A 72089-nucleotide genomic window follows, 5' to 3' on the forward strand; every position below is an offset into this window, starting at 1 on the left:
ATTGCAATCAAAGTTTAGGTTTGTGAAGACTTGGAGTGAGAAGCGGATCATGTTAATACCAGGTGTGAACTGGCGTACCTAGAGCGGTCCACTTGGGATCGGATCATGTTAATACCAGGTGTGACCTGACGTTCCTAGAGGGGTCCACTTGGGATCGGATCATGTTAATACCAGGTGTGACCTGACGTTCCTACAGCGGCCCACTTGGGATCGGATCACGTTAATACCAGGTGTGAACTGACGTTCCTAGAGCGGTCCACTTGGGATCGGATCATGTTAATACCAGGTGTGAACAGCCTCTTTGTGGAATGGCGCAGGTCGAAGCATCTGCTGCTGAATATCTCCAAGACCAAAGAGATGGTGGTGGCTCCGGCCTCTCCTGCTGTGTGGCTGAGTAGGCTGATGAGGATAGCTGGCACTGTGGTTGACATGGAGCTGGGCTCCCTGGTGTCAGTTGCAGAGAGAAGGCCAAACTGAATTTCATGACCTGGGCCCTATTTTTAGATTTTAGATAGTGAACAAAGGCATGGTATTAGTGTTCTGCACGTTCAGAGCCAGGGTCGCTACACGTGGAGACGGTGTAGAATGTTTGTTTGAGAATCTGACATTGCTGGCCCTTCACATGGCAATCGCAGTCTAGACTTTTTCCATTTGTGGTCCCTCGATGATGGAATGAGCTACCAACTGCTATCAGAGCAGGGCTGTCCCTGCATATCACACCATAACACACTTTTGCTTCTTCTCTTTGCTCTTGTCAAGTTGACCAGAATTAGTTTTGTGGTGCTTACTGTCTTTGTATCTCCTAACTTACAATAGTTTGATTGTTGCACCTCACTTAAGTTGCTTTGGATAAAAGCATCTGCCATATGAATTGCTGTACATTTTGAAAAAACTCTCTCTCTCAAACTAAATGTTACAGTTTGCTATGTTATGTTTAATTTGCTATGTTAATCTGGTTTATGTTTCCCACAGCAAAATACATCGGCTGCTACACGGATGACACACACAACAGGGCACTCAGAGGAGTGTCATTTTTTGACTACAAAAAGATGACCCTCTTCCGTTGCCAGGACAACTGTGCTGAGAGGTAAGATTGAGTAAACACCGAGTTTCACTAGATATAAGCATTAATATTGTGAGTGTTGAGTGTCAAGTGAAATTATTAAATGGTAATTACATAAAGACAGTAACGTTAGATCAGTGTTTGTGTAACACTTTTTGCTCTGAATAAGAGATGGCTGAGAAGAGAACTCCAGCGGAGTTGCCCATTCGCTACTTTCACATGGCCAAACCAACCCGGGGACGAAACACAGAAGGACAATTACTAAAGAAGTGGGTATAACCAGGGACGTCTACAGGTGAAACCCACTTCTTTATTAATTATTCTTCTTTCTAAGGACTTTAGTATAACCAAGCCAAGAAAAAGATTCAAGTGGACATCACTGTGGCTTTCAGAGAGAAACCAATGGAAGTTCAATGTATGAAGATACCAAGCTTGCTGTTTTTGGCTGGACAGGTGAGTCATTACTTAACTTCATTGAATAGCCAATTTACCTCTGCATTGTGTCTATCAGTTACCCAATCACAGTAATAACTAATCCCAACTCAGCTAGCAAGGTAGCTAGCTATAGCTAATTTATGGACTGTCAGAAAAGTTAGCCTGCATACCAATTGCTGTGGTAGCTAGAGATTGTATTTTTTTCGCTCATTTTGACCCTGGCCTTTAAGCAATCATGTCTAGCCTTCGGAATATAACTTGATCACTAGAGTATGATCAAGAGTACAAACCTCAGTTGGCTATCATAGCTTCCTAAATAACTAACTAACTTTGGTCTGTCGATGTTCGATAACTGGCTAGTTAACCAACTAGTTAGCCATGCAAATATATTAACTCATCTACAAATAAGAAGCCTTGTGGACCCTCTATGATAAAGTTACCTTTATTATTAATTATTAATGTTACTGGTCCACACATTTCAGCTACTGTTGTTCTCAGTCATGAGTCGTTTGGATAGGGTTACATTGTGTTTGGTTTCTAGATTTATTCTTTAATGTTGCAATATACATCTGTGTTTCTATAGTTATGAGAGATACTCCCACAGTGTAAGTTTGGAGCATCAAGACCTCCATCCTGTCCCTTGTGAAGTGTCTGCTCTCCACCTCTTTCTGACAGGTGAGTGACTTCTAAACAGAAATTGGTATTGGCTATCGAAAAAAGTAGCTGGAAGTCCTAGATTGTGTGATGAAGTCATGTTACGTAATTCTGTCCACTTTCCATAATACCAGCAGATTTCAGTGGTCTCAAACACTTTACAGGTAGCTCTCCTCCAATATCTTTGATGGTCTCGTTGTTTAGAGGTCACCAACACCATCACCAATAGTTGCCATTAACTCTTCCAGACCCAAGGGGCCCCGTGGGGGACTTTTTGGTATTTTGATTAATATATTTGCGAGTTTTTGTCTTAGAAACATAAAACTAACACCCACAGCAACCTTGAACCCTTTTCTTTTAAAATATGTAAAGTTTGAAACTAAAATATAAATAATCACTTTGTAAGGACAATATTACAAATCCCTTGCAAATTTCAGCCTCTGAGTGAGGTTTCGACCCTCCCATTAGCAAATGACAACTATTCATATGATAAGGAGATGGTAATTCAGTGATCACTATTGGGTCAAGTAAACCTGTAGGAACAAAGACATTCCAGGCCCATTACGTCATGGCCATTGTTCTTGACCGAGGTGTCCCAGAATGTTCACACCTTTCTCATCAATATGCATAGTGGTCTAAGTGAAAGAAAGTGTTACATTGTATATTACTCAAAATTAGTATTGAAACCACACACACTTTCTGAATGATAAACTCACCTATGTGGAGCAAACACCTATGTTTACAGGGCTCAGAGTAAAAAAGAAAACTTCCAAAATATTAACAATGTGTTTTTGTACAAAGTCTGAGCACCTCTAAAACTAGATTTCATTTTAGTGTCTTTAGATTTCATTTTAATAAAAAACGTTTTTTACTACATTCCTTTTACTCTCATTTTATTATTGCTGAGGTGTTCTAGAATATAATCATAAATGCCACTTTTGCCTCATGGTTTTTAGTTAGGTGAAATATACAAAAATATCAGGCATGGCAGACTACCTAACATAGTCAAAAAAAAAGCCTTGGGGCTGGAAGTGTTAAAGACTGAGGAAATGGTCAGTTCAGGCCTTGGTCTCTGTCTTGTCAATAGCACTATACAATTGACTTGGCAAGCAATAAGTAAGTAAGAAAGTAAATACATAAATAAAAGAAACCAATAAGAAGAATTAAATGAGTAAATTAATAAAATAATCAAAAATAAATACTTTTTGACCAGGAGTCCATTAAAACATTTTGGCAGACACCACAAGTGTTTTAAAACCAGCACAAACGTGGGCAAAACCAACCAGACATGAAGGCTAGTGAGAAGAGGTGGGTCTTCCACAGTGCAGTGGCCATGACTTGCAGAAGGCCCAGTCACCCTCAGACTTCAATCTTCCTCAGGGGATGTTTCAAAGCAACTGTGAAGAGGATCTGAGAGGCCCAGAGGGCAGAGGCTGCCTGAAATAGAATGGGTTGCAAGTCCATTTAAAGCTTTAAAAACTAAAAATGAAACATTTTGTAAAATCCCAAATTGCACTAGTAGCCAGTACATGTGATGTGCTTAGTCCAGTGTATAAGGAATTGAAGTCATGTCTGGAAGTAATAACACATGAATAAAAATGTTGGAAGAAACCTACCCCACAAAATTAATACCAGATTCATCACATATGCTTTATTTTAGAATTCCGAGGCTGTTTTGGAAGTTAAGGATCAACAAAGATGACTTGTTGATGAATCTTGCCCTCATTTAGCTCAAAAAAATTCTTAGCCCTACACAGTCTAATGTCCTGTAAGTAGACTAGTTGCAAATCTGTCAGCCTATTAATAGACATGTTTATTTCTTTACCCTTCAGTCAGATCATTTTCCTCCACACACTAAGTTGGTTTGCCTGTGTACTCAATATCCACCCGACCAGCTTCACTTAATTTCTCTTAATCTCCCTCCACCATCAAGCTTAGCCCTCCTGTGGTCTGAAGACAGAAGAAGCTCTTTTTGCTGTTTCATTCTTTAAAAATGTCTCGGATCAACTCCAAAATGCCATGCTGCCACTTCTCCTAAATTCTGCTCAGCATATTTAATTCAACTTCAAGGTTGAACTTGATATCATGTTTTCTTTTTGTAGCCATGTCGAGAATCACTGTGAGAAAGCTTTCTATTTTCTGGAGATGCAAAATATTCCAGTTTAGGAAAAGTGAACAGCCTAAACAAACAGTGAATAGACCAAACATTGTTTTTTTCCCCAACTATATGCATTCTTTAACTACCTTTTAAAAACCAGTGTTATTTCTTTTTTTTTTGCCATTTTATATCAATTTGACTGTTTATATCACTGAAAGGGTCGCGCACATTGGTGATTGGAAGAGGCCTGCATTTATTGGAGACTTGTGGATGACTGAGAATGTTGAGGCAAAAACCTTCAGTGCCATGGCATTAGTACCAACCATGTTTGAGCTGGCCTAGGAGATGTCAGGAGCTATTGTGTGGGAGGCAGCACGAAGTCCAGCAGGATTATGTTGGCAGAATAGGGTCTAGGGTCAACAGAAAGTAAAGAGGTCATTGGTCACTTTAAGGAGAGCTGTTTCAGTACTGTGACATACTGTGATCAAATCTTGTGACTGGAGAAATAAAAGGACAACTGAGAATATAGTATTTGTCAGAAGGTGTCATGGTTTTGGACTTCGTCCAACGTTTTTGTCATTGTCAGCCTTTGTACAGATTTCTTTGTGTTTTGTGTTGACCCTGCCGTGTTGTTATCCAACTCACCTGTGACTCTTTTTCAGTGTCATGTGCCTTCATTCAATAAATTGTCTCAGTGTATTTAAATCCAGTTTCCTGTCATGTTCTTTGCTTAGTCTTTGTAGTTGTGTTTGACCCAAGTGAAGACCTAAGCATTGTTCCTGGTAGATCATGATGTTTGGTGTCTCTGTTCTCTTTGACTCTGCCTTTTCCCTTGGATTACTCTTTTGGATGTTGTACCTTTTTGTTGGATTTTATCCCATGAGCGTTTGGACTTCTGTGACCTTCTGCCTAGAATAAAATGTAATAAAATAAAAAGTCTTTCTAACACTCTCTGCACTTGAGTCTATACCTAGGTCTAGGTCTACCTAGGATTCGTTTACATCTATAAATCCCATCCCTTTGGAAGAGGAGGTGGTCTATCGCAAGAATGTAAAACTAACTGCAATCACTCTGCGTGATCAAACCTCCTTTGATCCCCGTTCCCCTGCTCCATGGACCTACACACACTCTTGTTGCACCTTAGCCAGTGGTTCTCAGACTGGGGGGGTAACCTCATATAGGGGGGGTAACGGACCTCTCACTGCAAAATGTAGTTGCACTAACAAATCACAGACACCTGTCTTCAGCCTGGCCAATACAATCTGAAAGTTATCATTTGAAATTCTGAACAAGCAAACTTTAGCAGATGTCCAAAATTACAAAGACAGTTCAGACATTGGAAATATAGCTATATAGTATATAGCTATTCCTATCTCCTCGGTTCAGTTTCAAAACGTAACCTTAGCCTTACAACACTGCTGCTGCTGCAGTACACTTTAAACAGTCTTTTTAAAAGGCTATTTTCATCTAATGTTTCTGTCTGATAATTTCCACTGCATTATCCACTGCATTATCAGTCCTTCATCGTTTCATCTCTTTTCTCTTCCTTCAGAGCTCAGCCTTGAGATCCCCAACGCTGGTTTCGTATTGCGCACAAGTTATATGGCCTTAAAACTTCTCCTCCCTTTCGCTTCATCATACTCCAAACTGATGACTCTCAAAGAAAATATCGCAATCTCTCTCAGATTGGTCGACCATGGACTGTGTTTATCCAAAATTGAACAGAGAATTCAACAGCTTTGCAGAACAATACAGGTTCGTGTTTCACATAGAGCTGAGACTTAGCATAAATGTAGGCTTCGTAGGAATAATAACAATAACAACAGTACTACTACTAGTTATTCACCCATCTATCTATGGGGGAGGGGCTTGCAAAAGGTTGAGAACCCCTGACCTAAGCCATCAAATGTATTTATTTCTGAACTTTCAACTATACTAAGTACTCTAACTACTAACTACTAACTACTCTGAATGCAATGTCTCCATCCTGATAGGCGATTTTAACCTTTATTTGGATTCCTCAAATGTTTCTTCACAAAATGCTTTTTTTCAAGGCAATGCTTTGATATCACACAAAATGTGGACTTTTCAACCGACAGCTAAGGCCATATTTTAACGAAAGTATTTAACGAAAGTTTTTCAAACGGTAATACTAACCGTTGGGAATTCTACTGTGGTTTACCGTGAAACCAGTATCCCTATTACTGAAAAACAGCATCTTTTCCATAATTTCCCCGTCACAGGTGATGTCAAGGGACTGGACAATATCCTGGAATGTACACAAGTGACCCAGATGAGGACAGAGTGAATGATACCCAATAAGGGGAACCTCAGAGCATGGCGGACTGTTCTGGGTGAAACCACTCATGTATTCAATTCAGAATCTTACATGCATTCAATCATCCCCGCAGCTGTCCTGCTGTGGACTAATGTATGGTGCCTACTGCCTTGAAAATGACATACTGGCATGACACAGGACATGACGGACAAACCAACCAAGTGGGGTTTCAAGTTGTTTGTGCTCGCAGACTCCAGCAATGGGTACTCTGTTTGAAACCGTTTTGAAGCTTGGTGTCCTGATCAGGACTGACAATTTATTGGTCTTTTATTCATTTCTTATTTAGTATTATTCCAGTAACACAATGTCTTTGCACTTTCTATTCATCAAAATGTAATCCATTACATGTTTGGGTTTTAACACAGTATTTTCAATAAACTACAAAAAGGGTTTAATTGTCTCTTCTTGTCTTACAATTCATACTTACTTTCCAAACATATGTTGCTACTTCAGTGGCGTAACGTAGTAACGACGGGCCCAGGTGCAAGATATTATTACGGGCCCCCCTAGTGAACGCTAAAAATTAAAAAAATTAAAAATCGTAGCGTTCCCTACTTCCGCAACCGCGTCTAAAAAACTGTTTGTTATCGATATAAATAGTGTTTAATTAATCAACCTTACATATTTCAGAAGCGATGGGTGTGTAGGCTACTGTGTACACAATTAACTAAGTCTTGTTTGACTCTCAACAGGAACATTTCTTACCGTAAAAATGGTTAGAAAGTGATAATAATAGCGACCACTATTTACCCAACTTGTAGCCTAGTAACTGCTGCACTGCTGACTCCGTGGGCTGGCGACTAGTTGACTAGCTTTGCCGCCTTCTCCTCCTGTTCTTTTTTCTCTTGTCCTTTTCTACTTCCACTCTTGTGCTTAAAAGGCATTGTTACGAGTAAAGTTGTGCTGTGCTCAATGAAGTAGGTTATCAGACCTTCGAATTGGTTTAACTATAGCCTATTGTATTGTCACATGATCAAATAGAGACTTGACATTGGACAACAACATACATATTACCCAGCAATCATCATTGCTAATCACAAAAATACCAAAGAAAATAAGAACGTATTCATTTCATTGAATAGTTTTTTGATAGTTTCTATAGTGTATGTAGGATAAGCATATGATTTTGTTATAAATTGCTACTTTTCCCCAAAAAAGAATAACAACCATGACTGAGATAAGTTTGTCTTTTCAAGTGTATAAAAATCATTTGACACTGCTATCTATGTATTAGTAGCGCTTATTTGAACATAAGCATATCCGAGAAAATTACACTGTACTGACGGTGGGCCCGTCGAGCGACTTGAGTATTTCTTTGGGCCCGGCGACGGGCCCCGACACCCTACGGGCCCAGGTGCAGCCGCGCCTGCTGCACCCCCTATAGTTACGCCCCTGAGCTACTCTAACACTTAAGTAGTCAAACCACCTGAAATTTCTGAATGATTTGATCACCTATGTGTGGCCGGCAACCATGTTCACAAGGTTCCAAGCCCAAAAAATCTTGGACAGAAATGTTTATAACGAGGTATCAACCAGGACTGATGAGTTGGCAGATTTGGCTAGTTTACAGTATTTCTGAAGAAAACATTTGAAGTCTGATTAGGTTAGATGTGATCATTAAGCAGCAAGTTAGTTAGCTGGCAAGGTAACTTTGATTGACAGAAACAATCCAGACACAAAACCAGATTTGTTAAATGGACTGCGTTTATATTTTATACTCTCAAAGCGCTTTACAGATGAATGCCTCATTCTACCAATTCACACACTGATGGCGGAAGTTACTATCTAAGGTGCCAACCAGTATGGTCAGGGTTTCAGTGTCTTGCTCAAGGACACTTGGACACCTGGTGAGTGTCGCTGAATTGCTATTTTGCCCATTGCTGAACGACTCCTCTACCTCCTGAACCACTGTCGATACACAATTCTGTAAGCAATTTAGCAGATGTAGCTAAGTAATTAACTTCAAATGAATTACTAATTAAATTAGTTAAACTAATTAACTCTATAAAGCGCCCAGAGACAATTTCAATTGTCACTGGCACTATATAAATAAAATTGAATTGAAAAACCTTTATCACACCAGGTTTAAGCTAAAATGCACAAAAAGTTAACTGAACCTGGGATGCTGGATTGTTGAACCAGTGTGTATCACGCTGAGCAATGGTAGAACCCAAGTGCAGATCTCAGAAAAAGGCTTTTGTCTTTATTTCCAAAAAACACAGAAGATCCAGATGAAAACAGAAGGTAGGGGAAATCCCAAAAACACAGGAGATCCAAAAAGAACAAAAGATATCTCATCGACAAAACACGGCAGATAGATCACTGGGTGAAACGATTGGCAAAAGGCCAGGTATAAATACTTAGTGAGGTTGGTCATGTGACTGTTTGTGGGTACAGAAAATGGCAGGAAAAACAAACAAAGGCAGGAAGTAAACACAAAAGGTGAAAGGTCAAGAATATAGCACATGGACAACCAAAATAAACACAAAACACATGGTGACCACAAACACAATTATAGATTAGCAAATACAATTACAGACAAATAGAAAAAGGTGCATTATAAAAGTAATAAATTCAACAAAACAGGTATATAATTAAAAGCAATTCCGATGCAATATATGAGACCAAATTGATTGAACAGAATAAAAATATATGGAAATAAATGATTGAATGAAAAAAATTAAGCGACAATGGACCTTCATTCTCGAACGCAGTTAAGAAAAAGTTAAGAAGAAATGTCTTCTATTTTTTTCTTTAAGAAGAAATGTCTTCTTAACTCCACCTACGAAGTTCCTGGGACAATTTTTCTCATCTGGGATTCGTTCTTAACTTAGACCAGAATTTAAAGAACGCTAAATAGCAGTCGTAAATCGGCCAGATTCGAGTGCGCCCATGTTCTTAGGGGCTGAATTTGTGAGAAATCGTTGGTGATTGCGTTCACACAATTCTACAGACATCCTAGTATTTAATTTAGATTGGACACATCTACATTCTGCAACAGAACCTCCACCTCTGCACCGGTGAAGTTAGGCCTACGTTTACTGGACCGGTGCTCGTTTTCCGCTTTGACATGATTTTGATCAGTCTCAAGTTGCTTTCGCGTTGCCTGTGGAGTCTGTGGATTCTGTACACGTCTTTTTAGTTGCATGCCCTTAGCTGGCGGAGCAAATTCAGGTGTACGAGAACGCACGTTGGATTTAAGAATCAGTGCACAGCTAAGAACACTTTGGCGGTTTAAGAACACATTTCCAGGCGTTCATGAATCCGGCGGGAATCTTTCTTAAGGTTGGTCTTACGAAGTTCGTAAAAGATATTTAAGAAGACACTTAAGAAAATGTTCGAGAATGAGGTCCAATGTCTTTGAGATCAGTTTTACGGGTGAGTTGGTACTTTGTAATAATAATTGGTAGAACCAATCAACAAGTGTGACTAACTGAACATGTTTTGTAGGGCTGTGTGAGGTGTTGTTAGTTAAAATTGGCAAATTTCTCATGAATCAACACATAAATCAATCCTCTGAAAATGTCTGTTATATGAAATATTTAAAACTACAGAAATGTGCATCTGCCCTCTTTCAAATGTCTGTCGAAACTGTTCTGTACGTTATTTGTTATTGATGAGAGAAGTGGAAAAAGCTGTGACTCTTGTAAAAGCAAAAGCATGTAACTGCTGATAACTTTATGAATAAATATTAATAGGCTCTAGTTAGGACATGTGCATCGTCCTATTGCAAAAAGTGTGTAGCGATAATACTGAGACAGAAACGTTAAGACAGCAAATGCGGCTGGCTTTGTTATGTATGTTAGCTCACTACCACCTGGCACATCACCCATCTATCTTCAAACCACACATGTGCACACATGCTTTGTTTAAGAGAAAATACAAGAATACGTCAGCAGATTGTTGTCATACCTAGATAAAATTTGAATATTTTATATATATGATATACTGTATATATTAAAAAAAATAGTTTGCATCCCTGTCCCAGCAAAATAGATGCTAACTTATGTTGAGTGGTAGTGTAATGATGACAATAGAGATGTCTCTTCCTATCGATATATGTGTGTACACAATTTTATCACAATCTCCTGTGCACTGCTTTCATTCATACTGCTAGAGACCCCCTCCTACTGCTGCACAATCACACTTGCATCATGCACCCTTTCATGCAGCAAATACAATTCCATGTTCATGTACCAATGTTCAATTGGTAGGTAATGGCTTGATTGCCTTACTGACGGTCCTGCAGAAGAAGTGAGAAACCATACATTTCAGTGTCAACTTACTGTCTCTGTTTTGGTGTGAAAGGGTAGGAGTGTGATGGGAGGGACACAAAATACATTATTTGAAAAGATCCAGCCGACAATGCATCTCTGAACATGGCCGTGGCCGGACGCATGGGGAAACGTAAATGTAAAAAGAAGAAGAGAACGTAAGCCGTTTAATGGCACTTCTCATCCACTAAGAAGAATTTTCATTGATAGTTTAACACTTGATGATACTAGGATACCTAGCCAAACTGGATACTTTCAGGAAAAAATATGAATGTCCATACATTGCGTATCGTTGGTGAAAAATGCCATAATTTTATCCTAAATACCAGTCACCCGTCTATTCAGATGGAAAACTGAAAGACCGCTTCAATCTCTTAGGGAGAGAAAAAGGATTTTTGTTTTGTTCTGGTTTTTTTTCAGTCTTTTTCAGATCAGAGTTGTGTCTCTTTGCATGTCTATGATTCAGATAGCCTGACGATGTCATACTCATAATTCTAGTCAGAATATGAGTCTGATACCGCTCCAATGGGCTGTGATTATGGGGCGTGTTTCAACCGAACCAGGAAAAAAAATGCCTCTTCGCTCAATTGGATATATCTAGAACCAATCAGAGCAACGTAGTATGACCATAACGTAGACCATGGGGCCAGCTGATACATTAAACTTTTACCGGATCCCGTAGGAAGGACGGCAAAAACATGTTTTCGATCGACAAATGCCTTGATCGCGTTTCTCTGTTCCTCTTTCAAAATGAATGTGCTGTCAATGTCTTCTAAAACAGACTCGAATCACCACATTTCAGCTCTCCAACGGCAGCCATGTTTGTTGAAAACGAATTCACCCCAAAAGCTCTTTGGTGACGTGGTTGATTACGTTACGGTTGATCATCTGTCCATCATCGTATAAAGCCCGCCTTGACAATTTGATTGGTACGGCAATGTCTGTCCGCAGATAATTTCTCCTCAATGGAGTAATGCCAGACCGAACTTCCCAACCAAAAAATGTGTGGGCGGGGCTAAGTTCGGTCTGGTATCCAGGCTATGATTCAGATGTCCTCGCAAATACAGTTGGCAAGCAATAGAGACGTCTGAGCTTAGAACTTAGTTCTTTGTTACAGAGCCTTACCCACTGGCGCCGTCTGACGCGCGTTGATGGCAAAGTTTAGAACACAGTTGTATTTCCTGAGCGTCAGGTCATTTACAAGCTAATGTTAGCTTACGCTAGATAGAAGAGTAAAGCGCATTTAGCATAAAATTAAGGCATTTTCAATGACAAACAGAGTGAGCTGACAGACAAATTAAATGGCACTGCCAATGCTAACATGGAAGAAACAGAACGGAAAGGAGGGATTTCATTAATTTACGATCTCAATATAGATTAGACTGCACTGGTGTAGAAGTGACATTTATCCCCATGTTAAGATGTCAGTAAAAATGTGTAGTGGATTTCATGGGGCCTTGAAGCCCAGCATAGATGTGAATAAGGGGGGTAAACTCAATCCATACTCACCATGTCCTCATGCCACTCCATACTCACCATATGACAGGTCAAAATTCACTCTAGTTACCTCAGGACTCCAGAGTTGCATATAAGTATATTTATTAGACAACAACAACAAGCTTGTTGGGCTCACCCACGTCCTGGCAGGTCAGAGAGAAGCACGGCTTACTCCCAGACTGCAGCAGACGAGAGAGAAACACTGTTAAACACATTGCACAAGGTTTATATAGATAAAAGTTTAGCGTTCCATACTCACCATGTCCTTCCTCACTGTGCTGTGTGCTAGGGGGTACTGGTATGCTGGTCTGGAGTTTGGAGCAGAGTGCTACTGCGGGCACAAAATCCAAGCCCCCAACGCCTCGGAGAGCGAATGCAACATGGAGTGCAAAGGAGAGCGGAGCAGCCTCTGTGGAGGAGCCAACCGCCTCTCTATCTACCGCATGGAGCTCAGCCAGGAGTCTGCTCGACGCTGTGAGTGATAACACTACCCCATCGTTCCTTCCCATTATTCCTTTGAGGTGTACCTGCAGTTCACACTCTAGAAGAGTTTTGTATCTACTATAACTGTGAGGACATCTCTTGAGGTTCCTGTAAAACGCAGTAATGAAGCATGTCGTCACCTTCCTAAAATAATTGCCTAAGTCATTTTTTTCAGATGAACAAAAAACGTAACCAAAAATTGAATATATGATATTTATTGATAATGTCACTCCAAAAGGTTATGACAAAATATTACATTTGGCATACTAATAACAATGTATGTCAATTATGTAACACAAGAGGAATAAATGACAAAGGCAAATTTTTGAACATGCCTTTGTGACTTAAGCAATTTTAAACCTTCAACTCTGTCAACAATCAGTCATCTTAAAAAGCTTGTCAAATTAATTTTGTCTTTTGACTTAGGCAAAATAAAACTGCCTAAGTCACACTCTTGACATAGGCCATTATACTACAGGGGTAGAATCACATGATCTGTTCAACTGAGGATGTAGGCGATTTTACCAGAGGTGGCCAGCATCACGAGGAGACGATTTAGGCAATTATTTTAGGAAGGTGACGATGTGAAACATACACTAGATTCACTAGTGTCAGACTGAACCATGAACATTTCAAACATCAGCAATATACTGTTTCAGTTAACCCTTGGGAGACAGTATTCCTTTGGAGGAATATTTTGGTCTTGTTGTAAATGCCTTTAAAGCTCTGAGTTTTTGTCCTAGAGACATACAAATAACACCCCCAGAAACCTTGAATCCCCTTGAAAAATAAATTAGCACTTAGTAAAGAGAATACATCTTACAATCTTACACATTTCAGTCTCTGAGTGAGTTTTCAGCTCCTAATGACCCGTCCATTAGCAAATGAGGGCTATTCATATAAGGGAATGGTAATTCGGCGATCCCTATTGGCTCATGACGTGCCAAGAACTTTGTGGGGGGTAGACAGCCACAAAGACATTCCAGGGTCATTACTTAATGGCCATGGTCTTTGACAGGTGGGCCATAAGCAGTCCCAGGTGTGTTTACGCCTTACTAAGCAATATTAATTGTGAGGGAACACTGATTTTGGAGAATAAATGGTTACTCTGAAGTTACTAATATTTAGTAGTGAAACCACACACTTTCTGAATGCTAAAATCGCATATGTATAGCTAACACCTATGTTTACAAGGTTCAGAGTGGCCCGAAATCTTTACAATGTGTTTTTGTAAAAAGTCTGAGCAGAAAGTAGTTTTTTGTAAGGGTATGTTTATATTTGATTTAAATAAAAACATATTTGACTACATTCCATTGCATTCTACTACATGCCAATTCAGTTTGGGCAGAGTTCCATTGGCATGAAATGATAGCTAGTTATCTAGCTGACGTTAAAGTCTGCTCAATTTAACAAGGTAGAAACCCTCTGGAAACCCTAAGCCTGTGCAGATTCATATTAACACGAGTTCATTTTCACTTTATATTAAAATAAGTTCATATTACACATGCTAGCAAGTAGCCTATAAACTGTTAAGATGGTTCCCTAAACTAGAGATAGCTAGCATAGTTCATAGCTAGGTTAACTAGACCTTGCATGTTTTACACACCTCTCACAGCGCTTTGCGCTCTGTAGCATCTGTTAATTAGGCAAGAGTCGGTCGGAATACATGACCCCTGTTACTTTATAGTTATGGAAGACTGTGTGAATGAAAATTAGTTGTCTATCCCATGTTGTTTTTACCTGATTGTGAGTGACGGTTGGGATGTGGGCTTGGTGATGTTGCCGTTTCAAACGATGCAAATATATTCATTTACCATCCAGGTTGGCAAGGGCAAGGGCAAACTTTATAACAAAACAAAATTCTTTAAACAAAAACCAAATTAAATATCAACTGTAGCGTAACAGTATTTTATAGAGAAATAACTCTACCTCACACCAGGGGAGCTGTCCTTCTCTCTCACAACACCTAAGGGAACTGAACTACCCTCTTAAGAAGGCCTTCCTATTACCACAAATTGGCCTAATAGGGCTGACCCATGAATATGGGGAAGCATAGTACATATTGCTGACTATTAACTAAATTAATCCATTTATGAAATGTGTGCCAAATAACACATGTCAATTTTATCCAACGAACACCCATTTAATCCAATGGCAAATAACCCCAGAATGCATAATAATTACATAAAGGAAATGTGGACAAAGCAAACTGTCACGGAACTCTCAGGACTCAGAGATGGAGTGTGATACAAACAGGATTTATTGTAAATGGACAGCCAGCAGACAAACAGGACACGGTGACAGACTTGAGTTGACTAACAGGACACGGAACAGGAAACGGAGAAAACAGAACGTACTGAGAAACTAACTCAAAGTACGCAGGCTCGGAGCACTGGGAAAACAAGGAACTGGCGTAGAAGCGCAGAAAACAAAACTCAGAGATACATTCTTTAACAAAACTGAACGCCGTAGCGTGAAACAAATGTACACGAGTAATACTCGGAAAAGGGCTAGATGCTACGAATGTTGAGGATGTCTAGGTAGTACGTCGATGGGGTTTAGTCTATGTAATACGAGGCCAGACACCGAGTTAGGGGAGTGAGGGGTATATATGCTGGAGTGACAGGTGCTGGTCATCAGAACTCCGGTGATTGAGGAAGCGGTGCAGGTGAGCGAGTAGAGTTTGAAGGGGGCGTGACAGGTGCAGGTTCACGCTCTAGCGTGACACAAACACCCCTGTAACAAAATGCCCGCTCCCTCCCCTAGTGGTATGCTGTAAAGGTACTACCCCAGCGCGAAGCGCGCCTTGTCATTGGGACCAGTATGGGGGAAGCGAGAGCACCAGGAAGTGTGAGTAAGTGTATGTTTAATCAGTTTATGGACGTTATAGAAATACCAATGACAAATGGATGATGACAAAAGTGGGTACCACACTATTACCCGGCAGACCAATAGTGTGGCAGACCAAACAAAGAGTCTGTCTGCGCCCAAACGCCAAACCGGCGGTAAACTCCAGACACAAACATACTATCACGCTGCACAGCAACAAAGCACAATAAGTTCAGATATCTTGATAAGAGGGGAGAGGCGCTGTGTGGTGTGATACTGGACCTGGAACCGGTAGGGCTGCAAAGCCAGGAACCATCTGGTTATCCTTGCATTAGAGTCCTTCATATGGCCGAGCCACTGAAGAGCTCGGTGATCAGTTTAAAGCATAATGCAAACATATCTACTTTTTGTAGTGCACCCCAGTGGTCAGATGATGCAAAGGTTTTTGCATGTCCTCAGGAAGGGGTACTGAGTGCATGTACCAAGTTTGGTAGCAAGTTATGAGCTTACTTCCTGTTGGCATTCAATTTCAATTGGTTGCCAAAAAATGAATGCGGTCAAGCGTTAATAATCTATCTGATAACTGTTGTGAGGCCTGGTCTGAAGATCATCTGTAGCAATTTTAGTGAACATTTTGGTCAACATTTGACAAAATTTGTGTCCTGTGAAATTATTTTTAACTTTGTGGTGGAAATTGATGCGATGAGGTGCGTTCAACTTGGCCTGACCCATGGAGTCAAATGGTACCTCATTTTCAGAAATCCTTTATACAGTTACAAAAGTTACATACATAACTGTACCTCCATTTTTTGACCAATCGGTGGCGCTAGAGCACTTGCAGCGTAACCATGAAATTGATGAGAAGAATCATGAGACTGTCCTCAATCAGTGTGTCAAATTTCGAAATGTTTTACATTTCTGTGAGCTGCCATAGAAATACTGACCAGAAGAAGAATAAGATAATGAGACCACACTGCTGTGACCCTGTGATGCCCAAAATCTCAAAGAGGTGCACTCACTGGAAAGACTAATCATGTTATCTGACTTGTGTATTATATCAGTAACCAATGATCTTGTATGCTTTCGTTGTGTTCAGATGGAAGTGCCATCTTCAAAGGATGTTTCCGCAGACCAGAAAATGCCACATTGGCTCTACCCATCAGTGCATCAATAAGAAATATGTCTGTGGATAAATGTGTTGACAAGTGCACAGAGAAGGTAAGACAGTGTGTACATCTCTGTTTATATGTTTGTTTGGGTGTTGTGAGGTCCTAGTAATGTAAAGCTCTGTAGTGATTATTTGAAAATTGAAATGTAATGTATATATTGGCCCCTATTTTAACGACTGTCAGAAGCGGGAGCACATGCGCACGGTTGCTCAAGCAATAAAGTGAGCAGTAAAGGCTTGATCAAAGGCACTAAGTGGGCAGTGCCGAGCTGAACTTTATTAATGAAAGGTTTGATTAAAGTCTGCCAATAACATTGTCAAGCATCCCTTTAAACTGAATGCGTCAGACGAGATTACAATGTAAGCAGATGGCAATATCGCCGTAGGTTCTGGACAGTTTTACAAGGTATAAACTTTAGTGTCTATTGTTCCAAACAAATACATTTGTTGAAACACAATTGTAGCTTATCCGAACTGTTTGAAAATACCCTAACACTGTTATATACTGACTGTTATGCAGTTAAACAGGATAGCCTTTGTGATTTTGATTTTGCTTCCTTAGATTCCGTGACAGTCCAACGTTATTTTTATTGAGATCGATATAGCTCCAGTACATTCTGGAGAATTGATTTCAGACTAGAATGTAAAAGGTCCAAACATGTGAGAGTCTATTTAATTTAATTATCTAAATAAATGTTTTGGAACACATTTGCAACTTCTAGGAGCAAGGTATTGAAACGAAAAAATGTAGATCTTACATCTTTGCTGAGATGTGAAATGTCTCTACCCAGACGGGTCCAAGCAGCTGGCTTCCCCCTTATGTGCCGAGGTTCTGCTCAATGTGTTTCTAACATTGTGTTGGTTGCATGGCTGCACCGGTAGCCAGTTGTCTGTCGGTGTCCAATACCCTTAATTTCGAATTTTCCATAGTACTTACCCCCCTTGCACAATGATCCATATCATGTACATCAGATATTAGTAAAGATAACAGGGTGTGAGCTACTACTGAGATGCCATCATGACCTCCAGAGATTGTATCTGGGATCCAGTTTGCACCCTCTGTTTATCCATAGTTTGTTGTTGATAGTTGTTCTCTCCGTACCATGGCGTTACTATGTATTTGCCACCTTCTCTGCTACCGCGTTACCATGTGGGATGTCCTCTCTATAAGGCTTTGCACTTGCAAATACCAATGTTTTGGTTTCACGAGGGCTTCTAGTAACAATTTAATCTGATCAAGATTGGGGGCGACAGTGGTACAGGAGGTAGAGAAGTCGTTTAGTAATAAGAAGGTTGCTAGTTCGATTCCCTGTCGAAGCGTCCTTGAGCAAGACACTGAACCCCTAATTGCTCCTGATGTGCAGTGTGCCATCAGTGTAAATGTAAAATGTGTATGTAAGTCGCTTTGGATAAAAGCGTCTGCTAAATGACTAAATGTAAATGTTGAATCGGAGTGCCATCAGTTTCAGTAAACCCTCTTTGTTTCCAATGTGCACCATTGAAATGACAAACGTTGTGGGCATAAGCGGACTCAGTGTGTGTTGTAACAAGTCTTCCTTCTCCCAGGGCACAGGCACCTGTGAGGGCCTTGAGTTGTGCTAGTTGAGCGGAACATGAGTGCTCACAGGGCTTCTCCACTAAACCCTTTCCCTGTTTGTTGGATAATACTCTTATCCTGCACACACCGGGTTATTATGCATGAGACTTGCCCCATTCACAGCGTGAGATCTGGGTTCACTGACCAGATCTGTTCTTAACTCTGCAAATGTGATTGATTCGGCTACAGATTCATGCGGTGTGCCAATCGGTTCCCTATCTGATGGGCTTTGCACTGTACTGAGAGCTGCTATAGTGACATCAGGACACCGGAGCAGATCCATATATTTCAGTGGCCTTTGTGGTGCCTTTGCCCTTTTCAGCTAACGCTTTGATCGCATGCTTGGTGTGTATTGTAACCGGTTAATCCATACTGATGGCAGAGGCTTTTTCATATTCCCAGTATACAGCAGCCAAGGCTTGCACACATGGGGGTTAGCCTTGTGCTTCATGATCGAGTCTGGAACTGTAGTATGTGAGTGATTGTTTCCCTTTACCCAAGCGCTGTTCTGGGGTCATCACGGCTGTCATATAAGCAAGCCCATTGCTGCCTTTTTCGTGACTGACAAAAAGCTGGAAGTCATGCTTGTAATTAGGCAGAGTATAAGAACAGGGGCTTGAGCTAATTCCTGCTTCGCTAAAGTAAATGCTTGTTTTGTATCACTGTTCCACAAGAGTGGGGTTCTTGGTTGTTTTTCAGTTTGTTTAGTAAGAGATTGCAATAGGGCTATTCTTAGTTCATGATGCTCAATCCATTCTGCACGAACCCCTATTAACCCAATGAATAACTGCGTTTGTGTCACTGGCCTTGGCTTTGAGCTTTTGTAATTGCTACAGTGTGTTGGGGTGAAATGGCCTTTCCTTCCAGCACTTCTATCCTGCACCTCGGTGCTGCCCCCTATAGGCAGTATATGCACTGCAGTACGGGCACCTAGGGGATTGTGTGTGGGTGTCTTTTGTAGGGCACATCCATTAATGAGCCATGTTCCTGAACTATGTCTTTTATCCATTCTTTACCCAATTCCCAATCTAATTACCTGAAACTGTGGCATTTGCATAACTCCTTTCGCCTGTGCATCTTTGTACAATCCTTCTGCTGTGTATTGAATTTGAGCTCCCAATTTACACAATGCATCTCTCCCTAGTAAGTTTACCAGTGTTTGGTCTGATAGTAGTATTGGTATCTGGATTGCTTGACCTAAGGGTGAAAGTGAAACTGGAGTTCTGAAGGGTATTAGCTGTACTTGTTATTAGCTGCCCTGAGAATCCTACTGTCTTAGCATATTTGCCTGACTTGGGGAGGTGGCATCCCTCACTTGGTTTCAGAGATGTATAAGTGGCTCCAGAGTCCCCCATCATGCTCATTGTTTTACCCTGTAGCTGGACCTGTAACATTGGCTCCTCATCAGCTTGGTGAGATACCTTTAGGATTCTCTCAGCACCCTTACTAGTGTGGCCCCTGTGAAGAGATGCAGGTCCTCTGGAACCCCCCTCTCCTCAAGCCTGACCCTCAAATGCCACCCGGGTTGTTTATCTATAAAGACTAGGACGTTTTCAGTTGCTGTTCATTTTGCAACAGTCAAGGCACTAGGGTCTAACATATTAGGATAAGCATCCCTCAGTGTTCTCAAGACTTCATCTGCCAAGATGCTCCTTGTTTTTTCTACCCCCAATATCTTATGCCATCAGAGCTTTGATGCCCCCCGGTGTAAGAGTCTTTCCACCCTGGAGTGGCACTCGTGTTTGCCCTGGTCCCTGTCCGGTTGCACTGGGGCCTCTAGCATTGCCTCTGCCTCTCCCCTGTGTTAAGAGGGCATGGGGGCCTTGCACATACACATTCACATGTTGGCCCTGTGACCATGGATTGGGCTGCCATTAGATGCACTAAACTTTTCCAATGTAAATATGTAGATGTTCTCTAATGTAAATATTCTTTCAGATACTCTGATCATCTTGTTAATTTAATCATTTTTATTGTGATTTTACAGTGATTTTGCTATAGTAAGCAAATTTACGTTTCTGCTCATATCTCGGGAACCGTATGGGTTGAAAAAAAAAAAAATCCTTGACAGCTCCCAAGCCTTATGCAGCCATTCCCAGCAATTTCTGCCTGTCAACTTTTCCCCGCCATTTTCGAAAAAAACAAACAAAAGTTAAATGAACTCCTCCAAGGCTGTTCATCCTTTCATCCTCAAGACCATGCTGACAAAAAAGTTGTTAAAATAATTGTGATTAGCCATTCTGTTTCAAAGTGGCTTGTCAATCAAAATGTAAGGTATTGCCGGACTCTATGGTCAAACTTGTTGTTGTTGTCAAACTTGCTACATACATTCTTTGGACGCACGCCAGATTTAGTAAAAGGTTGTCCATAGGGGGCGCTACAACTGAAGCATTTTAATATCTCAAGAACCTCTTCAGCTTAAAATCTGAAAATTGGTGTACTTATACATTTCCTGTGAGCCAGTTGGCTGGCTCACAAAAATGGCCCATAAAATGGGCAATCACATTTCAGCAGCCAATATTGTGTGAAAGACCGATTTTCATGAAACTATATAAGCTCATTCATAATGTACACGTAGAAGCTATGTATCAAATATGAAACTAATTGTCCACAAGGTGGCGCCGTAATAAGCACATTTTATCCCATATCTCAGCAGCCGTATGGGTACCACAATTCGTCTGAAGCATTTAATCTGACTGTCAGGAAAATTGGTGTGCCTCATTCTGACAAAAAGTTGTTCAGGGAATTTTGATTCTTTAAACCATTTCAAGGTTACGCATCAATCAATTTGGAAGGCTTAGCCGATTATGACTCTATGGCCAATATCTTGTCATGTAAAGGTTCAAATGTAACCAAATCTGACACCCTCATCACTCCCACAATCTTTGGATGCCATTAGATTTTGTGGCGCTGCAACTAACATATTACAATATCTCAAGAACTGCTTAAGCTAAAAATCAGAAATTCTGTTGACTTACACTTGTTGGTTCGCTCAACAAAATGGCTGCCAATGGCCATTCAAATTTCAGCAGTCAATATAAGCCTGTTTGAAAGGCCAATCTTAATGAAACTCTGTAGGCTCATTCATAATGGCATATCAAATTAATTTTGCCTTTATAAATATTTACGGAACTTTTCCTAAATTCACCTGTTGTGTTGTGAGTGATTCAAGTCATTCAGCCTTTTGCCACCTGGGGTGCTCTGCACATTCTGCTCGAACATTTTGTTGCATTATGCACAATGCTTTATTTCTCACTGTTGTTGATATTCTATTTCTTCAGATATGTTTTGGATAAAATAATCTGCCAAACACCTTAAACAGTTGGTTGTATGTACCTTTGATGAATGGAAACTGTCAAGTTGACAGATTTATTCTTGCAGTTTTATTCAAATTGTTGCTGTATCTCAAATCTTTTCTCTTCTGTATTTGTGTATTTCTAATGCAGGAGCTTCCTCTGGCTGCACTGTCAGGTCGTCAGTGCCACTGTGGCTTCCCCACCAGCCTCTTCACACTGCACGAGCGGGAGGATGAGGACCTGTGTATGCAGCGCTGCACTGGGGAAGATTTTGAGAGCTGTGGAAATGAAGAATTCTTTGTGGTGTACCAAACACAGATTCAAGGTGGGCAAAACGTTGTATTCTGTTTATGGCTGAAACATTTTCAATATACATCTCTTATGTTCAGGTCAACTTTGTGTGTCTTGTGTGGTCAGTAGTGAAGTGCAGGGCGGTGTGCAGGCATTAACTTGGTTTAGTGTTCGTTGGATATTGTAAGGACACTTTTGTTCCTGTTTCATCAGATAATCCTTGTCTTAGGCAGTAATAAAAGGTTCTCCTTTGTATGGGGAACTAGACGCATGCATCTAAGTTGTTTAAATACCTACAATCGAGCCTTTAGGCTGGCAACAAGTGGGCCGGGGAGTAGCCTAACTGCCCCAGTCGTGAGCACCCACTGCCCATCGTTGCCCCCCTCATACCTAGTGATGCAGAACTTGCGATAAATCTTAGCTTACTTATCAGGTCTCCTGGTTTCCAAGACTTAACTGTCCCAATTGCAGAGCCTAACATTAAGTCACTAATCACATACAAACTGTATTTTTACCCAGAACATGTAAGCACACTGTAAATCACACTGGTAGAGGTATTAGACTGGAAAATCTGATAAATATAAAACCTGTATCACTACACTATATAGACTACCCGACCCCTGCTAGTCAGAGTTCTCTGACTTCCTACCCACCTTTGTTATAAACTCTGATAAAATCCTCATAGTGGGAGATTTTAATAGCCACATGGACAGTGGAAGTAATAACCTTACAATCGCATTCCAATCACTAATTGACTCTATCAAGTTTTCCCAATATGTAAACACTCATTACCACAACCACATCATTGACCTTAGAAATGTACCACCCTTTAGTTCTACATCAAAATATTGCCCCTTTCAGATCATTACCTAATAACATTCAACATGCAATTAGAACTCTGCGCAACATCGAAATGAACCCACTTCTACAGTCGTTGTTTATCTGACAAGACCACAACAAAAATCATGTCAACACTACCAGCCGCACTTACTTCTGCTCTTCAGCTCTTACTTCTGATGTAAGCACATCCCCACCTCCTATCGACCTACTAACAGATGGCATCAAATGTAACCCTTGACACTGTTGCACCACTGAAAAAGAGAATAAGAAAACAGAAAAGACTCGCCCCATGGTACACTGACCAGACTCGTGCACTTAAACAAATTACTAGGAGACTAGAAAAGAAATGGTACTCCAGCAAACTTCAGGTATTTCACCTGGCATGGAAGGATAGCCTTGTAAGATATAAAAGAGCTTACTATTCTTCATTGATTGAAAACAATCAAAATTCTCTTTAACACCATTTCTAGACTAACAAAAGAACCGAATACAATGGAACATTGTTCCTATAACCTGTCGCAGTAATGATTTCATGACCTTTTTCCAATAACAACATTTTAACAATAAGAGAAAGAAATTCAGTCTCCATGACCCTAGTAGATTATAAATGGCAGTGTACATGATACATTAAAAGAAGAAAAAAAAAAAGATTTGTGATGGGTGACATGACACCAGAATGTACATAAATTGTACTTTACAGTGACAATGTGTTCATTAATATTCCTTTATAATTTCCTAATGAACAGATCCCAGTGGGCAGTAGCAAGTCAGAGTCAAAACATTGTTTCTACAGTCAATGCTATTTTGTTCTCCAGCATCTACATTAAATGACTTCATTGATCCAGTTCAACAATCTCCTCTTCTTTCATGTCAGATCATCGATGTATGGACCGCCGGTTCCTTCCAGCTCGCTCCAAGCGGCTGGTGGCCTTGGCCAGTTTCCCTGGGGCAGGGAACACCTGGGCCCGTCACCTGGTGGAGCTGGCGACAGGCTACTACACAGGGAGCTACTACTTCGATGGTTCCTTGTATAACAAAGGTAGCGTACCTATGTCAGTTATCGGACAGTGTCAAACATCCGCCATTCGGTTAAACACTCAAAATGCTAAGTTTAATAATGGATTAACAATCTATAACTTCAGTTTAATAATGGATTCACATGACAACGTGAACGTTTGCCGATAACACACGCCGTCCGATAATTAACGCCGTTAGGATAAGTGTTCAAAAACAGTCCTTTGATGGTTCCTTGTATAACAAAGGCAAGTGTTCAAAAACAGTCCTGGCGATGTTCTGGCCTTCAGTTTGAGGACAAAACGATGAAGGAAATGTGAACTGATTTTTGTGTTGTACTGCTTCACTAAGGGTTCAAGGGGGAGCGTGACCACTGGCGCAGCGGCAGGACCATCTGCATCAAGACCCATGAGAGTGGCAAGAAGGAGATCGAGGCCTTTGACTCCAGCGTTCTTGTCATCCGTAACCCATACAAAGCCCTGATGGCTGAATTCAACCGCAAGTATGGTGGTCACATTGGATTTGCCTCCCAAGCACACTGGAAGGGTAAAGGTTAGCAGTTGTATGATGTTCAGAAATGTTTGTCATTTGCTGTTGTCTCATTATCCCAAAAACCTTACATTTACATTTACATTTAGTCATTTAGCAACCTTCTGATTACTAAACGACTTCTCTACCTCCTGTACCACTGTCGCCACTGCCGCGATCTTGCTGCAAAGATTTATAGCTATTACCGCTAAGACTACTACTACTATAGCTAACAATGTTTTTAGTTATAAACAGGAAAATATGTTGAATTCCTAGTGCTGTTTGTTGGGGATTTCCCGAAGCGGCCACATGTCTCACTGCCACGTCCCTCTCAAGTGTAACAGGGATGTTTGATTCCCTCCTCCTCTGCGTTGTGTTGAGTAAAGGTGTAAAGTGACACGCGCAACTAGTCAGGGGGTCACTGAGTCTATTGCGGTCACACAAGGGTGGAGGAGATGGCGGCTAACATTCCCAGTTCAAGTCCTTTTTCACAGTCATTAAACATACGCTCCACACACACCCTTCTCCACACACACACACACACACACACCCTGCTCCATCCACACACACCCTGCTCCACACACACACCCTGCTCCACACACACACACCCACACACACACACACACACCCTGCTCCATCCACACACACCCTGCTCCACACACACACACACACACACACACCCTGCTCCACACACACACACACACCCTGCTCCACACACACACACACACACACACACACACACACACACACACACACACCCTGCTCCACACACACACACCCTGCTCCACACACACACACCCTGCCTCCACACACACACCCTGCTCCACACACACACACACAGCCTGCATCACACACACACACCCACACACACACACCCTGCTCCATCCACACACACCCTGCTCCACACACACACCCTGCTCCACACACACACACACACACACACACACACACACACCCTGCTCCATCCACACACACACACACACACACACACACACACACACACACACACACACACCCTGCTCCACACACACACACACACACCCTGCTCCATCCACACACCCTGCTCCATCCACACACACACACCCTGCTCCACACACACACACACCCTGCTCCACACACACACACACCCTGCTCCACACACACACACACACACCCTGCTCCACACACGCACACACACCCTGCTCCATCCACACACCCTGCTCCATCCACACACACACACCCCTGCTCCACACACACACACACACACCCTGCTCCAAACACACACCCTGCTCCACACACACACACCCTTCTCCACACACACACACACCCTGCTCCACACACACACACACACACACCCTGCTCCACACACACACACACACACCCTGCTCCACACACACACACACACACCCTGCTCCACACACACACACACCCCTGCTCCATCCACACACACCCTGCTCCATCCACACACACACACACACACCCTGCTCCACACACCACACACACACACCCTGCTCCACACACACACACACACACACACCCTGCTCCATACACACACACACACACACACACACCCTGCTCCATCCACACACACACACACACCACACACACACACACACACCCTGCTCCATCCACCACACACACACACACACACACACCACACACACCCTGCTCCACACCACACCCTGCTCCATCCACACACCCTGCTCCACACACACACAACCCTGCTCCACACACACACACACACACCCTGCTCTACACACACACACACACCCTGCTCCACACACACACACACCCTGCTCCACACACACACACACACACACCCTGCTCCACACACACACACACACACACCCTGCTCCACACACACACACACACACACCCTGCTCCACACACACACACACCCTGCTCCACACACACACACACCCTGCTCCACACACACACACACTCCCTGCTCCACACACACACACAACACACACACACACCCTGCTCCAAACACACACCCTGCTCCACACACACACACACACACACACACACCCTGCTCCATCCACACACACACACCCTGCCCCACACACACACACACCCTGCTCCACACACACCACACACCCTGCTCCACACACACACACACCCTGCTCCACACACACACACCCTGCTCCACACACACACACACACACACACCACACACACGCACCCTGCTCCACACACACACCCTGCTCCACACACACACACACACCCTGCTCCATCCACACACACACCCTGCTCCATCCACACACACACCCTGCTCCACACACACACACACCCTGCCCCACACACACACACACCCTGCCCCACACACACACACACCCTGCCCCACACACACACACACCCTGCTCCATCCACACACACACCCTGCTCCACACACATACACACACACACACACCCTGCCCCACACACACACACACCCTGCTCCACACACACACACACACACCCTGCTCCACACACACACACACACACCCTGCTCCACACACACACACACCCTGCTCCACACACACACACACACCCTGCTCCACACACACACACACCCTGCTCCACACACACACACCCTGCTCCACACACACACCCTGCTCCACACACACACACACACACCCTGCTCCACACACACAAACACACCCTGCTCCACACACACACACACCCTGCTCCACACACACACACACACACACCCTGCTCCACACACACACACACACCCTGCTCCATCCACACACACACACACACCCTACTCCATCCACACACCCTGCTCCACACACACACATCCTGCTCCCTACAAAACTTTGGCAAATCTTTCCCAAAAAGAAAGACATGACCCAGCAGTGGAGAGATTCAGGGAAACACACTCAACTCTGCTACACTCACCCTAACTGGTTTCACTGAATTTAAATTAAAAACGGAAAACACACCCCTGCTATCAACTATGACACTTGCTTGTGCTTGCTCTAGGGTTTCAGACTTTGTACTCTGTAAAGTGCTTTGAGTCTATTGTTAATGGCACTACATAAATCAATAAAAGATCTGTAAAAAATCCACTACCTCCATATTGTATTGTACCCAACCTTGTGCTGAATAAAAGAATGGGCTCAACACATTTTTTTTTAATTAATAAAATGTGCTAAACAATGGGCACACGGTATGATTTTACTCACTGCATCCAAGTCTTCATTTTCTTCCTCCATATTGGCCTTGGCGGAGGTCTGCGCTCTCCGAGTGCCCTTCTAGTTATCCAATGAGTTTTGACATATTTGTGACAGATTGCTGTTGTGTGTTGTTTACATAGTTATCCAATGAGTTTTGACATATTTGTGAGAGATGGCTGTTGTGTGTTGAAAATAATCGCCGTGTTTAGGGATTCGCAAAAGACGGCTGTGTTATGAAAATGACATGGAAATCATGATATGTCCCTGTTTTGTTAAGTTTGTTTTAGTGCAATTACATGGAGTTTGACAGGAGAAATCCTGGAGAAAAGACTGAACAGTGGAATTGTATGAAACTCAAAAGATGAACCTCTCTGATAGCTGTGTGAAACAGATGTAATGTCTGACAGGACAATTAGTAACTATTAGAGGACAATTCACATCTATTAGACGAGTAAATGATTGGTAAGGTGATATCTCTGTAAACGTAGAAGATAATGAAACATACAGCTACAGACGTATCAATAAATAAAATATAAATGTCTTTATATCCATATAATCATTTGGGTTCTTTTTCTATGTTTGTCCATGTGTATTTTACAGAATGGCCCGAGTTTGTGAACAACTATGCACCGTGGTGGGCCTCGCACACTCTTGACTGGCTGAAGTTTGGGAAGAGGGTGCATGTGGTCCACTTTGAAGCACTGAAGAGTGAGCTGTTCATCCATCTGAAGAAGGTGGTGGTATTCCTGGGTCTGGAGCCGTCGGACGACAGGTTGCTCTGTGTGGAAGGCCAGAAGGATGGCAACTTTAAGCGCTCGGGCCTGAGGAAACTCGAGTACAATCCCTACACTCCTGAGATGCGAGCCACAATCGATGGCCTCATCAAGACAGTTGATTCTGCTCTTAGAAAGAGGAATATGCCAGGTGTGCCCGAGGACTACAGACCGAGATGATGAAGACTTTGGGCCTTCTCTTTCCTCTTTCTTCCTTACGCCATTGATACCTTTATTGTTCATCACCCAAAGAGTTTCATGGGACAGAGTGAAAAGGAAATGGAACTGATCCTTACAGAGACTAACTTGACTGTACAGGTTAGATGGTCAGATGATCAGTTTAAACTGACATTGAAATGAGAGAATACAATGTCATTCTCTTGTGCACACTTGTCTTAACTCTGTAACTGTCAAACTGTGACCAGATTTATCGCTCCACTGCATACTGTCTGCTGGCACTTTATTTGCATCTACCCAGAATTGTACTTCATTTTTCTCACGCAAAAACCCCCCCCCCACTATTCAACAGCCATCCTGTAAGTAAAAACAGTAGAGTAAGTAGGTCCACAATCTTTAAGTAAATTCTTATATGTGTGTCCATATTTGTCTGATATCAACATAGGGTTGAATAAAAGAAGAGAAGAGGTGCTACATGTAGTCATTTTAGTTTAACCATTAAAAAAGAACTGAAAATATACAAAGAAATATGTCTTGATACAATGCCAAAAAAGGAAATGCACGAGATATCTACTTAAGCTGTAGCATGTAACAGGCTAGCCGTTAGCACTTTGTTACTCAGGCTCTTGTCATACCACTTTGTACCTCAAGAAGCAGTAGTGAGACACTGTAGTTAAAACAGCAAGCAAGCTTACCTTTCCTGTAGTTAGTAGCAATCCCATCGGTTACAGTGCACTCACACGTACTCATTGCATTAACATTTGACAGTGGGTTTGCCCAACTTTGGGGGGTGTGTTGAACACAGATGTTTATAGCGAGATTGACAGGTGAACAACCAATCACACCACTATGAATTGCTGACTGCTGTGTAACTTAGTTAGCAAGCCGTTTACCTTGTGGGTAGTTACCTTACTAGCGTCTTAAATAGTTGGCTCAAAGGCTTTGCAAATCACCTCAGACGTATTTGTTACAATAACAGGGTTTTTACATTATATAGTTAAAATCGAAGCAAAAAAAGCCAAACAAATTACATTTATGTACAAATACAACCATCTACGATGTTTGGTCTGCCATCTTTTTTTCAGTCTCCCTCTCTTTGGATATTAGCATGAACACGATTTTGATTCGCTGGCGCCTGCGCTGGAATATTTACATAAATGCGATCCGATTGGCTGGTGCCTGCGCTGGAATATTTACATGAACGCATTTGATTCGCTGGCACCAGCATTACCGCTTGAAAAGGTGAACTTTTCTCCACTTTCTACCACAAGCAACGGAACAACAATTCAGTTTGGCAGCGCATGACATCAAAGTCAATGGAAAGTGTCTCTGTCGAAGCCTCAAAAGCGTTTGAGTGCCCCGTTAACATTATTGGTTAACTAGTTAGCTAGCTCAAAAGCTTGAGTGCTGAAGTGAATATCTACTGGGGACTATTTGCCTTGACTAAGCTAATGTAACATTCATCAATGGATGTTTATGTAGACACTTAATGATTGCCCATATATCTTTTTATCATATAAATGTTTTCATACTACATGTAGCCTCTGCCATCTTGGTTACTTCTGCAAGGCAGATGAGCTAGGGGCAAATTGTTTGGAGTGTCGAGTATGAAATCATTTAGCTGACTTGCAAACAGCTTACCATTCTTGCATATAGTACCTTTAAACCACATGTGTCAAACTCAAGGCCCGCGGGCCAGATCCGGCCCACCAAGCGATTTCATCTGGCCCGCCGGATCCTCAGAATGTTGCAAAAAGTTCCATTGATTTGAATGAGCCACGGTGTAATTTTATTTGGCCCGCCAGATAATATGTAATGTCAATCAGAGCTGCTCTGCCATGGTCACCGGTATGTCGCACGCACCACTAATACTGCTTGCTTGTTCAAAGATCTCTTTGAAGAGGTATCCAAATGTGTAAATGAAATGGGGCTGCCTTGGGACAAACTTGTTGGACTGACCACAAATGGAGCGCCTGCGATATGCAGAAAAGAGAGGCATAAGAAATGAATGCCACTGACTTTTATTTAGAAATTTGATCTCTGTGTTTATAGGCAATAACTAATAGACCTAAGATTAAGCCTGCTTGTCCCAGATTCAATAGGCCTATGTTAAACTTAAGTTTAAGAATATATCTTTTAATTTTTTTTCAATAAATATTGAATATGTCCGGACCTCGACTTGGACGGAGTTTTTTAATCTGGCCCTCTGTGTATTTGAGTTTGACACCCCTGCTTTAAACTAACCATTACATTTTTAGGAACTAACCGAAACAACTGTCCTGAAATATCCAACAGGCAGTGGTTATCTTACACAACACGCAGGTCAGTCACAGAGAGGCAAAAGCAAAGGCAGCCCTCTCCGCCAAAGACTCTGCTATGAGTTATGCGCCTCCTCACACCATTCCTAGCTGGAGACTATTAAAGAGAAACGTTTTAAGTCTAGACTTCTCGGTCTGCTTCTCTGATAGAGGAAGGAAGCGTATTCCATTGGAGTATTACTACTGTAATTTCTGACACTCTTGGAATTACAAGAAGACCTGCACTCTGAGCTGGAGGGTTTTTTGATGGGCAGTATGGGACTATTCAATACGTAAAGTATAGGTAGTTCAGAGCGAGGCTATTCAGGGCTTTGTTTGTTAGAAGGAGTATTTTAAAATCGATTCTACATGGGCAGGGAGCTGTCATGGACAGAAAGTTCCGGCCTGCCAAAAGTTCCGGATGACGCAACAGAGACGTTCCGATCAGCTGTTTTGCTTTTTCACGTGAATGATTTAGAATCTTCATGGCACATTACTATGGAATTACGGCGATAAATACGATAAACATGATCAAATAACTTAATATCACAATTCTGTTTGTTTAAAGATCGATTTGGACATCTGGAACTTAATTTGGATCACGGAGTTCTCCGGTAAAGACTAGTTTGGCTGTGAACACAAAGCTATCACAGTGGTTCTTAAACGTTTTGTCCGGCGACAGCACAAAAAAAACATTGACTGACTTTATAGGGCGACAATTCAGTTTTACTTTCAATGATGAGACACTTGTTTTTATTTTAAACTCTGATGTAGAAAATGCCATCTATACTGTATAGAGTAGGTTCGGTTTTGACACGGTTTATCAGTTGTCACGATCTTTCACACCAGCGAACTCTGACACAGACACTTACCTATTGAGCAGATGGAAAACTCCTCTCGTCTTTACTGAAATGCTAACAAAGGTCTAATCTACTTCTCTAAACTATGATGAAATCCCATGATAAAGAAATAGTTCCTGGCTGCACTCTTCACATGGCACTTTGCATGAGTGCACACTGGGCCTTGTGTTATGGTCATGTGTGCACCACCATGATTGAAAACCCTTAAGCATACATAGGTTAGCAACACTTAACCAGCACTTGATAGTAATAACTATTTAATAATTTATTTCCACAAACAACTCACAATTACATTATCGCTGTTAAGGCCAAGGGTAACCCTAATAGTAAAAGGAAGGCAGAGGCATTTGGAATGCAATCACAAAATGATTGATTTATTAAATAATCAAAATTGATCACAAAGTGATCAGTAGTTGTAATGTGTGGAATGTGCTGTGTGCATGTCGAATGTTCCAGAGTCATGAAAAGGGACTCGGGTCACAGGAGCAGCTCCTTGGCGCCGGTGTAGTCGATCAGCTGTTAAGTGACAGTCCCGCCCACGAACACACCTGAAACCTAGGCTTAGGGGAGCAGACACAGAGAAAGGCAGCGAGTAACAGAGAAGGCCTGATGACTATCACAAAAACAGTAGATGTGCAATCAGCTACATGGATGTGGCATGTTGTTTCTAAGGCCTGTTTTAGTAGAAAGCCCTCTCACCAACGTCAAGGTACAGGCCATAGAGAGTTTTTTATTTATTTATTTTTTTAAATGAAAAACAGAAAATGAAATAATGCATTACTCAACATTTTAGCGACACCACCCTAATTCCTCCTACATGTAGTGAAGTGCTGTCTGGTAGGCCAGGTGTGTGGGTTAGGGTTAGTGTTAATGATGTTGTAATTAACACGTAAAACTATTTAAACAATTCAGATCAACTTGAACTGATTAGCCTTTGTATGTACGGTTGCGGAACCCCCTGATCCTCACTGACTTCCATGACCAGTTAGACACACATTTATTCTGTGTCTCAGACCTAAATATGGGAATCATTAGTGAAAACCAAGAAACTCCGCCACCGTCACAAAGCCCATCTGGTTTGCTTAAGGCACACCAATTGGCAGTGAACAACAAACATGAACAAAGGAACAATGAGAACAACAAACTTGTATTGATAGCAATAAATAAACACAGAAAAAGATTGAAACAACAATTATAAATAACAGAACAATTATCTAACTTTGATCACTGTACACTTTTTACATATAAACAGATGACTGTAAGGAGAGGTGCAGTCCTGATGGAAGACCTCACCACATCTTCCACAGGCTACCACTGCATCCTTACCTCTCCTCACAGTCCGCCTGCAGTAGCAGTGCACCTCCACCTCCATGACGTAAACACTAACAGCAGAGGCACTCCTCCTTGTGTAAAGAGGAACAGAGATGAGTCCGCATGCGGTCTTGATGGTACTGTACCATGCAAGGATCCTCACCTCTACAGTCTTTCAGTTTTTAGCAACAGACTAACCTTCTCCTCTTCCGACATCACCACTCTCCTCAGACAGGACCCATCGCCTTGGTGGTACAACGCATCCCAGCCGACCTGGATATGTGTCTCCTCGTGAAATCCTACCACTTCCCAAATGTCCCCCCCAGAGCACAAACCAAAAAAAAAAGCGTGTGAAGACAGCCATCCTAACTGATACTCCTGAGAAGCAGACAATAGAAAAGGCTTATGAAGAGAGACAAAAGAAACTGGCAGGGAAAAAGCAAAATAGCAAAGAAAACCGAAAAAGAAAGCACCCAAAAAGAAAATCATAGATAGCAGCTCTGAGGAGAGTGTCCCTGTCCCACTTGATGATGAGTTTGACAACGAGAGCTCTGAGGATGAGAGAAGTGATCCTGGAAACACAGATCTGTCCGTGGGTGACTTTGTTCTAGTTAACTTTGCAACCAAACACAGGAGTCTCCATTACGTTGGCATGGTTGAGAAAGTTGAGGATGACGAAATACTTAGACAATTCCTCAGAAGAATCCAGGGAAACAAGAAAGAGTGGGAGTCCCACGTTTGCTATAAAAGACAATGATGTGGCACATGTTCCTAAAGGTGATGTGGTGAAGAAGCTGCCTCAACCTAATAGGCCTGGAGGAACCACACGGAGAGAGCAACTCTTCACCTTTCCCTGTAACCTTCAGGGCTGGAATGTAGAGTAGGCCTGGTTAGAGTATGAGGCAGATTTTCTAATCCAGGTGGGTCTAGTCCTGTGTTCCGAGTCCCAGGCTGTTCTGATTATGGTCCCATGACTGTGTTCTAATCTAACTGGTTCTATCTGTCATTTGAATGTTAATTTAAACATTTTGAATTATATTATGTTGTATATGATTTTGTTCGGAGTTACTTTCAAGTGTTTAGGGTAAAAGCGAGACACAAGACCACTTTTTAAAAAACAATCATATTTTCACTGCCCTTTGTCCTGAAGACATTCTGATCATTTCCATTGCTAGGAAACATCCTGAATTAATGGGAAATGTGTACATTTTACTGATATATCATTTTAGCCCGCCTAGAGGGGAGCAAATGTAAAAAATGTCTCACATTACCCCGCTCTCCCCTACTAGCTGTTCCGGAGTCCAGACTAAACTCTAGCTGCTTCCTCCCTGAGTACCAGTAAATCTCTTCTTAAAACTAATTTTCATAAGCTTGTATTTCTTGGCCAGCTGTATTTATTTTGTATGTATATTGTACATTTTTTGCTATTTCTTTCTTTTGTTTGGTTGAATCTATTGTTATTTCCAGTACTTACAGTATCTTGTAAAGCACACTTGACTCAGTCAGAAAGGTGTTATATGAATACAATTTTAATAATTATTTTTGTTGCAGCCGTATGTGGCATGTAAGAGTGTGCCAAATGTCAAATCTTTTCACCATACAATTCTAGGGGCTGCTGCAGACATCCGATGGCTGAAGGAGAGAAAGACCAGTATAGCTGCAAGGAGCAATGTGGGGGCCAAACAGTCCAGCAGGGCACAGTTGCCATGACAGATTAGCTACTGTATGACATTATTTCCTGATTTCCTTAGGCTGTAACAGACAAATGTTTTTATTTTATTTTGTGTGTCAAATTACTTCTTTGAGGCCTTCTCTGCAGAGTATCTGATCAGATTAGGTGGATTGGAAAAGATGTGGCTGCTGACATTTTTAAAGGTTTTTGGTTAAATCCAATATGGCAGCCTCATACATTTGGTTGACATGGCAGGTTGTCTCGTCCCCAGGATCTCCCAAGATATACAGTATATAACATATAACAATCATTTTTAAGGCCCACTCATCAAAACCTCCGAACGCATTTTTGGTTCTTTTTTTTGGCAATGCCAATTTTCTTGTTTGATTGGACTCCAAGCTGAACCTGCTAGCCCTGTAACCCTGCCTGGTGCAATACCTGGACTTAAGTTTCTGAAAGTTACTGCAACACTAAGGTACATTAATAGGACAAGTATAAAAACTCAAAATAGCTTGTTAATTCATTTCCTCGATGTGAATACATGTATTTTATATTCTCTATCATAACAGACATTCTTGTTAAGATTGACATCATGCACATAATTTATTTTTGGCATAAAAATGCGACAAAACCCTACAGGAAAAATTGTATCGCTCCATTCCAAGCATTGATCGCCATCTAGCGGACTTTTCCAGCACTGCAACCCTTTACATAGTATCTTTCTAGATATTGACAGGAAGAGGATTAAATTCCAAGTTTGCATAACTTTACCAATGCAAAGACCCAGTACATGGAATGCATGGAAACATTGACAATCTAGAATTAGTGTGGGTTGGCTTTTACCTGATCTCTTATTCTTCTGGTGCTCCTTGGTGATAGTCTTGATGGGCATCCACTTCTAGGCAGATTTGCGGTCATGTTGAATGCCCTCCATTTGTAAATAATTTGTTTTACAGTGGATGGATTATAGCTTTCCCCAGACTGATGGGCTGTCAGTACCTTCTTCCTGATGTCCTCAGATATCTTCTTTCCCCTCGGCCTTGTTGATCTGTGTGAGTACACCTTGGCACTACAGTAGTTTGGTTGGTTTCCTCTCTCTTTTAATCTGTGTTGCCCAACCCTTTTCTTAAGGATGTTTCATTTGATTGGTTTGCTTAATTGACTAATTAATTGTTTACTTTGATGAATATGCTAATCGCTAGCGCGGTCTCTATGGGATTTCCCCTATAAGTTAGCATTAAGCTAACGTAGTTTCTATCACAGTTAAACATGCAATGCTAAGTGATTGTTTTTAGAAACGAATGTTACGAGATGAGATTACTAAAATGTATTCTGTATGTCTGCTCGGTTTTACAGTGCTTCCTAAGTAAAGGTTTGAAAAGAACTTCAAGCTTCAGACCTTCTCTTGGGGAAACTGTTATCTATCTGCCAAGCCAATGTAGCAGGCTAGAGTGACCATGCCACACACACAGAAGCGGGGGCAGAATAGTAAAAAAAAAAATGTGTGCACTTGGAAGTTGTTTGCCAGTTAAATGAATGGAATGCTAAATAACTGATACAGTTCACCTGAACTGAGTGATGAAATTTGAAACAAATTTCCTTGATAGAATACCATGCACTTTTAAGTTGCAATTCTATTCAGTTCCATGCAATACACTTTGTTGGTGGAGATACATTTATAGAATAGAATAGAATAGAAAAGCCTTTATTGTCATTGTATTTATACAACGAAATTTTGAGTGCTTCTCCTGTTGGTGTGACGAGGGACAACATATAACACAACAACAACATATAACATAACAATACTACAACTATCCAAAAACAGTAGGAACAGCCCCCCCAAAAATATATATATACATTAAGAGTAGAACAAAGTGCGGTGGCATAGACTAAAGTACATCAATAAATACGTCAATTAATACAGCTTTGTTTATGCACATGTGTAAGGTGACTGAGATGGTATGTGACTTGTAGTCAATAAAGTGCTTAGTGTTTAGTGCATGTCGGTATTTAGAGTTCTGATGGCTGTCGGGAAAAAACTGTTCTTAAGACGCGTGGTCCTTGCTCTAAAGGATCTGTACCGTCTGCCTGAGGGCAGGAGAGTAAACAGGTGGTGGCCTGGGTGAGAGGAGTCTTTTAAGATGTTATTGGCCCTGCTAAGGTAGCGGGAGCGGGCAATGGATTCCAGGGAGGGCAGAGAGCAGCCAGTGATTTTTTGTGCTGTGTTGATGACCCTTTGGAGGGCTCTCTTGTCTGCTGCAGTACAACCGGAGTACCACGCCGAGATGCAGTAGGTTAGTACACTTTCGATAGTGGTGCGGTAGAAGGCCACCATCAGTTTACACTCCAGGTTGTTTTCCCTGAGTACTCTCAGGAAGTGTAGTCGCTGCTGTGCCTTTTTTACTGTCTCTGAGGTGTTGACAGACCATGAGAGGTCATCTGATAAATTGTCTCCTAGGAATTTGAAGGTGTGGACCTTCTCCACACAGTCCCCGTTGATGTAGAGTGGGGCCGGAACTGCACTTTGCCTTCTGTAGTCCAGAATTAATTATTTCGTTTTTGTGGTGTTCAGTAACAGATTGTTGTCTGAGCACCACACTGTCAGTTTCTGTACTTCATCCCTGTACGCTGATTCGTCATTTACATTTACATTTAGTCATTTAGCAGACGCTTTTGTCCAAAGCGACGTACAAGGGAGAGAATATTCAAGCTACGAGCAATAGAACCTGGTGTAACAATAAATAAATACTACTTTACATTAGAAATATAACAAAATGAAATAAAAAGAAAAAAGAGTGCAGAATGTAACTGCTGTAATGCAAGTTACGCACTAGTCGAAGTGCCAGTTAGGAGGGAAGTGCTCTCTGAAGAGTTGGGTCTTCAAAAGCTTCTTAAAGGTAGAGAGGGACGCCCCTGCTCTGGTAGTGCTGGCAGTTCATTCCACCAACGTGGAACTACAAATGAGAATAGTCTGGACTGCCGTGCTTGCACAGACGGCAGTGCCAAACGACGCTCACTAGAAGAGCGCAGCATCCTGGGTGTAACATTTGCCCTTACAAGAGCATTTAGGTAGGTGGGAGCAGAACCATAAGCACTCTGTAGGCAAGCATAAGTGACTTGAACTTAATGCGAGCAGCTACTGGCAGCCAGTGGAGGTCAATGAGTAGCGGGGTGACGTGTGCCCTTCGGTTGGTTGAACACCAGACGCGCCGCCGCGTTCTGGATCATTGTAGTGGTTTCACCACGCAAGCCGGCAGGCCCGTTAGGAGGGCGTTGCAGTAATCAAGGCGGGAATCACCAAGGTTTGCACCAGCAGCTGGGTGGCATACTGGGTTAGGTACGGCCTGATTTTGCGGATGTTGATAGCGCAAAGCGGCAGACCTGAGACAGAGGCAATGTGGTCCGTGAAGTCAGTTGGTCATCAATAATGACCCCGAGGTTTCTTGCTGTTTTGGATGGAACAAGAGACAAGAGTCAATATTGATCTGATGTTGTGGTGGATGGCCTGTTTGGCTGGAAGACCATCAGTTCCGTTTTGGCCAGGTTCAGCTGAAGGTGGTGATTTTTCATCCATGTGGATATATCAGCAGAGTCCGAGATCCGCGCCGAGACAGTGGTGTCCTCAGGAGGGAAAGACAGAAACAGTTGAGTATCATCGGCATAGCAATGATAGGAAAAACCATGCGAGCGGATGATAGGGCCCAACGAGTGGTGTAAATGGCAAAGAGAAGTGGTCCCATCACCGAGCCTTGGGGCACCCCTGTGGTAGGTGGTGAGGTACAGACAGCTGACCTTGCCATGACACGTTGAACGAGCGCCCAGTGAGGTAGATTCAAACCAGGAGTGCGCATTGCCAGAAATGCCCATACTTGACAGTATGGACAGAAGGATGCGGTGGTTGACTGTATCAAACGCAGCTGATAAGTCAAGCAGGACGAGAGCTGAGGATTGAGCTGCTGCTCTAGCTGTTTTTAAGGCCTCTGTCACAGACAACAGGGCTGTTTCGGTGGAGTGACCACTTTTGAATCCAGACTGGTTTGGATCGAGGAGATTGTTCTTTGACAGGAACTCGTGACCTGTTTGGAAGCTGCCCTCTCAATGGTTTTAGATAGGAGCGTGAGAAGTGAGACCGGTCGATAGTTTTCCACCTGAGTGGGATCGAGAGACGGCTTCTTGAGCAGCGGTGTTACCCGAGCCACTTTAAATGAAGAAGGAAATGTTCCAGAATTAAATGAAGCATTAATCACCTGTGTGATTACCGGTAAGACGGCAGGCGATATGGCTTGAAGGATATTGGATGGGATGGGGTCCAGCGGGCATGTAGTTGGACGGCTACCTGTTAGGATTTTTGAGACCTCACTCTCGCTGAGAGGGATAAAAGAAGGAAATTATGAGCCATTGACGGTTGCGCCCTTAGGGGGGGGAGACAGTTGGTCGAACTGTTTCCCGATGGCTGCCACTTTCTCTGTGAAAAAGGAAGCAAAGTTATCAGCAGTGAGGTTAGTAGCTGGGGGAGGAGGAGGAGGGTAGAGCAGAGTTTTGAAGGTGGAGAATAGTTTCCGAGCGTCATTGAAAAAAGTCTTCTTAGCAGCAGTGATGCTGGATGAGAAGGAGGCCAGCAGTGTCTGGTAGCTTGCAAGATCGTCCAGTGCTGCAGATTTGTGCCACTTTCTCTCAGCCGCTCTGAGATTGGAGCGCTGCGTTCGGAGGGTATCACTCAGCCACGAATGAGACTGGGTAGATCGAGCAGGTCTGGTGGAAAGTGGACACAAGTGTCCAAGCATGAGCTCAGAGTGGAGCAGAGTGATTCTGTGGCATCATTGACACCTAGTGAGGAGAAAGTGGATAAAGGTGGAAGAGCAGAAGAAACCAGAGAGGAAAAGTGGGTGGGAGAGAGGTTGCGGAGGTTGCGCCGGAACGAGACCATCGGAGGGGGGACAGAGGGTTGCTCAATGAGCCGAACATCGAAGCGAATGAAGAAGTGGTCCGAGTGATGCAGAGGGGTTACCGTTAGGTTGTCCGTGGTGCAGTTCCGAGCAAGGATGAGGTCAAGCTCTTTTCCTGCTTTGTGAGTTGGAGGAGTGGGGACCTGTTGTAGGTCGAACGAGTGAACCAGGGTTCGAAAGTCAGCTGAGTTGGGATTGTCTAGGTGGATGTTCATGTCGCCAAGGATGAGTGTTGGACACTCCTGCTCAGGGATGGATGACAGCAGGGTGTCCAGCTCATGGACGAAATCACCCTGTTGTCCTGGTGGACGGTAGATAACAATCACATAAGTTTTAACAGGAGCAGTTACCATAATTGCATGATATTCAAAGGAGGCATACCTGTTTGAAGGCAGCAGTGGAGTGAATTTCCAGTTGTCTAAAATCAGCAGCCCAGTCCCACCTCCGCGCGACCAGATGGCCGGGGAGTATGGGAGAAGGCATAGTTGGTGGAGAGAGTGCTGCCGGTTTTCTGCTGGTGGCCATCATAATATAACTGCTTTACGAAAAATGTCTCAGAAACCAATTGGGTCCAAACCATGTACAACAATCTGATGATGTGTTGCGCTGTATAGAGATATAGCAAAGAGATTAAGCAATTACAAACAAGTTACAATAATTTGACAAGAGAGACTTTCTAGTTACAGGATAGATTCAGCACCATAGCTGCCGAGAATGATGAACTAAAGAAAAGACTTTGTATTAATTAATACGTGTCCACTTATTAATCAAATCTGCTGATTTGCAGTTCATTTCAGTTCTAACTTAGTTTGTTGTCTCAGTCCTGTTTGATTGGACATATCATATTAAACTGAATGTAGTGACGGGAATGTTGATCATTCAGAAACTAGAACCTCTTGTTGATTTAAAGTATATATAATTCACTCTGTGCATATAATATCATTCCAAATTTGATGTTGACCTTCATGAGAATAAAATTAACAGAACACTGTACTAGGACTGTTATGCTACGCAGTGATTCTAAACTTTTATAGGTGAATTAATTTGATAAAGATATTTCTGTAATTGTTTTTCAGTCTTTACTACATACATACATTACTTAGAGTACCAGTCAAAAGTTTGGACACACCTTCTCATTTTTTGCGAAGTTTTTTCTTTACTTTTTTTATTTTCTAGATGGTAGATAATACTTTTTTGGTTAGTACATCATTCCATATGAGTTCTTTCGTAGTTTAAATGTCTTCAGTATTAATCTACAATGTAGAAAATAATAAAAGTAAAGAAAACACTTCTCAAAAAAAATAAAGGTGTGTCCAAACTTTTGACTGGTACTGTACATACATACATACATACATACATACATACATACATACATACATACATACATACACACATCAATACAATATTTACAAAGACATTCAGCTAGCAGTTTGAATATATAATGACTGAGGGACAGATCTAAATGTAATTCAATTTTATTTTATCTTTTAACACATTGATTACAGGATATTACACAGTATGGTTTGTCTTTCTATGACCATGAAAACATGAATTGGTTTCATGCGTTACGGAATTGCAATAAAGGCAATGTGTATTTGTTAACCGTGTTTGAAAAGGTACCTGACAAAAGAAAATCATTAGCCTTTAGTGGAGACAACACTTTGGGCAGTACATTCTGAGAGACTGCATAGGTATTCAAAGGCATTCAACTATAATTACAAGTGTTTTTACTTTCTTGCAGTGAATTTTGTGCTGATGTAAAACAAGTGAGGCATGTCAACACACCACAGAAAGTTCACGACCCCAAGTCATCATTTTACCTGTGTCCTAGCAAAGCAGGGATTCTCTTGTGGTGAATGGGCATTAGGACTAGCCCCAGAGTCTGTCAACAGCAAGGGAAGCAGCTGATAAATGTCCTCCTCTCCCTTAAAGAGAAGCCAGAGAGGGTGGGGGTGTTTATGGATTATGAGGCTGGTATGGTCTCCTTTTATGATGCAGACAGATGGAATCTACTCTACTCTTTCAGAGGTGTCTGCTTTGATGAGACCATTTATCATTCTTCTCTCCCGGTCTCAATGATGGCAGAGGGAACTCATCTCCACTAATCACCACCCTAGTCCTTTGTATAAAATAATGCAACTGCTGGTAACATATCTACAGTTTTCTTTTGTATTAGCTGTGGGAAAAAAATAACTACTCAACCAGTCCACTAGTTACTTTCATTCTCTTTGCTTAAATTATTATAAGAGCAACAAAATGACAACTACTGGTAGAAATTCCATACATTCCACACTTTTGTGCCATTAATACCACAGAATCCTTGCCTTACCACATTTTATTTGTATTCGTAGTATTTGAATTGTAACTCACATGTAGCCAACACTGATATGATATTATTGAAATCGATGAAATACACCTGACTTGAACTATTATCCAAGTAAGAACTTTATGGGACTGTCAGGCTTTTCTCGGGGATTGAACCCGAGATGCTGGATGTGGGGAACCAGCGCTTAGCCCAGTGTGCTAATGAGAGGACCCAATGGCAGGATGATGTTCTCAATGGTTCTTTTATTGAGAAACAAGGATGCTTCAACAGCGAGAAACACACAGAAGATAATCCAAACTCAGGAGATAATCCAAAAGCACAGATGATATTAACAGGGCAAAAGGCCATAAACTAAACAATATACAAAATGTAGCTTTCACAATAGCTACCTGATGAAGGCTTTAAGAAGCCGAAAGCGGTTAGGGACCGCAACGAGAGACAGAAGCGGTGTGAGAACCGCAACAAGACACCAACCGGAACTAGCTAAGACTAGCGGCACCTGAGTGCTTGCGATGGCTGCGTGTCCTTGAGGAAAGACTTCTAACGACCCGATAAGGGCCACAAAGATTAGCCAGGTACTTATACCCTGGCTAATAGAGGGAAGTGACAATCACAAAAACGCAAGACAGGTGAGAGCACACAATGGGGAACAGGTGAGAACACAAATCACAATGGGGAACAGGTGAGGGCACACAAAGACAACAAAGGCACATGTGGACACAAATTAGTTCATGATGTCCTTTGGCCACCAGAGGCCGCCAATGTGCCAAACGGTTGCCCGAAGTCGTGACAGGGACAGTATAATTCATTAGTGTGGTAAATATTGTGTAAAAGCAATTCATCTGATTCTGATCAATTATGATACTGCCTACAATGTTGCCAACCAGTCCAGTATTAATATAGCTATCTATATCTTATGCCAAATTATTTTTATACTATTACAAAAAAACAACAAAAGTCGGAGTTGTCATCTTAGGGCTGAGCGATGTGGACAAAAAATCATATCTGATATTCTGACGCTATACAACAATACATGATACAAACTGGTAATTTCAAGTATTTTCAAAATGTTTAAGTAGGATAAACGTTCGGTTGTATCTCAAATGACAATGTTTTGCAGAACGTGATTCAACTGCATGAATAGTGCATATAAGTATTGATTTTAATTTTTTTAAAATAATGAACCTATTTTAAGCATTTACGTTATCTGCATAACATGATTAACAATCTGCTCTTGGAAAATAAAATTGTGGAGCATGCCTAGGCTGTAAGCCGGCTCACAAAGAAAAATCTCTCCACCTAGTGAGATAGTACACCATGAAGAAGCTATGTAATCATAACCCGGTGTCACCTAACCACAGAATTTGCAGTGGACACCAGATCGCTTTCGCTTTATCCGCAGATGTTATGCTAGCACTAAACCCTATTGTCTACAAAAAACACCAAGTGCATTGGACAAAACCATCTATTTAGTGTAATTGTTTTCTTTCTTTTTGAGAAGTATGTTTATTTTGAAAGGTCTGGAGTTAACTTGCTCTGTTTCAACATTACAAATGTGTATGAACTGTGTAGGGTGAGGCTTGGTCTGTGACTGAGTGCTTTGATGTGAGAGACTTACAAAATGCAGCCTACTGCAATACAGTTTAAGCCAATGTTACACCTCTGATGTAGGATGACCAGGTGTTCCACTTTGCATTGCACTGCACAGGTTTTTGACCCTTTATCCTGCATATTGAGAGAATGTCCCACATCAAATCATATTATTAACACATGATGGCCCCGTATCTGGGTTTTTTGTACTAGTTATGTTCATCATTACTTTGAAATTCTCAGCTGCTGCAGAGTTAAGATAGCGTTTCTTAATAAAACATTCAGCACTACTCCTAACTTTAGGTACCAGTGCTGTAAAGAAAATACAAAAGTGGTCAGAAAGAGCAAGGTCACAGATAGACATTTACATTTACATTTACATTTAGTCATTTAGCAGACGCTTTTATCCAAAGCGACGTACAAGGGAGACGATATAACAGTTGTAAGACCCTTTGTAATAACTAGATCAAGGGTGTGGCCACGGTTGTGAGTGGGTTCAGTGATGTGTTGTGTAAAGTCCATGGAATTCAAGAGATTCATAAAATCCCGGGCCTTTGAGTCGTTCCCATTATCAACATGTATGTTAAAATCACCAGTGATAATAATCTTATCGTAGTTTGTGTGTATAATGGAGAGTAGTTCTGAAAAGTCTGTTAGAAAAGTGGGACATTGCTTGGGTGGCCTATACACAGTTAATGCAGACCTGCCAACCTTGAAGAAAGTGTTTGAGTACCAGGGGAGTTTCAGTTTGGCAGGGGCTTTGGATACGGTCAATTCCCCACTCACCGCCTTATCATCCAGTTATTCAACATAATAACTCAGCGGCGAAGAAAACAATACAATCATATTTTCTTGACAAGAATTCCATAAATGAAAAGAGATCTTTACATTTTGCATCATTTAGCACTTCTAAAGAATATATTTATATATATATACATGTATAATTTAAAGCTCCTATTAAAGTATCCATCTATCTACTTCCAGTGGCACTTGCTCTTGACTGCTTTGCCTCATAGCTTGGCGACTTGGCCTTTTTGAGCAGAGCATCACTGAAGCCTTCCATGTGACAGACAGTCCCCTTTGCAGCCATGCTCACCTTTCTTGTTACCAAAGCGCTTATCATGTCAGTGCTCAGGGTTGCTCTGTATTGGGTCTTGTTTTTGGTAACGACACTGAAAATCGTCATCTGACGTCATGATTATTTTATACCTGCAAGGCTGGTCGGTTGACTGGCTGCAATAGCAGGAATTATTTGCTACGTTAGCAGTCTGTAGTCAAACACCTTTGCAATGGTCACTTTGCCCCAACAGAGCGATTCAAAGTTAGAACAGTCTCCGTGGCGTTTGAGTTAACGTTACTGCAGCGAAATTGTGGTGATGGTATGAATGCTAGGGTGACAATAGGAGGACAAGAGTCTGCCTCCTTCCCTGTGTGCACAGGGGTCAGGCAGGGGTGTGTACTAGCACCAGTGCTCTTTAACATCTTCCTCCTATGCGTCACCCAGCTTCTCCATAAGGAAATTGAGGACAACAGCGGGGTGACAGTGGTCTATAGGCTAGATGGCAACCTCTTTAACATCAGGAGGCTGCAAGCAACCACCAAGCTGCACAGAGTGAGGGTCCTTGAGCTGCAGTATGCAGATGACTGCGCTCTTGTGGCTCACACTCCACAAGACCTCCAGGCTGTCCTGGATGCAGCTGTGAAGGCTTACAGCAGGATGGGGCTGACCATCAACATCACCAAAACAGAGGTAGTCTGTCAGTGGAGCACCAACATCCCACCCACGCCACCCATCTTCAACATCACTGGTAAGAATCTGTCTGTAGTACCATCATTCAAATACCTGGGGAGTATCCTCTCTGAGGACAATAACATCAACAATGAGGTCCAGAACAGAATCAATCAAGCATCAGCTGCCTTTGGGAGACTCAGGCGCCGGGTCTTCCAAAACAAGAACTTATATCACTACACAAAAATCTCTGTGTATCAAGCAGTTTGCATCACCACCCTCCTCTACAGTTGTGAAGCATGGGTCACTTACAGCCGCCATGTGAAGTCCCTGGAGCATTTTCACATCCGCTGTCTCCAGCGAATGCTAGGAATCACTTGGCGTGACCGAGTGCCACACACCGAGATCCTCAGGAGAGCAGGCTGTAGGAGCATTGAGGCCACCATCACCCACTACCAGCTACGATGGCTGGGGCACGTTATAAGGATGCCCCTCAATCGGCTGCCTCACAAAGTGCTGTATGGCCAGCTCGCCCAAGGCCAACGCTCTGCTGGAGGGCAGAAGAAGCGCTATAAAGACCAGATCAAAACAGCGCTAAAGAAGTGCAAAATCAGGCCTGGGGACCTGGAGGGCTTGGCTGCTGACCGTAACACCTGGCGTCATATGTGCCAAGACGGGACCAAAGCACTGGAGGAGGACAGGACAGCCAGGAGACAGGAAAGGCAAGAAAGAAGGCATACAAGAAAAAACAACCAAGGTTGCCAGTACCACCACTACTACATTCGCATGTCCCACCTGCGACAAGACCTGTGGATCCAGGATAGGACTATACAGCCACCAGAAAACTCACCGTTGAGAGTCAGAAGTGGACGTCATCATCGGCCTCGATGGACAACTACAAGCAAGCAAGCAGCGGAATTAACCTACTACTCCATCAGTTATTCACACCGTAGCCGTCTCGTAACCAGGCTAATTACATTGTATGCTAGCTACTACGGCTAACTTTTTATACAAATTTATCTGAAGGATATACCCCTTGAAATGCATCATCTCGTTAAGTTACCGAACACATGTTTTAACGTTGTATATGCTAACATTACGGTCACATTTATGTGCTTGATTATTACTTCCCCACTTCCCATTGTACCTCAGCAATGCATTACGCCTCGGTGGATAATAAAGTAGCAGTGTAGTAGTGTCAGTGAATGTTGAGTGAGTGAGAGTACTATTTTGGTTCGGGGAGGGTCACAGAACCACAGGCATAAGGTCGTAGCATCTTGTCCAATCTGAGGGATGTAGTTTAAATAAATGTACGGTATAGGTTTGTATCGATTGATTTTTTTTGCATAGTTTCAGCTGGCATTTCGTACCTGCGTATTTTGACTAAGAATTGCGTGGTTGGTACACAAAATGCGTACAGGTTGGCAGGTCTGTTAATGTCAGAACAGGAGGCTGGCACTTTAGAACTATGGCATGATATTCAAATGAGGCAAAATCATCGAAGGAGATGCTCCTGCAGCACAGGGCATCCGTGGTTATGGTGGCTGTCCTGCCCCCTTTTTTACCTGTTCTAATGGACTAAAAAGCTATAATTGGGAGGGGATGCTTCAATAAGAGCTGCAGACCCATTTTTGTTTAGCCAGGTTTCTGTTAAAAACATACAGTCTAATTTACGTTCACATATAACATTTTACATTTCGTCATTTAGCAGGGCGGCAGTGGTACAGGAGGTAGAGAAGTCGTTTAGTAATCAGAAGGTTGCTAGTTCGATTCCCTGTCGAAGCGTCGTGCCATCAGTATAAATGTACAATGTGTATACATCCTTGTAAGTCGCTTTGGATAAAAGCGTCTGCTAAATGACGAAATGTAAAATGTAATATAAGATCTTTAATGAGAAATGTTTTCCCTGATAGTGACCTAATATTTAGTATTGCCATTGAAATATTTTCTGGATATAGTGGCTCACAGGAAGGAGGAATATGCCGGGGTATATATAGAATATTTGCTGGGCTTCTATTGTTTCTATTGTATCTATGGCCTTTGTTTTTAACTATGCGTTGGGTAGAGATTAAAACTGGAATAGGATTATAGGCGCATGCCATAATATTATATGAAGCAGCCTGTTCTGAGGTAGTGGTGTCATATATTGCTCTGTAGAAAACATTGACAGATTCAGATTCATTTTCATAAACAGTGTTATTACAGTTACTACCTGGGGGGCATGAGTCTGTGATGTTTTCTACAGGATGTCAGTGCTTTAGGGTGGTCCTCATGTTGTCCGACAGCAGACTGGCTCCGATCCGGTTCGGGTGGAGGCCATCATGCTTCAGCAGGCTGGGCCTCTCCCAGAACAGGTCAAAGTTGTTAACACAGTTAATGTCTAATGAGCCGCAGGTCGCTCGCAGCCAGGTGTGGAGGTTGAAAAGTCTGGACCATCTCTCAGCGCCTCTCCGTTAGGTAGGGAGAGGCCCAGAGATGACGATCCGTCTTCCTGTGTCCATGAGGGTAGTGAGGAGGGCTGTGAAGTCTGCCTTCAGGACTTCTGTCTGTCTTGCTCTGATGTCGTTTGTGCCCACATGTACAATTATGGTGCTGACCTTGGTGTAGCCGGCGAGGATGCTTGGGAGTCTACGTTGAAGGTCACATCTTCATTGGTCATTTGGTTTTTAATTGTCAGAAATAAGACCTGCCTGGCACACGAGCCACTTATGCCTTTGCGGCATAGTATCTCCTTTATTTAATAGCGCTATATAATAAGCAGTAATCAGGGGCACATTTAGCCCTGAGAAAACCCAGCTAAAAGTGTATTCAAACGGAAATGGGGGGCGTTGAACACCCTCTTACCGAAGCATTGCAACTCTGGCAGGTGACAAGGCAATTATTTGCATTCTTTTCAAATAATTTTCTGAGCCAGATTAAATCAATTTAAATGTGTGATTTTTAAAAACATTTTCTTCTCATGTTGCATTTGTAAAGGACTTTAGTTGGATCCATTGTGTGCACTGCCTTTTTAATATGGTGGGGTTGAGCTGCATGAGGGCTGCTGCTTTGCTTAAGGTCAGTTGCCTGACAGGCCTGTAATGGCCAATGCATGTTGGATGTCTATCAATAAAGACATGTTACGTTGCAAAATTAGTCTGCCTTTGGGATGGCAAACAGCACTATGATATCTTTCATAGAGCAAAAGCTGTTGCCTGTATCTGGCATAGCCTGGCTAACTTTCAAAGACAAACTACTGGTGTTTTCGAGAATACAAATGTTTCTTAAATTCAGTTAGATAGACATATCAAAGTTTTAGGTTACCTCTCAGCATTGGTAACATGTCCCACATTGTCCCACTCAAACTTTACTACGTGTCCCACATTTGGACTGTTTGCATCTGGTCACCCTACTCTGATGTACCTCCTAATAGTCCTAACATATTTCATTTCATTACATTCTCCATACATGGTTTCAACTTTATTTGTTTCAAATCTTATTTTCGATTCACTTTTTGAACCCCTACAACTTGTCTGACTGAGTTCTGATTCTGAACCGAGTCTTCTCCCAAAGAGGAAGAGAAAGTTGGGGATAATTTAGTGTGAATGTGTTTTTGCTGATGTTCTCAGTTGCTGTGACTTCCTCCATCCTTGTTTCACTATGCTGACAATGACACACACACACACACACACACACACATACATACACACACACACACAGACACACACACAAACACAGAGACACACACAGACACACACACATGCTCATACACACACACACACACACATAGAGACACACACAGACACACACACACACACAGACACACACACACGCACACATACACACACACACACGCACACATACACAGATGTCCTTATCAATGGCTCAGTGGCCCACCCTCACTACACTGTCATGCACTTATTCTACCCCGTACTCTGTGCTAGCTTTTCCTGCAGTGTAAATAATTGCCACCAACATAGTTTTCTGTTCCATTACTCTACTTACCCTCGTAATAGTAACCTGCGAGCACACTGTATACTCACTAAGCTGTTCCATTACTCTACTTAACCTTGTAATAGTAACCTTACGAGCACACTGTATACTCACTAAGCTGTTCCATTACTCTACTTACCCTTGTAATAGTAACCTGCGAGCACACTGTATACTCACTAAGCTGTAATACAATACTGGAATGCTCTATCCCCACCTTATCCACTATCAAGTTTGTGTGCATCATGTGAATACCATGTTATGTTTTGCATACATTTTCCACATGTATGCTCGCATGCTCATCCTGATACATGTATGAATTCATCTGCCATGTTTCTGATTGTCTCCCCTCCCTTTCTTCCTGTTAACAGGGAGTTTGTCCTTGCCCCTGTTGCCATTGTGCTTGCTTAAAGGAAGTTCAGGCCCTGGGCCCTGCAAAGCACTTAGAAAGAATTCCATTGTTTTGGCGCTATATAAATCCAAATTAATTGAATGTAACACTGAGCTCAGGACTGTACCAATAATGACAATTTACCTCATGAACGTGAAGAGTATGTTACATTGTCTAAATGTAAACCTTGATGACCTGATTCTTCTCCTACAGAAGAAGATTAAGAGAAGGATTGTGTTTTCGCTGATGCTGTTTTCAGCTGCTGTGTGTCATAACTGACACAGAAACAGATTAAGAGCAGAGAAGTTTCTTTTAATGTTTCCTTAACGTCACTCAGGCAGGTTCAATCACAAACAAAGGAATTTAACAATAGCAAGACCAAATAGTCTCCAAATGAGAAAGATGAAGAATTCACAAACTCGAATCGACCTGGAAGTCCGTCTGAGCGCACACAAGCAGAGTCCTTACGTCCAGTATTGACGAGGCCAGACAAAGACTGGAGAGTGGGGAAGGGTTTTGTAGGAGAGATAATGAGCAGGTGATTGCAGACAGGTGAGGGGAGCTAATAGACCGGGGTTTGGGGGTGATGATGCCATGTGAGTGGGGAACAAGGAGGTGTGGCCGAGGGAGAGTCTGGTGCTGATGTGACATGAGGGGGCGTGGCCGAGGGAGAGCCAGATGTGACACTGTGACTTCCTCCATACGTGTTTCTAACAGAGCATTCACACGCTTCCGTTGGAATGCGTTGATCCGTCAGGGTTGACGGATCTCCATTCACTTTGAATGGGGTGACGTCATCCTTTGCCGAACTGAATTATGGCTCTGTTGGGTTCCCGTGCGTTGCGTTTCATGCTTTGCTTGCAGCAAGAGTTGAAGAATGTTCAACTTTTCGTGAGGCAATGCATGCGTCAGCCAATCAAATTGCCTTTCATGCATAACTGACAGCACAGGCGCTAGCCAATCAGATCCCGTATATGCTCACGTCTAGAAAGCGGCAAGCTCAAAAAAAAAAAGATGGCGACCAAACTCCGTAGATGGTCGTATTTGTACCCAAAAGTTGTTTGTTTGACTTTTTTTTGCGTAGATTTTTTAAAAGTTACCGAGAAATAGACAGTGTACAATGTAAAAACCCCTTTATTGTGAAAAATACGTCTGATAGGATTTGCGAGGTGTGTGAGCACCCTATCTAATATTAGCATGCTACTGCTTACAAGGTAAGCAGCTTGCTAGTGGCGTGATTGGTTTGTTGACCTGTCAATCTCACTATAGGGTCTCTGGTATCAACAAAACCCCATGCGCCAGACTCCTCCTCCGCCATCCGTTGGCACAACGCATTCCAACGGAAGCGTGTGAATGCTCTGTACAAAACATGTCAAATGGTGTAGGCCTGAACTACGCTGACAGTGACAAAGAAAATCCCCTGGTGAAAAGGTCAGTCATGTGCCCTGTCTTAACCAAACCTCACAAAATTGTATCCATTTTAGCCTAATTAATCCCATTTTTATACAATGACATGTTCTTTTTTCTGTACGTTTCTACAGGGCCGGTCTTTCCTACAGGCGACAGGCCTCAGAGGGTGGCGCCAAAAACTGTGCCCAGAAAAAAAAATCAGATGTGCGCCCCCTTCTATATCTCCAAATAATATTTTGACATTAAATAAATAAATCTAACAAAAGGGTAAAATGAGTCAAAAATCGAAAGAGGAAGCGGTAGGCTACGTACCTCCTTGGTGTTGTCAGAACATGCTAGCACATTGAGGCATATGGTTAGTGTGTGTGTCCAAGCAACTTCGACGAAAGAAATAATGAAGAGGCAATAGCCACCCATTTGCCCAATATATTTCTAATTTAAGAAGAAAAGAAATGAAGAAGAAGAGAAACGTGCCAAGGAGAAAGGTAAATCCTTAAATCCTGTTCTTAGCCAAGAATGAATCCCAGATAAGAAAACTTTCATGAACGCCAGAATTGCCCCGGGCACTTTAGTGGAGTTAAGAAGAAAAGATGAACCTTATCATTGAAAGCCTTCCTACTCCCTGTCACATAGTTCTTTAAGGATTTTACAGAGGCGGGTATATAAAAAATGATATGTCCATTTATTCCACATTATACAAAAATGACATGATTAAAATAGGGGCGCACATATAAAGCCAATAGCTAGTGCAACAACACTACAAATATCTTACTCGTTGCATAGCACACCCATTAAGGAGGACAAACACGGCAACTTGTCAACAAGTGAGGAATACTGGTGACTGGTACTGGTGTTGTATTGTCAACTTTAGCGAATGGATTGTATGTAATCTTGCTAGTTAGCTAACGCTAGCTAGCCAGTGACATGTGACGTTCCTTGTTATTGCCATTCAGTCGAAACATCAATGATTTTCCGTTTCCAAAAATTTTTTTTTTCCGTTTCACATTTTGGTGTATTCCGTTTTATTCCGTTTCGGCTAATTTTGTTCACCCTGAGGTAGATTGATGACCCAGACCTTCTAAGATTGTTGTTTGCCAGCCATCGACAGAACCGAAGACAAAAAAAACATGATTTGCAGGTGATTGGGAAGATGAGCGAGTGAATGTGATGCAGCGGAGGTGTGTGTGCATCAACCGTTGAACAGGGGGGCGTGGCCGGAGCAGAATTCAGCACAGACGTGACAACATTTGTTTTTTTGGGGGGGGGGGCGCCAGGAGTGAAGCTTGCCTAGAGCGCCAAATGTGCTAGGGCCGGCCCTGCGTTTCTACACAGAGTAGGAACAACTGGACCATCTAAAATACAATTTAAATTTTTTGATGCTGCTAACTTTATTTGCATGATCAATTTTAATGTAGTTTAAAGTAGTTTTTTGTAGTGTAATTCTGCAGAATAATTGCTGCTGGATTCACTCAGGAACAGACATACAGACATACTGAAAACCCACTGCTTCACTGACTCTGATCATTTGCACCAATTACTTTATAGAGACTTTATATACAGTCGATGATTCACACCCATGTCAGGAAAGAGAATTCCCACCCCTGTAACACTAACATTACACACAAGATGGCCGCTTGCCTTAAAGGCCTTGTCACACCATAACGTTCTGGTCAACGTTCTCTGAACTTTCTAATCGTTCAATTTCGAGCGTTCTAGGGCGAGGTGGACACATCTGGCGTGTGACTTAACGAAAGAATAGCGTAGGACTGACGCATGACTACTAGCGTGGGACTCACGCATGAGGAGCATGTAACAGCGACTAGTGACGTGTCACTGGTGCGCGACAAACGTGTGCTGACGTGTCTGCTACTAGCGCTGCTGCAAGTAAGAAGATGATAAATGCTGCTGAAAGTAAGAAGAATACAAAGCCTCTTTCACTAGCAATGTCTTCGGACGAAGATTTACTGTTATTATTACTGTGATTTACGAAATAACGGGCGTTATTCCTGGGGTTTTATGTTATTAAAATAAATGATTTAAATTTGACACTGAATTTGTATTTCTTAATGTTTATTATTAGAAAACATCAACACATCCACACACATTGTCCATGTCACAAGAGTCTTCATATCATATCCATCTGCCATGGAACCGCATCAGCTATAACAGTGCTCAGCTATGTTCAAGTTCAGTAGCCTACATCTACTTCACGCTGGGCTCAAGCAAGCATATATACCCTCCACTCCGCTTTTCGCTAGATTCTGCAATGACCTTGCATGACATGATAGCATGGAATATGTAGATTTATAGTGCACAGAATAACGTTTGCAATGATGTAAGTTGCGTTTGTTGATGACGTATGGTTAATAACATATTAATTATATAATGGACATGATAAAATCAAGATCTTCCCTTGGTGAAAAAACTTTCGCCAATATCTTTGTATGAGAGATGGGTTAGGTGCTCAAATTTCCCGGGATCAAAGAGGACATTAGTAGGCATGTCCAAACTAAAAATCACGTCTCAGGATTGCTGCGCACATACGTTATTTCGGGTGCATCAACTGTATTCAGTCTACCCTACCCAACGACTGACTACGATAGCCAAACGCGTGCAAAGTTAATAAAACGTTCCACGAAAGTTCTCCAGCGTTTAAATTACTTCATGAGAACTTTTGTGCATGTTCAAACATTTATTTTCGGACCAGCGTTCTCCGCCGATCACCGCCGATTACTGACGATTACAGCGTTCACCAGCTTTCACACAACGCTCTTCTGGTGCTATACCAGCGACCGTGGACGATTACCAACGTTTCCTCTAAAGTCATAGAATGTTGACAAGAACGTTATGGTGTGACGGGGCCTTAACAAGTGAAGTCATTTCTCACACATTGAGAGGGCCTGAACATAAACTTGAAACGTGTCCGCCAATGTCTGAAGATGAACTTACAGTATATCCTGTGAGTGAAAATGAGATTCATATTCAAGCAGCAGCTGTGACCACCAAAAGTTGGCCAGCATAATATCCAAAATGGTAATCTTATCGTGGTAACAAAGGAAAGGTCCCCACGCTGGTTTTGCTCAGACACCTGGGGCCAGTTACTGCACTTTACTGGAATAAAGACAAATTGTGGCATCAACCACAAAATAAACTTCCTTTTTCTTATAAATCAGAGTGAGCTGCTGGGACTTCCCCTATCCATGTTTCTAAGAGTATAAAATGGGCCAAACACTTGGGGTCTGCTGTTTACCTCCAGTCACTCTCCACAAGACAGAGTGGAGAAGATCTCATGATCATCTGAGCAGCCGGTAGAGAAGAGCAGGGCAGAATGGAGATGACTGAGCACATCTATCAACAATTAGACCCTGATGGAGTCAACAGACCCTCTTTGGACAAACATGAAGAAACAGACACTGGTGAGTTTCCCTGCAAGACTTCAAACTCCAGAGAGAATTTGGTAGGCCCAAGTCCTCAACCCTCTGGTGAATATGAATTTCTAAATATACATTTATAATCAGGGAGACTCATGAACTTATGGTTCATCCTTGCAAAGATTACAAATGCTAAGAGCGCTGACCTTGTTTCATGATTAGCAGCTCGTTTTAGTTTTCAGGTAAACTTTTGAAGTAAAATTTAATTATAATTGAGTTCTATTGTGTTCCATGGTTATAATTAAAAATATATATTAGACATCATTGGTGATGAAACAAAATAAAAGCAGGAAGGTGAGAAGTAAAAGAGTAAATTAGGAGCTATGAAAACATACATGAAAACAAAATATTGTCTTCTTTTATATGATGGCAACAGTCTTTTAGCATTTTCAACCACAATAATTTTGGAATTTTGCCGTACATGTAGTGCCTATGACATAGTATTCAGACGAAATACTTTATTTATTTAACTCTCTCCCATATTTAGGACCCTGGAAGAGGGCTGCTGTGTGTCTGGGTCTGCTGTGTGCTCTCCTACTGTCTGCCATCGCACTTCTCAGTTTCAGAATGATGGAGACCAAACAGTTACAGACCAGCTACAAAGAGAAACTACAGATGCAGTCAGGTTACGACAACATGACCATAGAATACCAACAGCTACAGGTTACTTACAACAACCTCAAAACAGAGAACTCCCAACTGCAGACCAGTTACAGCAATCTCAGCAGAGATAATTCCCAGTTGCAGGACAATTACAACAACCTAAATAGAGAGAAATCCCAGTTACAGACCAGTTACAACAACCTGAATAAAGAGAAATACCAGTTAGAGACCAGTTATAACAACCTGAATAGAGAGAAATCCCAGTTAGAGACCAGTTATAACAACCTGACTAAAGAGAAATCCCAGTTGCAGGACAAATTCCACACCATGGCTGCTGAGAAGGATAAACTGCAGGAGAGACTTTGTAACCTGAGTGAGTGTCCAGAACTGGTTGTATCATTTCATACTTAACGGATGTGTTACTGGATACTTCACTTTCAAAAGGATCATCTAAATAGAAAGTACATCTTTTGCAAATATTTTGTTGACCTTTAAAGGGGGTAAGGATGTTATGTTTTTTGTTCAGTTTTTTATTCAGTGAGATTCACCCTTGTAAGGGAATTTAAATATTGATATTTGTAACATTTCAGTAGATGTTTTTTTATTTAAATTCCTTACTAGTTTTAAGCTGACTATACAACTGAGGGACATATCTAAAGAATTTTCTTCCCTTCTTTAACACAGGAATGGAGATTACAAAGTATGCAGGTATGTCTTGGCATGGCCATGAAAACATCCTTTTCGTTTAATTTGTTAGTATATTGGAATGATAGCAATGTGCTTGTTACAACTATCTGTAAGAAGGCAAAATAGCTCAATTTCGTTTGTTCAGATTCTTATTTTTCAAATGAACAAACCTTGATACTCACACTCACTTTTAAGATTATTTGGACAAACACCACATCTTGTAAAAAATCATCCATATGGGGCGCTATAACTGACATGTCACTATCTCAAGAACCGTTTCAGCTCAAATCGGAAATGTGGTATACTTACACTTGGTTGGTTACTTTTACATATAGCGATATATCAAGAGCTAAATAATCCCAATTTTTTTTATTGTACTCATGCTTTACCCAATTTGCTAACATTTTCTAAAGTGCCAATGTCTTGTCTATACTCTTGAAGCTGTCAAGTCCTCCAATCTTTTGCCAGTTTGGGTGCCTCACAAAACCTGATGGTCGCTGCTTGCAACTATACTGTCATGTGTTTTACTCTCTTGCAGTGGAAGTGACTCTGGATCCTGATACAGCTCACAACCTCCTCATCCTGTCTGCTGATGGGAAACAAGTGAGGCATGGTACCTTATCACAGAAACGCTCTGACAACCCCAAGCGCTTTGATCCTATTGCTTGTGTTCTTGGAAAGCAGGGGTTCACCTCTGGTAGATTTTACTATGAGGTTGAGGTCAGTGGGAAGACTGAATGGGATTTAGGAGTAGCCAGAGAGTCCATTAACAGGAAGGGAGACATTACCGCGAGTCCTGAGAATGGAGACTGGTCAATATGGCTGAGAAATGGAGATGAGTATAAGGCACTTGATACTCCTCGTGTTCTTCTCTCCCTCAAAGAGAAGCCAGAGAGGGTGGGGGTGTTTGTGGATTATGAGGCAGGTTTGGTCTCCTTTTATGATGCAGACAGATGGAATCTGATGTACTCTTTCCGAGGTGTCTCCTTCAAGGAGAACATCTTTCCATTTATTTGTCCATCTACTAGAGATGGTGGCAAAAACTCACCTCCTCTGATGATCATCACTCCAATTTCATGCCCCAAATGACTTGTATTAATGTTAACTTGCTGGTATTTTATTATGTTTTATTATTTTGTACTGCTTTTATTCATCACTTTTAATCGTGCTCTTCTATTGAATTTCTAATATCTTTATTATTATTTTGTTTTCATTCTTTCTTCTTCTTTTTTAATTTTCTTTATTTGTTCATTTCTTTAATCTCCTTTACCTCTGATCACATATTTTTATCAATGTATTTACGTCAGCTGTAAAGCATGTTGGTACAACTCCTGTTGTTTCTAAATGTGCTACACAAATAAAGTTCACTTGACTTGACTTCCATCCAATATTCACATCCACCACTAGGTGGCAAAAATGCACCCATTTCATCTAATTTTCACTGTCATAAGAATGTCATCCAAAATGCAGAGAGAAACAACTCTCATAGGTGAAAGAAGTTAAGTGCTGGTTTAATTGTACTCTACACTGACATTAAATAATGATATCTACATGTGAACTAGGCAATGGGACTAAAATACAGCAACACGTGATTCTTCTTCTTCCTCCATAAGTGTTTCTAAGAGTACAAAACGTGTCAAATGGTGAGGATCTGTACTATGCTGACAGTGACAAACAAAAATCCCTGATCGATGGGTCAGTCGAGTGCCAAACCTTATGAAATTGTATCCATGTTATCTTAATTAATCCCATTTTATATATAATAATATGTTCTTTTTTCCATACGTTAAATGCAACTACTTACAATGTACAGTTTCTTTATGCCATTTAAAATTGTAATTATCATTGCATGTATCTTTTCGACCTTAATGCAATTATTCACACAAGCTTTTCAACTTCATTTGTATGAGCAATTTAATGTAGTTTTTGAACCTTTTGAACACAACTGGTTTAGATTTCACTTTTTAGGGGAGTTTTAGTCAGTCAGTTACCTTAGTGACCTGTACAATGAAACCATGTGACCTCCCTTCAGTTCCAGACAAGTTACAACAACCTGAATAGAGAGAAATCCCAGTTGGAGACCAGTTACAATAAGTGTCTTCTTAAATATCTTACGAACTTCGTAAGACCAACACTAAGAAAGATCCCTGTCGAATTAATGACTGGAAATGTGTTCTTAAACCGCCAACGTGTTCTTAGTTGTGCACTGATTCTTAAGTTGAACGTGCGTTCTCGTACACTTGAATTTGCATACATATACACCTCGCTAGCTCCTTATAAGGGCATGCAACTATAGAGACATGTGCAGAATACACAGGTCAGGCAACGCGAAAGCAACTTGAGACTGATCAGAATCATATCAAAGCGGAAAGCGAGCACCAGTCCAGTAAACGCAGACCTAACTTCACCAGTGCAGAGGTGGAGGTACTGTTGCAGAATTTAGATGTGTCCATTCTATTCCACTATGGCTATATCCATGTGATTGAGTTTAGTGCTTATGTATTTAGTCACTGCCATTTGCAGTGTTCGTGTAGCGCTTTTATTTAGTTTAGGACATCACGATGCCTCGTAGAATCATGACTATACATTTGAAATGTAATTGTTAATGATACAAATATTCTCGTATCTATTATTATTATAATTATTTAAATCTGAGGATGTCTGTAGAATTGATGTGAACGCAATCACCAACGATTTCTCACAAATTCAGCACTTAAGAACATGGGCACACTCTAATCTGGCCTATCTACCACTGCTTTTCCGCATTCTTAAATCCTGTTCTTATCTAAGAACGAATCCCAGATAAGAACACTTTCTTGAATGCCAGAATTGTCCCGGGAACTTAGTAGGTGGAGTTCAGAAGAAATTTCTTCTTAACTTTTTCTTAACTGCGTTCGAGAATGAGGTCCCTTGTGATCATTATGTGGGTGGCCTTCCTTTCCAGACACTCAACGTTTTCCAGCGCTGGCATCTTCTCTTGTGATATGTTGTTTCTCATACTTCAACACACATACACACACACAAACACAAACACGAACACACACACACGCTCAAGTATCTCCATCTGACTTACTTGCAGAAACCCACGGCCTACAACTACCCACCACCACCAACCTGTCATGCACTTATTCTACCCCATACTCTCTGCTAGTTTTACCTGCAATGTAAATAATTGTTTCTATGAGTGTGGAAAAGCGTGTCCAGGGTCCTGACATGCCTTGCAGACCGCAAATGCAGATGGCTGTGGAAACAATGTTCCTCCATCACCATATTCATTAAGTACAACTACGCAATCACTTTGTCTCTGTCTTCCCCTCCTAGTCTAGAATATTTTCGTCAGCAGCACCTGCAATTGCTCAGTTGCTTAAATTGAACAGCATTAAGCACAAGCGGACAGCAGGCACAGCAGCTTTTTCCAGACATAAGACCTCACAGGAGATACCAGTTCCTTTATACATAGGATTGATGCTGCATTCCCACACATGCAAAAGGGAACTTGTGGAGAGAATGCCACATCTGGGGTTAAGCATATCATATGACTGAGCTCTTTAGCCTTTCACAATTGCACAATTCAAGTTTCAAGTTCATATAAAACTCAGTGTAAATTGTAAATAGTTCTTTTATTCTTCTGATCAAAAGCATTGATCTGAAACTTAATTCAAGTTTCAAGATATTAGGTCCAAGCATGTTTCTAAGAGTACAAAATGTGTCAAATGGTGTAGGTCTGAACTAGGCTGACAGTGACAAAGAAAATCCCTTGATCAATAGGTCAGTCGTGTGCCCTCTCTAAACCAAACCTCACGGAATTCTATCCATGTTAGCCTAATTAATCCCATTTTTATACAATTACATGTTCTTGTTTTTGTACGTTTCTACACAGAGTAGGAACAACTGGACCATCTAAAATAAATGATTAACCTCTTCAATTTACATTTTTTGATGCTGCTAACTTTATTTGCATGAGCAATTTGAATGTAGTTACATAGTTTTGAACCTTTACAACTGAAGTGGTGTATTTCTGCAGAATAATTACTAATGGATTCACCCAGGAACAGACATACAGACATGTATGCAGACATACTGAAAACCCACTGTTTCACTGACTCTGATCATTTGCACCAATGACTTTATAGAGACTTTATATACAGTCGATGATTCACACTGTCGTGTCAGATTTGTAGTTTGATAATAGGAAAAACATACAGTCTTCTGATCTGGTTAAAACTTTTAGTTCTAGTTACTTCTAGTGAAAGTTCTCAAAAAGCCCAGTAGACCGGCAGAGTGTGAAGCAAAAAGGTTTATTCAGTCAGATACCAAAACCAACAGCACACACCTGAGCATGTCTCGAGACAGTACTGGCAATACAAAGATTGCAGTGGCTTATATACATCAGATGTCACCCTAAATCTTCTATCCCCCCCCCCCCCCCCCCCTTGTTGGGATACTCATGGTCTTCTTAGAGGCTGTGAAGGCCCAATGCTGGACACCATTCTCAGCAGGCCTCTCGTCGTGGCTGCTCCTGCACTACCTGGCTGAATCTTAACCCTGTTTGACACATGCGTTCTAACTCAACCTCTACTTGGAGCCAGTGTCCAAGGGGATGGGGAGACTCTTGGGCCTGCAGGAAGATCCCCCACAGCCTTTGGGGAATCCCCTACCCAGTGTGTGTAGGACTGCAGCATTCTATGTTTTAACACACACAAAAGTCTTATCAGTGGTGTAGCTCATGCTGTGGTTGTGCAGTAGGTTTAACAGCTTATTATCATGAATATCCTTGTGATTATACTGATTACTAAGGTTATACCCATACTGGTGATTATATTGCTGGTTAATAGTACACACACAGATTATCTAGTTTTTCATTTCCACCACAACGCCCATGTCAGAAAAGGGAATTTCCACCCCTGTAACACTTACATTACACACAAGATGCCCGCTTGCCTTAACAAGTGAAGTCATTTCTCACACATTGAGAGGGCCTGAACATAATCATAAAATGTGTCCGTCAATGTCTGAACATGAACTTGTAAGCAATGACAGTATATCCTGTGAGTGAAAATGAGATTCATGATCGAGCAGCTGCTGTGACCACCAAAGGTTGGCCAACATACATAATATCCAAAAAGGTAATCTTATCATGGTATCAAAGGAAAGGTCCCCACGCTGGTATTGCTCAGACACCTGGGGTCAGGAAACAAACTGAGGTGAAAGTGACTGCAACCAATTATAGTATGGAATGGGGGAAGGCCATCGAGAACCATCTCAGGCAACAGGTTAGAGAAACCTGATTGCCAGACCTGTTTGTATTAGAAGCCTAGCTCATATACATTTAAAGCCTAGGAGGTGAAAAAATCCAGAGCATGTTCCACGTGCTTCGTTACTGCACATCACTGGAATAAAGACAGATTGCTGCATCAACCACAAAAGAAACTTCCTTTTTCTCATGAATGTTCAGAAGGGATGATGGTAAATGTATTTTGCTGATGTCAGCTGCTGGGACTTCCTCTATCCATGTTTCTAAGAGTATAAAATGGGCCAAACACTGTGTGTCTGCTGTTCTCCTACAGTGACTCTCCACAAGACAGAGTGGAGAAGATCTCATGATCATCTGAACAGCCGGTAGAGAAGAGCAGGGCAGAATGGAGATGACTGAGGGCATCTATCGACATGTAGCCCCTGATGAAGTCAACAGACCCTCTATGGACAAACATTAAGAAACAGACACTGGTGAGTTTCCCTGCAGTACTTCAAACTCTAGAGAGAATTTGGTAGGCCCAAGTCCTCAACCCTCTGGTGAATATGAATTTGTAAATATACATTTATAATCAGGGGTGATGGAGATAATTTCCAAACACTGTTAATGACTTAAGAATATGTGAATCAAGTGCCTTGTATTAATATATTCCTTGTATGAATCATGTGCTTATGAAAGCAGGAACATGGCTTTTCTGTGTTTCTGCGTGTGTGTAACTAAGATTATTAGGTGCCACTTAGTCTGCATATGTACAAGAGCATGTTTAGACCAGAAGTGATAAGAAAGGACAAACTGTGCTTCTTCCAATCTTCCAAAACTTCCATCCTTGCCTCGAGCGTCAGAAATCCACCACGTGGTTATCCCTGTTGAACGCTCAACTTCTGTCTATATAAACCTTGTGCAATGTGTTTATCATTGCTTCACTTTCAGCCTTGTGCTGGGAGTGAGCCCGATTGCAATTGTTGTTTGTCTAATAAATATACTTATATGCAGCTCCGGGGTCCTGAGGTAACTAGGGTGAATTTTCACCTATCAAGGGGAACTCATGAACTCATGGTTTAGAGTTAATAATGATGTACAATAGTCAATAATCCAATGCATTTTATATCTAGTTGTAACTGTTGATTTTATTTGGACTTAGGGAAAATGTAAGACTTCTGGTGTTTTTCTTTGGATAGAGGAAATGACCTGAGGGAGGTGTGAACGTGGTCTCAGCTGTTCACACAACCCATTGTCTCCGGGTAGTAAATGGTTCGGAGTCTTCCCGTCTCCAAGATAATAATCTGATACATATTCATGAAGGGATGGAACTATGGGGTAACATCTCTCATAATCAGAGGGCATATATACAATGGCTGATTAGAAGATTCTTAAGTGAATCTTTTTTGAGTGAAACTTCTGTCTCTCTCCCTTGATGCACATCATTGTACAAGATTAAACCTGTTTCCTGGACTGATCATATCTCAGACTGAGTCTCAAACAAATATATGGTATAAAAATTACTATCAGTTAATGGAGGTTCCACTGAGATACATTTCTTGGATTCTGCTGAGATTTCAGCTGCTGTAAGATACCTCATCACCCCAGGTGGCAGAGCATTTTGGTGAGTGCTATTCTAATTTATAGTGCTTACCTGATCTTGGGAAATATTGGCAATAGATTACAGTAATTTCTAACAGGCAACCCCCTGTGTAGAAATAGACAACTCGGGTGTTTTGTCAGAAATCGGAGTAACTCCCCTGTTCCAAAAAACACCCCACGGACCTCACCAGGCTCCACGGACTTAGCAAAGTTCCACTCGGGCTCTATAAGAGAACTCCACGAGCATTTGGTTCAACGCGGGTTGAGCTGTTGATTGGACATTTGCTCCACAGATCTATTTTTTCCGCTCAGATATAAATCCCAAGAGAATAGAAGTGCTTGTGGTCATAACGGGTGTTTTGAAAGAGGATCTTTACTAGCTGAGGCTAGTATAGCACAATTTCAGAAATGTTTTACAATCTGATGCTTATGTCAATATCTATACACACAGTGTTTACGCATACTATTTAACTCACACTTGAGACCAGTATAGAAGAGCTGTATTTTCCCACAGAGGCTGGAACCCTGATGGTCCATAAGGCTGAAGTGATCAGAAACTGGCCAGTTAGCAGGAGTGAAGACTTTAAAATGTTGGGCCTACAAATTATTTGTTATTCCGAGATAAGATCATTGTATGTTGCGTTACAATTACGAGCAATTGTAAGCATATTTTACGGAACAGAGTCTTCGTCTTGATTGTATATGTTTAAGGTACATGGATATATTCTAGTTTGTGCTAGACTGGAAAATAAGATCTGAAACTGTCTGAGTAATGGGTAATGATCTTGCAGCAGCAATATGATATGGGTTTCGAAATTGAGATCTGAATCAAATATGACACCTAGGTTTCTGGCCTGGTGCTTGGTGTTAAGTGCTAGTGTTTTTAAATGTGCAGATAGTTTCTCTCTTTCGGCTTTTTCACCAATGATTAATACCTCTGTTTTATCTTGGTTGAGCTGGAGAAAGTTTTGTGACATTTTGGCGACACAGGACACACGCAGGCCGAGGTCGCGTGAATTTGCCTTCTGCATTTTCCGATTCCGGACTGTCCTTCCTCCAGGACCCAAGGAGCAGTGGGCAGCTTTGGGACCAAGTGAAGTGAACCGTCCATCTTGGTCAGGGACGGATGAAGAGAGTTCTGTTCTTTTGCATGTTTTTCTGTTGGGGTTCATAGTGGAGGAAACCCCTTGTCAACACGGAGAGAACATGCAAACTCCACCTAAAAATGACGTGGCTCCACAATACATTATCCCACTTTTTCATTATTCACATGTCTCAAATGTTGTATGATGTAACATAGCTTAAAACGACACATGCTATGTCCAGTAACAACATAAAGAAGGGGGCAATATATTAGTCAAAACCAACCATAGAAGCGAGCATTCACACTGTGGAACCTATGAAAAGTGACAGTATCTTCATTAGTGAGGCGACTAAGAGGAGTTTCTTTCAAAGAGCGAATCGAGTTGTTGCACTGAACATTAGCCATCTTCACAGAATATGCCTTGACCGAAGCCGTATAACGTCCTTATACACTTATATAGGGTGACCAGACGTCCTTTTTTACCCGGACATTTCCTCTTTTCGAAACCTAAAAAATGCGTCCGGCAGGGATTCAAAAACATTTGTGGTTTTGCCTCGTTGGATATTTGTGTTTCTCTGGGTCTTTCACTAGTTTTTGCACCCTTAAAGTTTTGGAAAGGGTATCTCCCTTACGTTCCACCTTCTTGCGTGAGCTCTGACTGTAGAGAGAACTGTCATTGGTCGACCGCCCTCTCAGTGTTGCCAAATGCACAATAATTATCCTCCAAAGACGTTCATTTTGAGCATTTTGTACGATACTTTGCCATTTCCAATCTGGCAACACTGAGCACCTTGCCGCTTCCACTAGTTGCATTGTTTACAACAGCACATGACATCTGGATGTGGAAAGGATGTCAAAACTTCGTTGTGGGGGGGGGGGGGGGGGGGGTCTTCTGTAAGCTATACACTACCACGCCCCCTCCCCCGCGACGAAGTGTCCTCTTTTTCACGAACTGAAATATGGTCACCCTAGCTTATACGTCGTATTACGTAACACGAAAGCATGGTGGGCCGAGCCCTCCCGGAAGCCAAAGAGAATGCATTGAGAGCCCTGTTTTGTGAAAAAAATGGATTTAACATTAGAGTCAATGAGAGAGGTCGGGGCGATTTCCATTTCACCCAAAATCGCCCCAAAATGGGCCTGGACCATTTGAAGCACGACTTTAGCCTGATTGGACAATGACATTAAGAGGCAAATCAGACGATCCAATGATAGAAGGGGACAGAAAAATATCTGCTTCTCCCGTTTGGCAGTGTGTCGCCCAAATCGCCCTTTTGGACAAACCGCCCGTGGTATCCAGAAAGGAAAAATTCTTCAGAATGTTGTTAATTTATGTTATAATGTTGTCTGTCGTGACGAATCTAGCCTGTCAGCAATCCATATTGTCTCCCATCAACCGGAAGGGGTTCCAAAATTGCCTCGTCGGATATTTGTGTTTCTCTGGGTCTTTATGTAGCGCCCCCTAGTACAGCTGACTACGCCACCCCTTGATCTTCCTAATATGCTAGTGTCAGAGCAAGGGGAACTCTGTCCCAATGAGTGTACAGACACAGGTACGTTTTAGAAAAGTATATTCTTTATTTAAATTCCATGAAGGAGGTTGTACAGCGTGGTCAAGGAATACATAAAGGGAATAGTAACAGCCGCCGGGTAATCGGTCCACCCACTTATTAGGGGAGGAAGCTAGTGGAAGCTACGGTCTCAATACCACACGTGAATAGGTGCACACAACCCTTTTTAGGCAACACACTACAAACTTCAAGTGAACCACTCAGATATGTTAAGGAATACACAGCAAGGCAACACTAGTCACTAGGTGAAGTTTCACACTATGGAGACCGGCTTCCCTGGGCCTATAAGGTGTTGTGGCTGGACCAGTACCGGGGCTGACTATGGGGTTAGACAAGGTACAACACAAAAGAAAGAGAAAACCCCTCTAACCTGGGACTCACAGCACGTTCACCAGGACATACAAACAGTCCCCAGGCTAGAGGGGAAATCAAACCACGTCACTCGGAGTAGTAAACTCACACACACGCACACAAACCATACAATCATAAAAGAACAGCAGCCAGCAACGTGAAGCTGCGTCGGTCTGCGAACAAACAAACACACATTAAAATGCTTGCATTACACAATACACATTGCACATATCCCTTTACATGAGTTAATAAATAAATCACAATCTAGTTCACATTCACCAACATACAATGTTCATGAGACCCACAAATGGGCAGTGTAATGGTGAACCGGGTTAAATGCCAATGACATGCTTCCCATAGTTAAAACATACGGCGCCAATAAGATGCCAGAGTTAAAAGGCACTCAAAAGACCATCGGCGTGATTTCACATACCTGTGGTGGCGTTAGTTAATCACAACAATCATAATGCCGCTACGGAAGATGATTCACAGCCACGTCTGCTTTGGCTCCCTCCCACACGATCTAAACAGAAACCCACTTAATAAGTTGCCACAAATCGACTGAGAGGCTACCGGAAAAGCGTATCTTCGAACGTACCTTCAAACGTACCTTCAAACGAACCACAGCACCCACAACGCGGCCTCGCACAAACCAAGCTAGCAGCATAGACGAGTTACCTGGCTAAGGACCCCTGGTATCTGTATATATGCCTGTCTTAAAGAGCCCGTCAGTGCCCATTCCCAACCCCTAATAATGACGTCGCCAAAGTACGAGAGGAAGAAAAGGAAGAGGAACGTCAAAACAGAGAGTGCCCTTAATCAACTAGTTCCACAGGCTTCATTTAGTTATTACGTCCTGACACGTTTTGGAAAGGGTATCTCCCTTACATTCCACCTTCTTGCGCAAGCTCTGACTGTAGATCTAACTGTCATTGGTCGACCGCCTTCCCAGTGTTGCCAGATATGATAATTATCCTCCAAATACGATCATTTTGAGCCTTTGATATGATACGCCATTTCCAATCTGGCAACACTGAGCACCTTGCCCCCCCCCCCCCCCCCCCCCCACTAGTTGCATTGCTTACAATTGTACATGACATCTGCATGTGAAAAATATGTCAAAACTTCGTCGCGGGGGAGGGGGCGGGGTCATCTCCATGTGAAAAAGATTTCCAAAATGGCAGGGTCCTGCAACGACGTGTCCTCTTTTTCACAAACTCAAATCTGGTCACCCTACCATAGTTCATCTGCAAATTGTTTATGCCTGCTCCCACCACAGATGGCTTACCCAGTTGCTCATATGTCAGCATCCTTGGCGGACGCCGCTCTCTCTGTGGGCGGGTATTCACAGGTTGCATATCAGGTTCATCATCTGAAGCTTGGGCCGAGTCTGGTTGGTCATCCCCCTCCGGAGTGGGAGCATCGCCTTCCTGTATGTCAAAATCCCCTGTCTCCACTGCTGCACCATTAAGGCCGATTCATACTTCGGCGATTTCAGAAAAACGGACAGATACACAAGCTTTTTCACCCCTTGCAAGCTTCTTGCAAGCCCCTTGCAAGCTTTTTCACACCTTGCGTGCGTCAACCCCTTTTTCTATCCACGCGTCAAAAATCTACACAAGCCTACACAAGCCTGCAAGGCTGTGATTGGTCTGCTGGTCTGATGACTACATCCTTTCTGGAGTCTCACATTTCCGGTTTTCATAGCGTGATACCGCCATTTTTAAAAGCCAAGTTAAGCCCAAGAAGAATTTGAATCATGAATAAGCAAGAATAGTGTGTGTCCGATGGAATGTGGATCAGGCCAATTTTTCTGTCCGAGCCCGCCCGTGTCTGACAGAATAGTGATCTAGCCCGACAGCCATTCAAATATATTGTCCAAACCCACCGGAGCCCGACGGAGTCAATGTCTCAACTGTTCATACTAATGACACGTTTTTTTATGAATATCCTGCAGACTGTCTCACAAACTTATTCTTGTTGATTATGAACAAACATAACAGAAGAGGTCCGAAGACATGAGCACATTTACAACCCCTCCTTAAACACGTAGGCTATAAGGACGTTCAAATGACCGCGAATTCATGGGGAGAATATATCCCATTTGCAGGAGACTTCACTTGCACAACAATCGGGGCATATTTGTCAAACGCGGTAAAAGAAACTGCTCTGATCTATTCCCATTCCCCTACTGAATATTCTGTTTAGAATCAAGGTTTGTTTCGACATACCGTGATATTTCAGATGATAGAACAGTTGAAATGAATGCATGAATCGGAGGATTAAAGATGAGATGTGAAGGGTGTCCACAAATCCACATAAATTGCAACATACTACCTTCTCAGAGGCTATTGTCCGACGATAGTTATGTGGTATGCCACTGTGTAGACATACAACTTTAACTGTGATGTGTTTTTGTTTCATTTCGCAACTTATTTACTGTATAATCAACGATAGCAGGTGCCCGTTTGTAAACATTCCACATTTCATTTGTTTAAAACACACAGCAGTAGGCTACTGTCAAATCAGCTGTCACTCGGCTATTACCTGACCAATACCTTTCAAACTTGGTAATAGTATTCACAACTAATGTGTCCTTCATTCTATCAAATATGATGAAGTTTGGTATTGCACTCGTGAGGCAAGCGTGTGTAGAGTTGTGTTCGGTTATCTGGCGCTCTCTTTCTTTATCTGCCACATCCACCCTGTAACCTGTTGCTCCATTATACATCATACATTATAGGAGCAAGACCTTTATATCCTACAACACTGTATTAACATTAGATGGGGGACCGGGATGAAAATGTGACCTGGAATCATAGTGCTAACATTTTGATTGACGTCGGCGAATTAATTGCAGCGGGACAACTTACGGGACTTTTACCGGAGCAGGAAAGTGGGTGAAAGGCCAATATTGACGTTAGGATACATTTGTGACACGAAATACAAAGGTTGGCGATTCAGTAGGCTACAAGTGGCAAAAAAGACAGCTGATCCACCAAAAAATCAACCTAAAAGAAAATTGACATGCTTGGTTGGTCAGTAATCAGTCTAGAGAGGGCAGATAACCGAACAAAACTCTACTGACGCTTGCCTCACGTAATACATAATAACATATGCCGTTTAATCATATTAGGTAGAATGAAGGACAAATTAGTTGTGAATATCACCGAGTTTGAAAGGTAGCCTATTGGTCAGGTAATAGAGTGACAGCTGATTTTCTTTCTGATTTGACAGTAGCCTACATCAAATGTGGAATACTTACAAACGGGCACATGCTGTCTTGGATTATACAGTAAATAAGTTGCGAAATGAAACAAAAACACATCAGTTAAAATTGTATTAGGTAGTATTGATTGATATGAATGGATGACATGAAGTGGCGAAAAATGAATATGAAAGTGAATTAGCGCGCGTTCTCTCCAAACAGACGCAGTAAACGTTTTTTGAATGACATCCTCTGAGAATGTAGTATGTTGCAATTTATCTGACTTCTTTGCAGATACATAAATGGTTCCCCAATGGTTGTGCGTGTTGCAAAGCAATTGCCAGAACTGTAGGTTTTATTTTGAGTGAAGTAAGCATATTTATTGCAGCGGGACAAAGGAAAAAAACTTACCGGAGCATGAAAGTGTAGTGGGCGAAAGCCTTGATGTTATGAATACATGTGTTACACGAAATACAAAGGTTGGTGATAGGTGAAAATTCACCCTATTTACCTCAGGACTCCGGAGCTTGTCAATCAGTAGCCTATATTTATTCAATAAGAACAATTGCAATTGGGCTCACTCACAACACAAGGATGAAAGTGAGCGATTTCACAAACATCGCACAGAGTTTATATACTTAGATTTATCTAATGCTGACGCCGTATGTGTTTAACAATCATATTCAAAACAAGGTTCTCGTCCGAGCTTCTTGTGTTTTCTCAGGGTCGAGAAAACAATCAGTGGCGCCAGTTAATCAAAGTTACACATATACACAGGAACACAGAAAAGCCATGTCACTATTAAGAGAAAAGCATATAAGATACTTATTAAAACAAGGCACTTGATTCATATATTATAAAGTCATTAACAGTGTTTGGTAATTATCTCCATCAGTTGGCAATTCAATAGCAGTGGCGAAAAAGACAGATCACATGATGCAGAAGTTCGTTTATTGATACATCTTTTAATGACAGCCACAGCGCTTTAAAACGACATGTTTATAAGTTAAATTATTCGAAGGTGAAAGATAGAAGGCGAGAGAATCGCCAGGTGTAGCCTACCTGGGAAGTGGAGTTAACACACATAGCCTACATAATGAGAAGGTACACTTGGCAATTCTCTCGCCTTTTATCTTTCACTTTTGTATGTAACTTATAAACACGTCGTTTTAAAGCGCTGTGGCTGTCCTTAAAATATGTGTCAATAAACGAACTTCTACATCATGTGAAGCAGGCATGCTGACTTCACTTCTTATTAAGATATTTTAAATATGAAATGTTCAATGCCCTATCGTGCTGATGGCTGACCTGAGCCCTAGTATGATTTCTAAATATTTGTTGAAGACGGCCTGGCTGGTCGGGTCCAGTTGGAAGAGGTGAGGAGATGAACATTTATACAACCCCAATGATCTCGGTTGCCATCATTCACTGTGTGTGTGGACAACAAGACCTGGTAAATAAACAAACCAACGACTTCCACACACAAAGACGTCATTCTCTATGTCGTCTTCGACAAAAAACGTTACTCATAGTTAGTCATGTCATCCATTCATATCGATGTGAATCAATCAATACTAATAAAACTTAAACTGTGATGCGTTTTTGTTTCATTTCGCAATTTATTTAGTGTATAATCCATAGCAGCTGCCTTAAAACACAACGGTTTTTTTTTCCATTGTCCCGCTACAATTAATACCCCGACGTCCGAGCCCGACCTGAGCCCTTGTATGATTTCTAAATATTTGTCGAACATGGCCTGGCTGGTCGTCGGGAGAGGTGAGGAGATATGGACATTTAAGGCTATACAACCCCAATGATCAACAACTCCATCATCTGTCGGTTGCCATCCTTCACTGTGTGTGTGGACAACAAGACCTGGTACATAAACAAACCAACGACTTCTACACACAAAGACGTCATTCTCTATGTCGTCTTCGACAAAAAACGTTACTCCACCTATTGTTCTGGCGGTGAATTACTTTGCAACACGCGCAACCCTTTTAGGAACTATGAATTGAAACGAGCAATTTACACAAACAATTACACAACGATTTACGCGGTTGTAGAAGTATGCGCGGGCCTTTAGTCTCCTGTGCGAGTAGATATGGCTCTGCACATGTGTCAGGAATTGTAGCCGCTTCTTCCTGCACATTAGGGCTGTCAAAATTGCTAAAAAATTACGTTCGAATATTCGCTTTAAAAAAACACATATATTCGAACATATTCGAATTTCTGGTTGCGCATTAGGCACGTCAATAACAGGACTAATTAATACAACGAGACATAACTACTTGTATAGGTAATTTATTTAAGTTTAAACATATTTAACAACATATTACCTACACAAAAATAAGTAAATTAACTAATGGCCAAGACCGCAGAGCTTGCACACACGCACTCTTTCTTTCTCCCTCTCTCTGCCTCTCCCGCACCGTCGCGCTCTCTGCGCATAGCGGTTTAAATGAACGACAACAAGGGATACGGTACCTCGGTTCCAGTGCTTCACAGAACTCCCTGAAGCCTATCCCATCCACCACACTGATCAGCCTCATGTCCTTGCATATGAACGAAATCAATTTTTGCGTGCAGGCCTCCTGTCGTGCCGAAATATTTCCAGACATCACTCTTTAGATTTTTGGGGGTTACAATCACTTTCTCTGCTGCGGTCAAGCAGGGTTCTGCACTTTCTGCCATCTTCCACCAAGTCAACTGTCAGCAGTGAGGCAACTTGTTGAGCCTACAGCTAAAGTAGTGTGTAAGCTAGAGTTAGGTTACCATTCAACAACTAGCAACGTGAGGCTACATCTCCAAAATGTGGAGATGTAGCCTCAAGTTGCTAGTTGTTGAATAGTAAGCTAACTCTAGCTTACATAGCTTATACACTACTTTAGCTGTAGGCTCAACAAGTTTACCATCAACTGACCAAAATCCGAAATATTTCCAGACATCACTCTTTAGATGTTTGGGGGTTATAATCACTTTCTCTGCTGCGGTCAAGCTGGCTTCTGCATCTCGCAAGTCAACTGTCAGCAGTGACTCTGTGCCAGACATTCGAAATTCTATTTTTAACAACTATTCGAATTTATATTCGAATTTAGAATATTCGTTGACAGCCCTACTGCACATCCAGGTGTGCTGTCTCTTGTGGCAGTGACTCGGGTTCCATTTCAGGATCGGGGACAAATTCAATTCAATTCAATTTTATTTATATAGCGCCATAACAATACAATTGTCTCTAGGCGCTTTGCAAAGGGCTACGCCTTTGGATTCAGCGCACTGTTACCCACCGACTCTAGTCTACCACATCTGGTAAACGTACAGAC

The 72089-nt window shown here is 41.9% G+C and overlaps 3 protein-coding genes across 4 annotated transcripts; all 3 read left to right on the forward strand.

Moving 5' to 3' along the window:
- Nucleotides 1-384: 384 nt before the first annotated feature.
- Nucleotides 385-33128, forward strand: LOC105896860 (WSC domain-containing protein 2-like). 2 transcript variants are annotated; one of them, XM_031570050.2, is made up of 7 exons: nucleotides 385-1087; nucleotides 12649-12833; nucleotides 16768-16889; nucleotides 21883-22057; nucleotides 23738-23902; nucleotides 24229-24423; nucleotides 28146-33128. In XM_031570050.2, exons 1-7 carry the CDS (start codon nucleotides 945-947, stop codon nucleotides 28496-28498), a joined length of 1338 nt encoding a protein of 445 aa, XP_031425910.1. In that variant the 5' UTR covers nucleotides 385-944; the 3' UTR covers nucleotides 28499-33128. The 2 variants fall into 2 exon arrangements, with proteins under 2 accessions (XP_031425910.1, XP_031425909.1); XM_031570049.2 differs by having other exon boundaries at nucleotides 24229-24429; nucleotides 28146-33127.
- A 21139-nt stretch (nucleotides 33129-54267) lies between these two features.
- LOC122133001 (TBC1 domain family member 5 homolog A-like) lies at nucleotides 54268-55441 on the forward strand. Its single transcript, XM_042708153.1, has 2 exons — nucleotides 54268-54412; nucleotides 54915-55441. Exons 1-2 carry the CDS (start codon nucleotides 54325-54327, stop codon nucleotides 55439-55441), a joined length of 615 nt encoding a protein of 204 aa, XP_042564087.1. The 5' UTR covers nucleotides 54268-54324.
- Nucleotides 55442-55716: 275 nt separating this feature from the next.
- LOC116221198 (zinc-binding protein A33-like) lies at nucleotides 55717-56806 on the forward strand. Its single transcript, XM_031571158.2, has 2 exons — nucleotides 55717-55738; nucleotides 56256-56806. The coding sequence occupies exons 1-2, from the start codon at nucleotides 55717-55719 to the stop codon at nucleotides 56804-56806; spliced, it is 573 nt and encodes a 190-aa protein (XP_031427018.2).
- Nucleotides 56807-72089: the final 15283 nt, after the last annotated feature.

This window comes from Clupea harengus, chromosome 7 (genome assembly GCF_900700415.2).
Source record: "Clupea harengus chromosome 7, Ch_v2.0.2, whole genome shotgun sequence".
Classification (NCBI taxonomy): Eukaryota; Metazoa; Chordata; class Actinopteri; order Clupeiformes; family Clupeidae; genus Clupea; species Clupea harengus.

Excerpts from the sequence above, each read along its gene's own strand:
- LOC105896860 (XM_031570049.2), top strand. The coding sequence starts at position 945 with ATGTTAATCTGGTTTATGTTTCCCACAGCAAAATACATCGGCTGCTAC. Across the intron at positions 16,890-21,882 it reads TTGACAAGTGCACAGAGAAG|GAGCTTCCTCTGGCTGCACT; the intron begins GTAAGACAGTGT and ends TTTCTAATGCAG. Across the intron at positions 23,903-24,228 it reads TGGTTCCTTGTATAACAAAG|GGTTCAAGGGGGAGCGTGAC; the intron begins GTAGCGTACCTA and ends TGCTTCACTAAG.
- LOC122133001 (XM_042708153.1), top strand. The coding sequence starts at position 54,325 with ATGGAGATGACTGAGCACATCTATCAACAATTAGACCCTGATGGAGTC. Across the intron at positions 54,413-54,914 it reads ACATGAAGAAACAGACACTG|GACCCTGGAAGAGGGCTGCT; the intron begins GTGAGTTTCCCT and ends TCCCATATTTAG.
- LOC116221198 (XM_031571158.2), top strand. The coding sequence starts at position 55,717 with ATGGAGATTACAAAGTATGCAG. Across the intron at positions 55,739-56,255 it reads GGAGATTACAAAGTATGCAG|TGGAAGTGACTCTGGATCCT; the intron begins GTATGTCTTGGC and ends ACTCTCTTGCAG.